Source organism: Euleptes europaea, chromosome 18 (assembly GCF_029931775.1).
Source record: "Euleptes europaea isolate rEulEur1 chromosome 18, rEulEur1.hap1, whole genome shotgun sequence".
Classification (NCBI taxonomy): domain Eukaryota; kingdom Metazoa; phylum Chordata; class Lepidosauria; order Squamata; family Sphaerodactylidae; genus Euleptes; species Euleptes europaea.
This window is the reverse complement of record NC_079329.1, coordinates 36,190,121-36,251,068: the sequence shown is the minus strand read 5'-3', so window position 1 is coordinate 36,251,068 and position 60,948 is coordinate 36,190,121. Positions and strand designations below refer to the sequence as shown.

The following is a 60,948-nucleotide window of genomic DNA, read 5'->3' as shown; positions in this document are numbered from 1 at the left end:
TGCCAGTGCCAAGGGGGTACCTGGCAACCCTATTTACGGATCACACCAAACTATTCAGTATGCTGGAAACCCAAGTGGGTTGTAAAGAACTCTCAAGGGACATCCCCAAACTGGGCGAATGGGCAACTAAATGGCAAACAAAGTCATGCACATTAGGGCAAAAAAATCTAACCACATTCACATGGACAGGATTTGAACTGGATAAGACTAATGAAAATGTGTTTTGTGGTACATGTTCAAGTGAAATATTAGCCATCCTCTCATTTGGATAGAAGATTCAGCACATACAGAGCAACATACAACACACTGAGGTCCAAAAAAGCATCAGGGTTCCCAGTCATAGCAAGACGGGCTCTGCTTCTTTGGACTGTCACTCCTTGTAACTTGATCATAGCCTCAGTAATGGCCAGCTCATCTTCGATGAAAGGAGAGACTTCCTGGGTATCTGTAATAAGTGTCCCTTTTTCATTGCTGAAATGTTTTTCTAGGATGTTCCGAACCTTTACAAACAAGAAAGAAGCAAAATCAGAACTTTTCGGTCTGTAATATCAACAATGGACTTTGCACATCTGAAAGAAACTGACATCAGATTTATGAGAAATGTGAGGTATGTTGTGTTAACGTATTGATGTTTCCTTTAATACATGCCTGTTTCTATGTACGTTGACTAGGAAGCAAATCCTCAAGAATGAGTAGGACATTGTCCAGTAAGTACTTTCAGGATACATACATACCATACAGAGCCTGGCTAGTGGCCACAATGTTTACTAGGGGTATTGTTGGGATTCCCCAGTTACATTATAAGTGTCCCGCGATGGCAGCGACGCCCACCCATGCTAACGCCGCGGTCCCTTTCCCACCCGCTTCACTTACTCAGTTGCCCTCAGTGTCTGGCGGGGGGGGGGAGGCGAACGGGACCCCGACACAGCCATCGCTGGTGGAGAGCGAGTGTGGAGCGTGTGGCGCGAGAGCTGGGAGGAGTGGGGGGCCAACTGACACCTTACCTCCGCATCCTCTCTTCCCCGCAGGCAGCCCGGTCGGGAAGGGAATGCAGCGAGGGATCTCTCCCAGGCACCCAGAACAGCCAGAGAAGGGCCAGGAAGGAACGCCCGGAGGGCGGAGCCCCAGGCCCACACCTTCCCCGCAGCCCACCGGCCAGCTGAGTGGCGGGCGAGCCCGACACGGAAGGGGGCGGGGCAGAGGGAGACGGGAGGGTTACAGGAAATCCCGGCCCAGTCCTTATATGGTTTGCCGGTGGGGCTTGTAGGGGAGCTACCCTATAAAAGACAGAAAGGAGTGGAGGCCGAGGGAGATATTGCCAGGGAAGGGCAATCTCTGTGGAGCCCACAACCCTGGCTGACTCCGACGGAGACGATAGTGCCGAGTCCCTGAACGAGTGGTCTGAGGCCGAGGAAACTCTGTTAGAACAGCGAACCATCGGGAAGTCGCCCCTAGGGGGCGCAAAGGGGGGCTCCGAGCCCCACAATAAGGTACAAAAGAGAGGGTTACACAATAATTGAAGATGGTGGAGATGTCAAAACTGACAGTTGTGACATTCTGACTTTCTTGAAAATCTTCAGCAAGCATACATTCTATTTATTTATTTTTTAATCAAACCATGTCACTTGAAAAGTACAGGGTTTGTTGATTGGAATTCTTCCTTACCAGTGCAGTCTGGTTGGGCACAATTTTCCTTTCCACAGATTCTTCCAGAAGCAACATCTCAGATTCTGACAATTCTGGGGAAGGAAAGAAAACAGACAATTGCTTGAGGAAAATGTTCCATTCTAGCTAGTAAAGGCAGATAGCAAAGGCAGAAAGCAGGAAGCCTCATTAACTGCAAACACAATTTGTTTGCAGGTGGTTGGGACTCGAAAGCTTATAAGTAGGATTGTGCAAACAAAAAATTCCGGGTTCGGGTTTATTAGGCCGGATTTTTTTCGATAAACCCGAATTAAACCGAAAACCCATACCGGTAAATATAGGAATTCGGCTTGTTCCAGGTTTATCAGAAGAATTTGGGCCCATTTATGGGGATTTTTTTGAAGCTCATGGGGGCATTTTTGGAGGTAAAGCCCCCACATTAACAGTGTAGCTTGAAGGGACTCTCATTGCACAACTCCCGAAGTTTGGTGAAGATTGGGTAAGGGGGTCAGATTTTATGGGGTCTGGAAGGGGGCGCCCCCCTCCATACAGAGTTTTCCCAAATTTGTAATGGCTGCTTCCTCCCTCCCTTAAGAACTCGATTTCCCATGATTAACTGCAACCCTGCAGTCAACCATGAGGAAGGAAGCAGACAGGCGGCCATTACTGACAAGTCTATGGTAAGTACTTTTAAAATTCTCTTGGGGGGCATTTTTGGAGGTAGCGTCCCCAAACTCGCAGCATAGCTTGAAGGGACTCTCGTTGCATGACCCCCAAATTTTGGTGAAGATTGGGTAAGGGGGTCTGATTTTATGGGGTCTGGAAAGGGTTGCCCCCTCCATAAAGAAATATTGCAAATACTGCAGCCTCCACATACAGCAAATACCTGAATAGTTGGGATTCACTTAGCTGTGGGCTTCTCAAAATGGCAATTCAATCATACCATATTTGCAAACATCTGGTGAAGATATTCTCTTGAGCAGCTTTACTCCATGAGCTTAGACATCTGGATATGGTTTTCCTGTCTTTCTCCCCTGAGAGGATGGCCAGCATAGAGACTATTCCATTGCCTTGCAATTCTAGCTTTGCTCATGGATAAATCAATGTATTTATCACATCCCACTCCTTAATACCATCTTTCCAAACATTAAGGACTTCTCTTGGTCTGCCCTTGCACTTGTTCACCCCAAACACTGTGAATTTGAGCCCATGTGTAATGTTGCTAAGCTCCAAGTGGTGGCTGGAGATCTCCTGGGATTGCAGCTGACCTCCAGGTGACAAAGTTCAGTTCCCCTGGAGAAAATGGCCACTTTGGAAGGTGGACCCTATGGCATTGTACCCCATTGAAGTCCCTCCTCTCTCCAAACCCCACCTTCCTCAGACTCCACCCCCAAAAATCACCAGGTATTTCCCAACCTGGAACTGGCAACCCTACCCATTTGGTTACCAAGCATGCCGACAAAGACACAGACTATAGTTTTCAAATATGATTGAGCTGGTGCAATGCACTGGGGAAAGAGGATTCTAAGCACAGCATCGTAAGGACTCATGCAATGGTTTCCCACTACAACCTGCTATCCCTCCTGAAATCCTATTCAAGGGGATCATTGAATACTCAGGAACAACTGGGGGGAGTTATCGAGGTCTGCTGCGGAAGGTGAAATCTACAAAAGTCTTGTGCAAATGGAACAAAGTGTAGAATCCAACCCAGTTTTATAAGACTTGTAAGAAACCTCTGGAGCTGTTTTTTGTAGTTACTTCAAAACATGTCAGAAAATCTGCCCCAATAGAAGAATTTGGGAATTCTGAAATGGAGCTAAGTCAATGTTGGCACACTCATGCGTTGACAAAGTTGCGGCAGATACCATAGTGAGGCAAGCACTTGATGGAATTACTCGCCAGTTGTGTTAACCAGATGTGTTTTCAACTAGTTTTACCTCAGGAATGGAAGACATTTCAAGTCACTCTGAGGATGACCTGCATCTGCCTCAAGGATAATTAACCCTTTAGTGAAATACTTGCATCCCAGTGGTTACTGCATTTGAAAGCGATATTCCTTACCACCCAGAGCTTGAAGAAAGTACAGGACTGATTCAGCAATGTCACGGCAAATGGCTCCAGTGGGATCTTGTAAATTGTCCACCAGTTCTTGCAGCTCTAGTCTGCCAGTCTTCAACTTCATTGGATTAATCTCATCAAGAGCCTGCTCCAGCTAAGAGTTCAGGGCAGAGAGGATAAGATGTTAATGCCAACTTGTTACATTATACCCGGAACAAGGGTGATACAGATCAGAAAGGACGGATTGCTAGAAGAACAGGTTTGACTCTGTCAGATTATTTGTCATAGTAACATCAGGAACTTGGACTAATTTGGCAGGCGTAATACTATTCATTGGGTAGAAATTTGTGCTTGGCACCATGAAAGAAGAAATGTTAGAGGAAATGGGGAATGATATTGTTGCTCCTATGATATTGTTGCTCATATGCTTCTACCATTAAATGCCTTCTAATGTCCCAGGAGGATGGCTGCTTATTCATGCAAAGGCCATTGGCAGCCTCCCCCACCCCTTCCTGGCCTTCTATAGCCTGAACTCCATGATGCTAGATGGTTACTTAGAATCACATAAAAGAAGTTTCTAGCCAATCTTGGGCAATGCAGTCAGAAAACCACTCAACTTACTAAGCTTCAAACTAGGGTTGCCAACTTCCAGTTGGAGCCTAGAGTTCTCCCAGACTTACAGCTGATCACCAGACTACAGAGATCTTTTCCCCCAGAGAAATGGCAGCTTTGGAGGATGGACTCTATGGCGTCACATCTATGTCCCAAATTTTGCCCTGAAATCTCCAGGATTTTCCAAGCCAGACCTGGCAACCCTAGAACCAAAATTTTAGCCAGAATGTGACAGACCACATTTGCAGAAGGAGGCCAACAATAACAGGCTAATTCTAATAATTCAAGAATAACAGGCTAATTCTAATTACTAGGAGAACATCCAGCCATGCTTTCTTATGACAAATTAATGTGTACCGAAGTTCATCAGGATGATAATGGCAATAGACAAAGCCACCAAACCTATTTTGAACTGGTACTGAAATTCCCACTAGTTTAACCAGGAATTTAAGTTATTAGAATCAACTCTGGATGGGTTACTCGCCAAAGAAGTGTGTTGCACTCACAAATGGAAGATCTTTACCTGGAGTTCTAGTTCTTCCAAAAGGTCATTATTTCTGATTATAGCCAAGAAGCCATTTAAAAACTTGCCCCGCAGATCTGTGGACAATGAAAGGAGGGGTGCGCATTCCTGCTCAATTTCCATCAGCTGGTACTTCCTCTTGCTTTCCACATCTACAGACACCATAGAGAGAAAGGTTTACTGCTTTAATTCAAGTCTATAAAGGGGCAAATTATAGGTCTTAAAAATCTGGATGTAGATATTCAACCTCAGTGAAAATAACCTACTAAGGTCACCATTTGAGCTTCAACATAAAATGTTACCAGCGCATAGTATAGGAGGACAATCAGTAAAGTTATTAAGTAGTTATTTTTTGCTGAGGTATGTTTCCAGTATGGATGGTCATTATATGAATGAGCCTGGAAATTCTTCAGCTCATATGCTTCCTCCACCCTCCTCTGCATGTAATATCTAATTAAAGATTCCATTTATCATTAAATCTGAAGCACAAGTTACGGTTTGCTGTTTTCCCTACCATTATTTCCTGTTCCTTCTAAACCATGCCAGAGAGCCTTTGAGTTTCTTCACATTTTGACTGATTTGATTTTAGTGGAATGCTTTACTTTTTTCTCTCTTCAAATGTGAATTTACTTGCATTCAGCCTGTAAAATGAGGTGGGATATAACTAATTCAACTGTATCTACTTACTCAAAAGTTTACATGTGTCTAAGGATAACTAAGGATAACTGGCCAGATGGCCAGCATCAAAATCAAATAGATTATATAATTGGAAGTAGAAGATACAGAAGCTCTATTCTCTCGGCCAAAAAAAGACCAGGAGCCGACTGCGGTACAGATCATGAATTGTTAATATCTAAAATCAAGATAAAGCTTAAGAAAAACACCAAAACATTCATAGCACCAAAATACAATCTAAGCAATATTCCGGAAGAGTTTAAAGACCATGCAAGGAACAGATTTGCATTACTGAGTTCAAGAGATTGTAAACCTGAAGAACTATGGGTGGAAACTAGAGATATTATCAAGGAAGAATGAGCAAAGACTATTCCTGTAGCCAAGAGAAAAGAAAAACCTCGATGGATGTCTGAGGAAACTCTTAAAATTGCCAGAGATAGACGAGAAGCAAAAGTAGAAGGTGACAGAAATAGAATCAAAAGTCTAAGTGCAACGTTCCAGCGACTCGCACGTAGAGCCAAAGAGACCTATTATAATAACCAGTTTAAAGAAATAGAAGAGAAAAACAAAAAAGGAAGAACAAGAGATCTGTTCCACAAGATCCAAGAAATCAAAGGGAAATTTAAAGCACGGTTACCATATATACTCGCGTATAAGCCGAGTTTTTCAGCCCAAAAAAAGGGCTCGGCTTATACATGGGTCAATACGGTAGGGTAGGGGGAAGGGGGGAAGAGGGAGGAGGGAGGAGGGAACTTACCACCACCATCGCCTGGGCCGGGAGCCTTCCTCCAGCCGGCAGGGGCCTGGAGGGGCCAGCAGGAGGTCCCTGCCGGCCGCTCCGCCTCTGCTCAGGCGCCCAGGTGCCTTCCTCCAGCCGGCAGGGGCTTTCCTTGGCCGGCAGGAAGTCCCTGCCGGCCGCGCCGCCTCTGCTCAGGCGCCCAGGCGCCTTCCTCCAGCCGGCAGGGGCCTGGAGGGGCCGACAGGAGGTCCCTGCCGGCCACGCCGCCGCCACCCACGTGCCCAGGCACCTTCCTCCGGCCGGCAGGGGCCTGGAAAGGCCTCCTGCCGGCCCAGGAAGGCCGCGCCGCCGCCGCCGCCGATTCTCCGCGTCTCCCGGTAAGTAGGGGGTTCAGGGGCTCTTCCCCCTCCCCCCCCTTGGATGGCACTGGGGTCGGGGTGGGTTGGGGTGGGGCGGGAGGGCCCTGGAGGCCGGCGGGAGGGCGACCTGGGGCAGGGGCCCTGCGCTCTAAAATGGCGGCCGCCATTTTAGAGCGCATCATTGCCGGTAAAGGGAATTTCTTATTGACCCTCGGCTTATACGCGGGTCAATAAGAAATTCCCTTTTCTGCCCTCAAATTTGGGGGGGTCGGCTTATACTCAGGTCGGCTTATACCCGAGTATATACGGTAAGCATGCTGAAAGATCAGCATGGAAATACATTAACTGAACAAGACAAAATAAAGAAAAGGTGGGAACAATATGCTGAAGAACTATACAGAAGAGATGAAAGGATACAAGATTCTTTCCAAGAAGAATCTTTTGAAAAAGAACCTACAGTTTTCGAAAGTGAAGTGAAAGCTGCATTGAGAGCAATCGGGAGAAACAAATCACCAGGAGCAGATGGGATATCAATAAAGCTATTCCAAGCCACAGAAACGGAGTCCATCAAAATCTTGACAAGAATATGCCAACAGATATGGAAAACAAAACAATGGCCCACAGACTGGAAACAATCCATTTACATTCCAATTCCTAAGAAAGGAGACATCAAAGATTGCAGCTACTATCGGAACTTCGCATTTTCTCATGCGAGTAAAGCGATGCTCAAAATCTTACAGCAAAGGCTGTTACCATATATAGAACGAGAAATGCCTGATGTTCAAGCTGGTTTCAGAAAAGGAAGAGGCACTAGAGATCATATTGCAAATATACGCTGGTTACTGGAGCATACGAGAGAATTTCCGAAGAAAATCAGCTTGTGTTACATAGATTACAGCAAAGCTTTTGACTGCGTGGATCATGAAAAGCTATGACTGGTTTTAAAGGAAATGGGTGTGCCACCACATATGATCATTTTGATGCACAACCTGTACTCTGGACAAGAGGCCACAGTTAGAACAGAATATGGAGAAACGGAATGGTTTCCAATTGGCAAAGGTGTCAGACAAGGATGTATTTTATCTCCCTATCTCTTCAATCTATATGCAGAACATATAATTAGGAAAGCTGGATTAGATTTAGATGAAGGTGGAGTGAAAATTGGAGGAACATTAATCATTTGTGATATGCTGATGACACTACATTATTGGCAGAAAATAGTGAAGATTTGAAACGACTACTGCTGCAAGTTAAAAGAGAAAGTGCCAAAGCAGGACTACAGCTGAACATCAAGAAAACAAAAGTAATGACTACAGGAGAATTACACAACTTTAAGGTTGACAATGAGGAAATTGAAATTGTTCAAGGCTTTCTATTCCTGGGCTCCTGGGCTCCACCGTCAACCAAAAGGGAGACTGCAGCCAAGAAATCACAAGGAGATTGAGACTGGGAAGGGCAGCCATGAAGGAGCTAGAAAAGATTTTGAAGTGTAAGGATGTGTCACTGGCCACCAAGACTCGATTAATTCATGCCATCGTATTCCCTATTTGGGGGGGAACAACCCCCGGTCACCAATGGCACGACCCGGCTTAGGGCCAATGGGGTGCGCTGGCTTGGGCCAATGGCTCGAGCAGGGTTTCGAAGCCTTCGTCAGGGACTGAAGCTCCTAGGTCTTCCCCTGCTTACCCACCTAACTATTTACATACACAACACTATTACTATGTATGGGTGTGAAAGCTGGGCAGTGAAGAAAGCTGATAGGAAGAAAATAGATTCCTTCAAATGTGGTGTTGGAGGAGAGTGTTACGGATTCCGTGGACTGCCCAAAAAACAAAAACAAATCAGTGAGTTATAGATCAAATCAAGCCTGAACTGACCCTAGAAGCTAAAATGACTAAACTAAGGCTATCGTATTTGGTCACGTCATGAGACGACAAGAGTCACTGGAAAAGACATTCATGCTAGGAAAAGTTGAGGGCAGCAGGAAAAGAGGAAGACCCAACAAGAGATGGATTGACTCAATAAAGGAAGCCACAGCCTTCAATTTTCAGGATCTGAGCAAGGCTGTCAAAGATAGGACATTTTGGAGTACTTTTATTCATAGGGTCGCCATGAGTCGGAAGCGACTTGACAGCACTTAACACACACAAGGATAATGTTTGTTAATTGGCCCAAGGCTTGATTCAACGTCTGACCAGCTCTTGTCACTTATGATTTATTGAACTATCTCCAATTTCCTCATGTGGTCTTCTTCCTCTCCACCTTTGAATTCCAACAGACAACATGGAATTTACTTACTTTTCCCACCTCGAATGCTTGCGTTCCATCGTGTTGATCCTTGTTGGTAAAAACAAAACAAAAGACAGAGGTAGACATTCATGTGACAAACATTAGAATGAGCGAGATCCAATTTTGTGTTCTTACCACCAGCAAAATTGACAACCACAGAACTTTCCCAAATGCCTTGCTATAAACAGGAGGCAGAAGCATCTATTGGAAGCTGTTAGTTTGTCTCTCACAACTCTTAGACTTGCTCTTGGTCCACTGTTCATGCTTTTTAAAAGACTCTCCATGTCATAATGCCCTGTGTGCAGAGATGCATAGCCTACACTCTTCCTCTCCTGGATTCTGTTAAGCCTATTCATTATAATATGCTGTTGGTTGTACATGGTGCTTTACAAAGTAGCAAAATTTTAAAAGCCACATCCCTGTCGATATTGTTAGACCTTTCAGCAGCCTTTCAAGCAGCAGTGCTTCAGATTTAATGACAAATGGAATCTTTAATTAGATACTTTGACACAGTTGACCTTTCCATTCATCCACCAGCTTGAATATGGAGTTAGTGTGAAGGGCCTTCCACCTTTGTTTGTCTGACTGAACCCAAAGAGTCTACACTAGAGGTGCAGAATCAATTGGATTGGATTTGTCTTGTGGAGTGCCAAGTTTCTATGCTCTTGTGTGTGTGTGTGTGTGTGTGTGTGTGTGTGTGTGTGTGTGTGTGTGTGTGTGCATCAAGATGAACACATCTGGAGGCTTGGATAATGTAATATAGAGCTCTATATAGTAATGTAATTGGATAATGTAATATAAAGCTGGATCGTGATGAGACCCAACCCCCAAGCCAAGCTGCTGAATGAGATTGTCTTGAGTTTGGGGGTTGGGACTCATCACTATCCAGATGACACCAAGCTCTATATTTCATCATCCAAGCCTCCAGATGCATCCATCTTGGTTCTGAACCAGTGCTTTGACACTGTGGTCAAGAGGCTAAGGCAGAACAAGCTGAATCCAGGCAAGACAGAGGAAATGCTGGCTGGGAAAGCTGATATTCTGAAAGGACTAAATCCACTTGTCCACGGAGTGAAGCTGGCTTTTTCAGAGCAGGTAGGGGGTGCTCCTGGACCTTGTCTTGCTGTTTGAAAAGCCAGGAGCCCTTTCCGGCAGCTGCATCATGTTCACCAACCCCCACATTACCAATCTGGCCACCCTGATCCAGGCTTCTGTAACCTCGGATTACTGCAGCATGGTCTATGTGGGGCTGCCCTTGTAGACAACTCAGACAGTACAACTGGTTCAGAATACAGCTGCCCAACTATTGTCTGGGGCCAGTCACTGGGAATGTGTGCTACCCATTTTGAAACAGCTACATTGGCTGCCAGTCTGTTTCTGAGTTCAATTGAAGGTGCTGGTTATGATCTTTAAAGCCCTTCACTACTTGGAACCCACATATTTGAAGGACCGTCTCCATCCACGTGTCCCCGTGCACCAACTACAGGAAACCGTCTGTTGGCTGTCCCACCACTTAGGGTGACCCTTCGGACATCGGCCAGAGCAGGGCCTTTTCCATTGTGGCTCCTGCTCTGTGCAATGGGCTGCCTGAAGAGATGAGGGAGGGGTCATCCTTGGAGGAGGTGTTGCAAGTCTTGCTTGTTTGTTAGGGCTTATGAGTTAGGGTTTGGGTGTCAGACATCTTTTAAAAGAGGCAGGGAGGGAGAGATTTGACATTTTTTTAATTCTGGTTTTAACTGAAAAGGATTTTTAACTTTATTGTAAGCTGTCTTTTTAAAAATATATATTTTTATTGAAATTTTTAATTAAACAGAAAAAGAAAAACAAGTATAAACAATAACAGAAAGATTACACTAATAAAAAAATTATACAATTGAGATTATATAAAAAGTAAAAATAATAAAAAGTCCCCTACCCCCCTTTGTGCTATGTGCTTACCCACCCCCCGTTGTGACTTCCGGAGAAGCACCTCTAAGCTTTATATTATCCACTATACAATTGAATCTTCTTTACAAGAATAGTTTGATTTCATTTACAGCTCTTCCACAATCTTCATAAAATCAGTCTTTGCCATGTCAGCCCAGTGCACAAAGCCCTTATGCCAATCTCTTTTGAAGTCTTCTACATCACCTCCATGTAGACTATTAGTTAATTTGGCCATTTGTACAAAATATTACATTTTGTCTCTCCAATCTTTTAAAAGGAGCCTAGTGTCTCCTTTCCAGGTTTTCGCTATTAATATTCTTGCGGCTGCAAAACTGTAATGACATTTATTGTAAACTGTCTTGAACCATGAGGAAAGGTAGGGTATAAATGTTCTAATAAAGAAAGATTCCCTGCCTCCCTCCCTCCCCAGGTCATGAGTAGGTTGCTACTGCCTGGGCGGAGGGAGAGCTGCTCGTCTGCTTTTTTCCTGAGCAGGGCGGAGGGACTTTTCGTGGAAGGGTGGGAGGCGGGGGAGGCGGGGGCACCTTGCGCACGAACATGCACAGAGTAGCCATTGGTCGGCTGGCCGTTGAGTGGAGTGGGGCGGTTGCTGACCACTGGTGTCTTGCGGGTGCCATCTCCTCCACCTCATGCTGGTGGCTGAGTTGCCATGAGAAGGCTGCTTCGGAAGGGGGTGGTGATGGCCGTCACTCCTCCACCTGGCACTTGCTTCCAGCTCCTTTCCCCTCTTCTGTCCCGCACAACCTCCCTCACCCCTGCCAACTCTGAGGAAGGCCCCAGCACCCGCCGCCGGTGGGAGGCGAAGAGTAGGCTTACCAGGTCCCTCCTCTCCTCTGGTGGGAGGTTTTTGGGGTGGAGGCGAGGTGAGATCGCGGGAGCATGGCTGCGCCTATGCGATCATGTAACTTCCGGTTTACACCCGGAAGTGCCGCGTCGCAAGGGGCCTTTACCACTCAAACTGGGTGGTAAAAGGCCCGTTGCGATGCGGCACTTCCAGGTGTAAAATGCATCACAAGGGGCTGTCACTGGGAGTTTGAGTGGTAAAAGGCCCATTGCAATGTATTTATACCCGGAACTGCTGCATCGCAAGGGGAGTTTCAGTGGTAAATGACTCCTTGTGACGCGGCACTTCCAGGTGTAAACTGGAAGTGATGTGGTGCCGTGGGCAGGCACGGGCATTCGTTGCCTGCTGACCCTCAGCTGGTCGGTGGGCAGCCAGGTGATTGGCAGGGGTTTGCCCGCCACCACCTGGCACTTGGCAACCCTAGTGGAGAGCATGGCTGCCCCCACCTCCTCCTCGCTCGTCCCTCTGCCATCCTCAATGTCTCCCCAGTTGCAGGGAACCCCCCCAATCCTCGCCCCTTTGGGCCACAGCAGCCCCCCGGCAGTCTGGCCTCAGCCTCCCCTTATCCAGGATCGGTGGCACAGCCAGAGCCGACTCCCCGCAAAGCAGTCTGATTCCATCGGAGCCCGACAGGCCGCGGCGGAGATGAAGGTGGAGGCGGCAGACAGCAGCACGATCAACCTGTCGGTCCAGTAGGTGCTGAGTCTGTGGGTGCATGGCACCTCACTCCGGCACCTGACGGAAATGGGGTACTGGGTTTTCCTCTGGGCTCTCTTCTCCTCTCTCTTTGTCCACGCTGCTGTGAGTGTTTTAATGTTTGTGGTGCTGCAGAGGCATAGGCAAGGGAGAGTAATCTCTGTCACTGTGGTCAGCATTGGATTTCTGGGTTCTGTAACTAGAGCCATGATCACCAGCGCAGCCGTAGCTGGACTGGAGTTGCTGGGAAAAGCATGGCTCCCTTAGAAGCACTGAATTTTTTTTTTAAGTAAAAAAAAAAACATGTTTAAAAAGCTTTTACCTCCATCAGCTTGATATTCGATTTTGCATGCATCTGAAAGGAATCATAAATAGGAAAATGAGAAATATTGATAGTACACATACCATGAAGTGTCATTACATTAACTGATAATCTGTTATTTAACAGATAACAGCATGTGCAGTATAATACCATCACTGTGGATGATCTGTCATATGTCTGGGATTATCAGATTTTGAGTGGCGTATTGGTTAAGAGCAGTGGCTTGGAGTGGTGGACTCTGATCTGAAGAACCGGGTTTCATTCCCCACTCCTCCACATGAGCAGCGGAGGCTAATCTGGTGAACCGGGTTGGTTTCCCTGATCCTTGTTGGCAGTGCACGCTAAGTGCACAGTGAAGAGCAGTCTCACTGATTAAAGTTGCTTTTATTGAAGGAACTACATTTAGGATAGGAAAGCTAAGAGACAGAGCCTCTAGCTTGTTAACTGGCTAAGGAGGGAGAGAGAGAGAGAGTATAACTTCCGAGAAGAAGGAAGAAATTGCCCCTGAGAATATCAGTCTAATGGATATACAAGAGATGTGGAAAGAGGGGTGGAAAGGTGTCTAACCTCACAGCCCTATCTAGCTGACCACTTGCCCGCCCCCTGCTTTGTCTTCTTCTCAGTTCCATTGCACGCCAGACTTTGCAACTCTTCCAACACTCCTACACACGAAGCCAGCTGGGTGACCTTGGGCAAGTCACAGCTCTGTTAGAGCTCTCTCAGCCCCAGCCCCCTCACAGAGTGTCTATGGTGGGGAGGGGAAGGGGGTTGTAAGCCAGTTTGAGTCTCCCTTAAATGGTAGAGGAAGTCGGCATATAAAAACCAACTCTTCTTCTTCATCATCTCATGCTATTGCTGTGTGTTTTTTTTTCTATTGTAGAGGAAACCTGAAGATCTAAGTGCCCAGACATTTTTCAGAAAAGGAGGGAACTTAAATTTGCTAGTACATATTTGAAAGATAAAACAAAACTCTTTAAGTTAAATGTTTTTGGATAGTAGAGTGGGCAGTAGTCTGCCCACCTAATGGAGCCAGCTAGGGTTGCCAACATCCAGGTGGTGGTTGGAGATCTCCTGCTATTACAACTGATCTCCAGGTGACAGAGATCAGTTCCCCTGGAGAACATGGCTGCTTTGGAAGCTGGACTCTAAGGCATTATACCCCATTGAAGTCCTTCCCCTCCACAGACCCCACCCTCCCCAGGTTCCACCCTCCAAATCACCAGGTATTTCCCATCCTGGAGTTGGCAACCCTACTTTTAGCACAGGGGTGATATAATCCCCATACCAAGCCCCTGACAATTACTTGGCAGTTGCATTTTGGACCAATAGAAGTTTTTATATTTTCAGAATGTGTTTTTTATATCCTTTTACTTAAAACATATTGTTGTACAATCTGAACTCATTTTCCCTGTACCCTTACCCTCTGAACCATGTTCAAGTAATTTATCAGTGTGCAAGCTTGCCTTCCCCATATGCTGGGTATAATAAAGGCAGTGTGTATCAGCCAGCAACCTCTGCCTATAGATAAGTTGCTGGCCAAAGGGGTGCTGATGCTAGGGCCCCCAAGGAGACAGAGTCAGAAGACACTATTGCTCAGAAGGCTCTAGAACCTACTGCAGCCAAATGCACCTCTGCGAAAACTGGGTGAACACGGTATACTCGCTTGTGAATATCATAAGCATGCATGCATGGTACCATTCTTTAGATATTCAGGCTTTAAAGTTGTATCAGTATTTTGAATTGATTGTGACACCATAACCGGTGCAGCTCTCCTGAAAGCAGAATCAGTTCATTTCGCATAAGAGTGGAGTCAACCCCAGCTTGTCCTAACATCTGTGCATCAGCAGGAATTTCTGCCTATTAACCATCTCTGGCAATGAGTGTCCATGCATAAGTATGAAACAACACTACTTAAATATGCTTACCAAAAGTTGGTCTTGGGTCTTCTGCAAAGATTGAAATGCCTGTGGGAGGGGAAAAAACCCAGGAACTATTAAATAATTCACCAATCATGTTATAATTTGGAAAGATCTGACCATAGTCCAGAGCAAGTGAAGCATATTTTAGTGTCTGATGTACCCAAAAGGCCATGCCCCATACCCACAGTGGCTCCCTGATGGGGGTTAAAGTACTCTCTACCAGGAACAAAGTAAAGAAGGCATCAGAAATTGTATGCGACTAGGCCCAAAGCACCCTTATTCCTCTCCATAACTACTACCGCCACATCCAGTGTCTCACCTCTACAACAACTCCATCTCCCTGAGCCTCTCTTTTATCCTTTCTCTTTCATCCTTTTGTCCTTTCTCTACCCATTGGTCTTCTGCCCATTCTATAATCTCCTGGCTGTTCCCTGTGGCCCCTAAGATGTTTCCAGCTGCCCCATCTCTTTCTGTACTCCATTTATGGTACACAACCATACCATTGGAATGAAAGGGAATCCTGCAGTTTGCCCATTCACAATTAGTTAACCTTTTTGTAGCTCCCACTAAAATATCTCTGGATTGGTGTTCAAATGGGATTAGATCTATGAGATCATGATGAAGAAGAAGAGTTAGTTTTTATATGCCGACTTTCTCTGCCACTTAGGGAGAATCAAACCAGCTTACAATCACCTTCCCTTCCCCTCCCCACAACAGACACCCTGTGACGTAGGTGGGTCTGAGAGAGTGTGACTAGCCCAAGGTCACCCAGCTGGCTTCAGGTGTAGGAGTGAGGAAACAAATCCAGTTCACCAGATCAGCCTCCGCCGCTCATGTGGAGTGGGGAATCAAACACGGTTCTCCAGATCAGAGTCCATTGCTTCAAACTACCGCTCTTAACCACTACACCATGCTGGCTCTCCAAGATGTCTTGACTGCCTAATCCTGCCAAGCTGGAGTCTGTGGTGAGTCTCTCCTCCCTCCCAGGACCTCTCTGAAAAGGACAGTGAGGATTCAAGTGGGTTCTTTTAAAACACTTCTTATTTTGAAAATTCAGCTGCCACGATTGCTTTATCAAAGAGGAGGACAGTGTGGTAGGGGAAGGGTGTTCATTTTTTCCTCCTAACTCCAGCACAGTAACGAATGATAGTGGGCTATAGGTTTCAAAGTGTCTTACCTAAGGATCCTTTTCTGATCAGTAATCGTTTTACTCTGAATGCCAGGATGCAGTCCTTGGGGATGATTACTGCTTTCTTGCTGTCTCTGAGACCCTAGAATGAAATGGCATTTGCTCAGTTGCTCAATACATTGCTCAATATGTTGTTTCTCTTGCCATAATATGCAATCATGATTTATTTTAACTGTGGTTAGTTTGTGAAACTAGAACTCGGCTCATGGACACTCACATCCTGAGACTGTGGTTAATAACACACTTCAAACTATGGTTTCAAATCCTGGTTTGGTGGATCCTAGTGGGATGGTTTGTGTTCAGACAATGACAGGGAGCCTAAAAGATTGAGCTAAGAAACTATAAAATAATTATATTTATTTAGTGTACACAATAGATACGATTAAAAACACTGGGCCTCTAATATAAAACCCCCATGATAAACTGTTATGGAAATATTCAACACAGTTGATGCTACATGTAATATAAATGACCAATAGACCATACATGTTTTGGCCTCATATATATATATATATAACATGATTATTAAAAACATATCCAGAAATTAAAAAACCTTAATTCTTGTATGGCCAGATGTAAAGTTATAACACCAATCATGGGTCTTTTAACATGGTAACTTGCTCACACAAGTATCTGTTGTAAAATTATAAATGTTTCCAGATGTGCATAACACAAACCAGTGACAAAATCTATAAGCCATTCACACTAATTGCAGTTGGTCTAGTAAACCACAGTTGGTTTAATTAAACCAGGGCTTTGCATCACGTCTGGACCTTTCTCTCCAATTTCTGCCATACAAACACAAATCTGACCGTAAATTTCATTTTGACACGGAGTTCAGTGAGGATGTTGCCTTCAGTTTTGTTGGATTCCTTAAACTCAGCAATATCCACAGTCTCGACAGTCTCAGTGATCACATAGAGATCCTTTTGGAACTTCTCTGATTGCTGAATAAGCAAGTGGGTCAAGTTGAGTTTACTATAGGAAAAAAACAGGAACCAATGTACAACAACAGAACATTTATATAAATGCTAAGAGTGATTTTTCTAACAATCGACTGCAAGGCTAGGCAGAAGGTGACCATTCACTGTTCAAGCACCTTACAGTGCAAACCTGCGCTGAGTTCATTTACTCCAGACCAAATTGAGGGATTTCAATCACTTACACAAGTAACTCTCTGCAAGATTCCACTGTAAAAATAGCTCTCCTTTTCCTCCTCCAGTGTGGCTATAATCACTTTCTTATCCTTACTTTTAAAGCAGGGGTGTCAAACATAATGCCTGTGGGCTGGGTCCAGCTTGCAACACCCCCACACACACTCAATCTGCGCTGGCGAGGCATGGCCCTGCCTGACCATGTGACATTTATGTCATATCCGGCCCTCGTAACAATTGAGTTCAACACCCCTGCTTTAAAGGTCATTTATGCATGGTCGCTTTAACCTCCTTTATTCCCCATTTCAGCCAGGATCAAGTAACCCGGGATGGGGGAAACTGTATGCATTGGCTGGAATGATCAGGGATGAAACTGTGTGCTAATGGAGGCATGAATACAGAAAAGCAGCCTCCCAAGTTCAAATCAAGTCCCACCCCTTTAAATGCTGCTCTGTAATTGGCTTATCTTGCGAGAAGATTTCCTTCCCCCCAAACCCAACTGCCGCATAAAAAAGTATTTTAAGAACAAAAAACAAAAAATAAAGCCATGTGAAAGAAGGGGGGGGGGAGAAATCCAAGCCTCGTTTTAAAAAAGGCATTATTTTGCTCAGAAAGAGCTCCGAGGTAGCAGGAAGCACTTGAATCCCTGCCTCTTTACACACTGCTTCGTGATTGGCTGTGAGAGAAGCCAATCTTCTGTGCTTCCCCTGTTTGGCTATCTGTATGCTGCCTTGAAGAGGGGTCTGGAAAAGGGTGGGGCGAAGCTCAACCCAAGAAAGTTGTATGCTCGCTCAGTGATTCCAGAATGAGCCAGGTTGAACAATTTAATTCATGCCAGAAGAGGAATGGGAAAAGCCGGGTTCATTTTGTGTTGAAACAGGGTTGAGCCAACAAGGAATGAGGTCACATGAATACAGAAAAATTTGATCCTGGCTGAAACAGGGAATAAAGGAGGTTAAAGTGACCATGCATAAAAGACCAAAGTCTACCACATCAACTTCTCTTTCACTTTTATGTGAAGAAGAAGGCGCACACACCTTTGCTCTGGTTGGGAAAGCAACAGCAACAGCACCCTTTCCTATCCACCTGCTTCACACATGCACCCTTGCTCTGGATCAGAAAGGAGTGTACTATCCATCCTTTCTCCCTGCACCAAAGCTGCCATTTGCCTCTTCCAAGGAAAACATAGCGGTGAATGTTTATTTTCTCCTCTGCAGGGCAAGCTGCAAGGGAGTGGAGATGGTTTGCTTTGGGAAAACTGCAGAAGAAAGGTTTCCACAACTGATCACTGCAGACCTGCACCATTTTGTGTCTTGTTCCATCCACCAAGCTGGCATTTTGTGACTGATAGTTCTCAAGGCTCTTGAAGAAAGCCTTGAAGAAAACTGAGCAGCTCCCAGGAACATGAAATCTGCCCTCCCATGATATATGATGTATTTTTCAGAGTTCCATACATATGGATCTTTTTATAATGTATGACTCCTGTATCAACAGCTGTTGTGGTGTAGTGGGTTAGAATACTAGGTTAGTTTCTGCTGGATATGCTGCTCTTTTGATGCACAGTATTTGAACTCAGGTTCTCAAATTACTATGCACAGGGCCTCTTCTCCCCCGAAGAAATTCCCAGAGTACTTGGGGTTAAATGTATGCATCACCAGGGAAAATGCTGAATTTTATAACTTGTTGCTAATGTTCTTGCTGGTTGCAAACAAAAAACCCCTCCTGTTCAATCAGACTGAGGTCTGAAACTGATGACTGTGAAACTGACCAAAAAAGCAGCCTCATGGTATTCTAACTTCGAGGAAAGGGTTTGGATGAAGGGGAAAGACAAGTGGGAGGTGTGAGGGTCTCTGTCTTTGTGTCTCTGCTTTCCATCACCTGCGGTGTTATCAGTGAACTCGTAAAAGCAGTTCACACCTTCTGGTCTCAGGCGCCAGGCCTGATGGCCCATGTATCTTCCCCCCCCGCTGTTCTTCCTGCCAGTACTCCCTCAGGCCGGTGCGGCCTTGGAAGTGTGATAGCCGCACCAGACTTCCTGGGATCCGTCTGATGTTTTGTATTATGCCAAGCTTGTAACTTCCCATAACAATACGTGTGAACCCCAGTGCCCCAGTGCCCTGGAGTCAATATATTCTGTAAACCCGTATAGCCCCTCACTTGCAACTTTCTACCTGTGCCTGTCTCATCTCCTGAAGGCTTCAATAAATCTATTGTTTCTGTATCAACGTCTGAGCAACTGATTTGGAGAAGCAAACTCAGAGAGGGGGATCTCTCACATTAAGTTGCAAGTCCTTGCCTCTCGGACTGCAGCTGTACCGCTTTGGACAGAATGTCAGCCGACGAGGACACCACCCCTAACCCCGATGCCCCCAAGGATCCGGACGAGCCGGAGAAGCCGGACCCGAAGGAGGAGGGAGCCAAGCCAAAGGAACCGAAGGGTCGCGCCCCCGACCAAGATCGGGACGGACGTCCCCGGGGGCTTACTTATTGGCTGGACTCTCCCAAGGGCTGGTCGCTCTCGCGGACTGCGGCGAAGGATCGCCGGTTGGCCTTCCCCAGCACGGGACTCGAAGGGGACCCGGCCCGCAAAGAGGCCCTCATGGAGGAAGAACGAAAGCAGTGGCAGGAAGACCGCCGGGCTATGCAGGAGCAGATGGAGATCATGCAACGCGTAATGGGTGAGATGGCCACGACCCTAGATGCGCTGAAGTTGCAACCTCCAGCCGGTGCTCCCCCAGACGGGGCGCCGGTAGTTCCGCCCGCAACCCCTGCCCCCCCGGCCCGTCGGGACCTGAAAGTCACGTATGACGGGTCGGGAGACCAGTTGACCTTTTTTATGGTCCAAGTAGACGTTTTTATGCGGGAACAAGGCCGAACCTTCGTTTCTGAGGAGTCCCGGGTGCAGTACGTGGCTTCCTTACTGCAAGGGGAGGCGGCTGCCTGGATGGTGTTGCAGTATGAACTCCGCTCGCCGGTGCTGCGAACCCTGGACGAGTTCATGGTAGCACTCCGAAACCGTTTTGAGGACCCGACTCTGGGTGAGCGGGCTAAAGCCTCCCTGATGCAACTGCGCCAAGGGACTAAGTCGGTGGCGCAGTATGCAAGTGAGTTCCAGTCACTGGCTAGCCGAATTCTGGACTGGAGTGAAGCTACCTTGGTACAATGTTTCAGGGAGGGTCTCAACCCAGACCTCCAACATTGGGCCTTCATGCAAGGGAACCCCCCGGATGTGGAAGGTTGGGTTCGCCATGCTGCTGACATCGAGAATCGCAAACAACTCCTGAACTTGTCCAAGCAACGGCTTGGGCGAGACCCCAGGCCCCGAAGTGACCGTGGCCGGGAACTCCGGCAAGGGGGTGGCGGAGGTCTCTCGGCCGCGGAACGCCGCAAGCGGTTCGAGGCCGGCGTCTGCCTGATCTGCGGGGGAAAGGGTCACTTTGCATCGCAATGCCCCTCTCGCTCAGGCCGTCCGACCCCCCCCCGCCAAACCCAGGCCGAGCCAACGAAACCGGCCGCCGACAGCCAGCCTCGCCGCAGAAGTGGACCACTGAGCCGGCGCTCCGGCGCACCCTCCGCTCTCCACGCGCGCCCCCAGGATGGGGCATCCGACTCTACGGTCCCATCGGGGTCCCGGATTACAAATACCGTCTTTGATTCGGACGGCTCCCCGGAAGCCACCACCCCGTCCCCCTCTTCCAGCGAGGAGGAAGAGTGGGAACAGCCGGCAAAAAACGCCGTCGGTCTGCTGTAGAGGGGGCTCCGCAGCAGACCGTCCCTATCGTTGTGCAAGGAGCTCCACCGATGGTAAGCGCCCAAGAGGACAATGTATTTGTGCGTGTTCATCTGTCCCTACCCAAAGGGGGTCCCCCGTTAGAGGTCCCCGCGTTGGTCGACTCGGGGTGTGCCCGCACCATGATAAATGAGGAAACTGCCAAGAAGTTGGGTGTCCGGCGCAAGCGGCTTCCGGGACCCCTCCGTTTTTCCCAAATGGACGGGAGTGACTTTAAACGGGGCCCTGTGACCCACAGAACTGCAGCCGTGATTATGTCCGTGGGGGAACATTGGGAACGGTTGTATTTCACCATCGCCCCTATTGTAACCCCTGTGGTGTTAGGGATGAACTGGTTAAGGGGACACAATCCCTCCATTGATTGGGTTAAACGGGTGCTTTCCTTCCCCGAAAACCCCTGTGGGTTGCATGACAAGGAACGGGTACTCAGAACTCCAGCCGCCGCACTGGTAGGGTCCCCCGCCCCAGTCTCTCCTCAATTACCCTCTGAGTACTCGCAGTTTACTGATGTTTTCGATGTTAGAGAGTGCGACGAACTGCCTCCCCACAGAGAAACGGACTGTGCCATCGAGATTGTAGGGGAAGGCAAACTGTCTAAGGGAAAGGTTTACCCCATGAGCCCTAGTGAAAAGACTGTATTGCGAGACTATCTGGATGTCAATCTGGCGAGGGGTTTCATACGCCCCTCCAAGGCTCCTTATTCAGCCCCAGCTTTCTTTGTAAAGAAAAAGACGGGAGATTTAAGACTGTGTATTGACTTTCGCAGACTGAACGCAGTCACCCAGTCTAATGCTTACCCCCTCCCTCTTATTCCTGACCTTCTAGCACAATTAAAGGAGGGCCGAATCTTCACCAAACTGGACTTGGTAGAAGCCTACCACCGCATTCGCATCAAAGAAGGAGACGAACCCAAAACGGCCTTTTCCAGTTGTTTTGGGATGTTTGAGTACCTGGTCATGCCGTTCGGACTTTCGGGGGCTCCGAGTGTCTTTATGCAATTAATTAATGAAGTTTTGCATGATTTACTGTTTCGGGGGGTGGTGGTATTTCTCGATGACATTCTTATTTACTCTGAGACCATGGAAGAACATGTGCGCCTAGTGCGAGAAGTGCTCCAGCGGCTGCGGGAGCACAAACTGTATGCTAAGGTGTCCAAGTGTGAATTCCACCAACCTTCTATTACATTTCTGGGGTATGTGATTTCCCACCAAGGGTTGGAAATGGACCCCGCCAAGGTCCAGGCGGTGCGGGACTGGGAAACCCCCACTACCCGCCGCCAACTTCAACAGTTTTTGGGGTTTGCCAACTTTTACCGGAATTTCATTCCCAACTTTGCCCAAGTTGCGCTTCCCCTCACTGCCCTGTTGCGTACCAAGGACAGGGGGGCTAGCGCCGCACTCCCCTCAGCCCGTCTGCAATGGTCTCCCCAGTGCCAGCAAGCTTTTGAACGTTTAAAGCTACTTTTTTCATCCGAACCCGTTTTGGCTCACCCGGATTGCACCAAGCCCTTCGTGGTGCAGGTGGATGCCTCGGATGTAGCCATGGGCGGGGCCCTATTGCAGAGGGATGAGGGGGGACGGTTGAGGCCATGCGCCTACTTCTCCAAGAAGTTTTCCCAGTCCGAAATCAACTGGGCCATTTGGGAGAAGGAGGCAGCAGCGGTCAAACATGCCCTTACCATATGGAGACACTTCTTGGAGGGGGCCGAGCTGCCGTTCGAAGTGTGCACTGATCACAAGAATCTTGAGGCTCTCAAGGGAGCTAGAAAACTCAATGCCAAACAAATTCGGTGGGCCCAATTTTTTGCAAAATTCCGGTTCACCCTCAAACATGTCCCTGGCAAAGAAAATGCCCTAGCTGATGCTTTGTCACGACTTCCCCAGTATCGCAACGATTTCGATCGCCCCGTCGACTCCCTGTTCACTCCCGAACAGCGAGGGGAAGTCCCTGGCTTGGCCGTCACCACCCGATCCCAAGCCCGCCAACCGGAGACCCCCCCTACGCTCAAAGGTATCCCGGAAGCATTCCAACAGCGACTCCGGGACGCCTCCTTACAGGAGGAGGAGCACCATCTCCTCCCCACGGGCTTGGAACGAACCAACACTTGGTGGGTGCAAGGGGGGAAACTATATGTCCCATCTTCCCTTCGCAAAGAAGTATTGGGACTTGTACATGGGGCCAGGCTAGCGGGTCATTTTGGTTTCATAAAAACGCTTCACCTGGTTCGAAGGCAATTCTGGTGGCCCGGTATGAGATCTGATGTAGAGTTGTATGTGCGCAGCTGCCCCACCTGCGCCACAGCCAAGAAACGGATGGGAAAACCCCCGGGGCTTCTCAAACCGCTTGAGAACCCCTCCCGTCCCTGGGAAGTCATCGCCATGGATTTTATCACCGACCTACCTCCAAGTCGGGGGAAAACGGTTCTCTGGGTTATCACAGACCTCTTTTCCAAACAGGTTCATTTCGTTCCATGTGCAGGTCTTCCTTCAGCCCAGGGCTTAGCTAAACTGTTCATCACGCACGTCCTCAGGCTACACTCGATCCCGAGGAAGGTCCTCTCCGACCGGGGGGTCCAGTTTGTTGCCAAATTCTGGCGGGCTTTCCTAAAGTTAATGGGAGTGGAGGAACAGGGCCTTTCTTCCGCCTATCACCCCCAAACGGATGGTCAAACGGAACGAGTAAATGCGGTAGTAGAATGTTATTTGCGTTGCTATGTAAATTTCCACCAGGACGACTGGGTCGACCTGCTGCCATTTGCCGAATATGCGTACAACAATGCGCCTCATTCCTCTACCGGCTTTAGTCCCTTCCAAGTTATATACGGGACGGATTTTGGCCCTTTCGGTTCTGCCCCCGTCTCGCCAGAGCTCCAGTCTACCCCTGATCTTCAGGAGTGGATTCAGGTGGTTAAATCCACCTGGCCATGGTTGCTCAAAAATCTGGAAAGGGCAAAAAGCAAGTACAAGGAACAAGCAGACAAACACCGGTCTCCGGGATGGGAACTCAAGGTGGGGGAGCAAGTCTATCTGTCCACCAAAAACCTCCGCTCTCTTCGCCCCTGCAAAAAACTGAGCGACCGTTATGTAGGACCTTTCCCCATTACCAGAGTAATCAACGAGGTTACCGTGGAACTGAGTCTCCCTAAGACTCTCAAGGGAGTTCATCCAGTCTTCCATATAAGCCTCCTCAAACCTTATGTAGCGGCTCCCCAGTTCCACCCCCCTCCCGCTCATGAGATTCCTACCGTAGTAGGAGGGGATACCCATTTGGAAATATCCAAGGTTTTAGATTCCAAATGGAAGAAAGGGAAACTGTTTTACTTTGTTCGCTGGAAAAACCTTGGCTCCGCTCATGACGAATGGGTGGCCGCACCCCACATGGCAGCTCCTCGCTTGGTCCGAGAATTCCACCTCGCTTATCCCGATAAGCCTCGTCCTCTCGGAGGGGGGCCTTAAGGGGGGCAGAATGTGAGGGTCTCTGTCTTTGTGTCTCTGCTTTCCATCACCTGCGGTGTTATCAGTGAACTCGTAAAAGCAGTTCACACCTTCTGGTCTCAGGCGCCAGGCCTGATGGCCCATGTATCTTCCCCCCCCGCTGTTCTTCCTGCCAGTACTCCCTCAGGCCGGTGCGGCCTTGGAAGTGTGATAGCCGCACCAGACTTCCTGGGATCCGTCTGATGTTTTGTATTATGCCAAGCTTGTAACTTCCCATAACAATACGTGTGAACCCCAGTGCCCCAGTGCCCTGGAGTCAATATATTCTGTAAACCCGTATAGCCCCTCACTTGCAACTTTCTACCTGTGCCTGTCTCATCTCCTGAAGGCTTCAATAAATCTATTGTTTCTGTATCAACGTCTGAGCAACTGATTTGGAGAAGCAAACTCAGAGAGGGGGATCTCTCACAGGAGGGAGAAGCAAGAGTAGGCATGGGGGAAAAAATCCAAATTTACAAGTGGGCATAGGACTAGTTTTCAAACATCAAGGCAGATGTTAAACTCTGGATAAAACAGCATCCACAAAATGCGGGGAAAACACAAAGGGAGAGCGAGGCGACTTCTAAAGGTCGGAAAACATATGCATAATGAAAACATAATGAAAGCCCCACTTCAGGGAAGGGTAACTTGGATTTAAAATAACAAGTTCCTTACTACATTCTAAGTTTCCTATCTCATCCCAGAAGCTGGGAGTTCTATAGCTTACATCTTCACATGGTAAAATCTAAAGTATAATGGTGATCGCTTCTTCTTGCTAAACGAAGAAGCTCCTAGTATGCAAATACTTTACAACTTTACAACTTTACAACTGTCCTGTTTAACCAATAGCTACTTGACACATACTGTAGGTTACATCACCTTTGATCTGGTCAGCTTGGTTACAAACAGTTTAACCCTTGAGTGACTGAAATACAATGAAACTCGCTACCTAAGACCCAACAAACCCCTTTTCGAGTTTACATAGTGTTCAGGCATACAAACATAAAGCATCACGCAAATATTCAAATTGTTGCTTGTGCAGTGGCTTTGTCAAAATGTCTGCCACCATCTCTTTGCTTTCACAGTATTCCACTTTCAAAAGTCCTCTCTGTTGCTTGTCTCTCACAGAGGCAGTTTTGTATTGAAGAAATCTTCTTCCTTTCTTGGCGCTTTCCTTGCTCAGTATTGCTATGCAAGCTTGATTGTGACAGGTGTCAGTCCATCTATTCCGAAGTCACGTAGTAATTCAAGTATTTCCTCTAGTTCCGCACACGCGCTGTTGGCCGCTTCACATTCAGCATCTATTGAAGAGGTTACAACATTTTGTTGTTTCTGGCTTGTCCAGGAGATTAGGTTGCCTTCAAAGAAGAATAAATATCCACTTGTGGATTTGCAGTCTGTTCTGTCTCCACCTAAATTAGCGTCCATGTATCCTATGAGTCTTGGTTCATCATTTGGAGTTATCTTCAGTTTTAAGTCAATTGTTTTCTTTAGGTATCCTGTCAGGTGTTTTATCGTACTCCAATCGTGTTCTGTAGGTGCGTTGGTCTTTCTGCTCAGAATTCCAACTGCAACAGCTATATCTGGTCTACTAACATTACTCAGGTATAGTAGTTTTCCAATTGCTTCTCTGTATTTGTGATTGTCCTTCAATGGTTCACTTCCTTCCAGACTCATATATGATGGGTCAAGTGGAATGTTTTTGGTTTTGCACTCCATCATATTCATAAACTGTAGAAATTTCAGTATTTTGCTCCTTTGGCTGATTGAGAATCCATTATCTTGATCTCTTTCAATTTCCATTCCAACATAGTTTTTTACTTCTCCAAGTAGTTTGACTTCTACTGATTGGTTCAGTTTGTCTGCTATTTGCTTAGCAGCTGTTTCTGTAATCCATTTGCATCCCACAGCCTTCTTTCCAGGTGGGAGTGTGGTTAATTTCCAAGTTTTATTTTTCTTCAGCGATTCTAATTCATCTCGAATTGCGTCTAGCCATCTGGTCCGCTCACCATCGGGAAGCTTTTCCAGCTCTTCCCAACCTGAGGGCTCCATCTGACTTTTCACTTCCGCATAGAGATTCAGTTTAGGCGCTGGTATTCCTTTTGTAGTCCTTGTGGATCTTCTTAGGATTGGAGAGGGTGAGGCAGTTCCATCAGCACCGGGGTCATCCCCTTTTGTTCCTGCAGTCTCTTGGTTGTTTGCAGAATCAGGTGGTATGATTTCCCATGCTGTAAACGGAATCCCCTTTTCTTCCTCTTCACAAACCTCTGGGTTAGATGAGTAGCTGCTTGGCTTTCCATTCATGACATCTCTCTCATCTATGTACACTGCATTCAATGCTTGAACTTTGAATGTCTTTGGATTCATTACACGGTATCCTTTCGGGAGGTATCCTACTAAGATTCCAAGTTCTGTTGTAGGACTTAGCTTTCCCCTTTTCTCTTTCCGAATGTAAGCATACACATGACTTCCAAAAGCTTTCAAATGTCTTAGACTAGGCTTTCTGCCATTCCATCTTTCATATGGAGTCATGTTAATGGTACTAGAAATTGTCCTATTGTAGAGATAGGCTGCTGTACTAACACATTCTCCCCAGCAGGGGTCAGGCAATCCTGTCTGCAACAACATGCATCTTGCACTTTGCATCAGAGTTCTATTGAATCTCTCCGAGAGTCCATTGTGCCGTGGTGTGTATGCAACACTGGTCACATGTTCAATCCCCTCAGATTCAACAAATTCCTTCATTTGATTATTGAGGTACTCAGATCCTTGATCTGTAAACAATACTTGTATTCCTTTATTAAACTTGTTCTTCACCATGGCAGCATACATCTTAAACTTATCAACTACTTCAGTCTTTGATTTCAATAAGTAGACATATGCATATCTTGAATAACTGTCTATAAAATGTAGAACATATTTAGATCCTCCAGCAGAATCTTTGATTGGCCCAATAAGATCAGAGTGAACTTCATCAAGGATTTCTGCCTTAACATCTGTGCCTCTCTGCACGTGCTTTGGGGCAGTTCCTTTCCCTTTAATGCAAACACTGCATCGCTCCTGACTAGCAATGCATTCTTTCACTGCTACATCACAGTCATTCAGCAGTTGCTTCACAGATTTGAAATTTCTATGCCCTAATTTCACATGATATCCATAAATACAGTCCTTGTGATTACACTCCTTAGCCTTCATTTCATTTGATTTTCCATTATAAGCAGCTAGGTGCTCTGTTTCTGAATCACAGGCCTCATCCTGTGCTTCCTGCAATGCCTCATCATTGCAATCTGAATCAGAAGTGTCTATTTCATCCGCTATGTTAATCAAACAGTAATGAGATCCCTCTGCTTTGGTTGGATAAATCCGTCCTTTAGGGTCAATTAAACAACATCAATTTTTCTCCATAGTCACTTTAAAATCTGCATTATTCAGCTTCCTTACAGATATTAAGCATTCTTTGGCGTTTGGCACATGGTAAACATTCGTCAAATTCAGTTGCATTACATTTCCACATAGGCTCTCTATATATACAGTCACAGATTCCTTTTCCTTGCAAGTAATTGACTCTCCATTGGCAATTGTAAGCTTTTCATTGCATAATTCCATATGATTAAAACATTCCCTGTTAGACCATAAGTGGCAATCCGCTCCCGAATCAAGAATTATGTCTCTAACATGCTTGGATTCATTTCTATTCTTTGAATTATCACAGGAAAATTCCTGAAACATGAGGGTAGCCATTTCATTTGGCCTTTTAGTTGTACTCTGGCCCCCTCTTGTGGCTGGTTGGCGCGGTTGCTGCCTTTCCAGCCTTTGTCTGAATTTCGCGGGCTTTGGGTGAGAAGGAGGGGGGAAACCCCCCTTCGCCACGTTTTCTTTGCATTGAAAAGCCTTGTGTCCAACTTTCCCACAAAAAAAGCATTTAAATATTTTCCTTTCATGCACATTCATCACTGAGATCCCACTTGATACTTCATTTAAATGTTTCTGATCATTTTCAAATTCTTTCAGTGCACAGACAAGATCATTAAGATTCAGGTCCTTTCTGCCCAAGAGATTCCTTCTTTCTGACTGATATTTTGGGTGCAGACTGGCTAGGAAGATTGTTAGAAAGTCTCTTTCTGAAACAGTTTCCCCTGCAATTCGAATCTCTGCGGCCAGGTTCTGTAATTGTCTTAGATGCTCAGTCAGAGAAATATTTTCTGGCATCCTGCTTGAGAATAACTTTCCTTTCATTGCCATAAGCTGATTAGAGGAAGTTACAGCATATTTTGCAGATAACTCTTTCATTATATCTTTGGCTGTTTCATTACTTAACAGTATATCAGACTCAGTCTGGCCTAATGCTCCCATTAAGAGGCAGACCGCTTGTGCATTTGCCTTTTTAAAATCAGGGTACGTTGGGTCATTTTCATCTGGCTTTTCTTTATCTATGACCCATTCAATGTCCATAGTGGCAAAGGCAAATATTACATTTCTTTTCCATAAAGCAAATGGCGTTTGGGCTATTGGAGGAATAGTCACAGTTTGAGGGCTTTTTGCACTTACTACCCGTGGAATGGTGTTGGGAGGGGTTGGAGCTCCCGTGCTCGAGGTGGCTTGGCCGCCTGTGTTCGACATCCCCGCAGCTTCCCTCCTCTCAGATTACAGCGCGCTGGGTTTTGAATTCCTCCGGTCTCACACGAATAGGTCGGTGAGCTCTTGCAGAGAAAAGATCCCTTCTGGCATTTTGTAATCCGTTTGGTTCCCTGGAAAAATCCTAACTTAAATTGTGCGTGTTTTGGCTTCTCCAAAATCCATTAATAATTCATAATAATATTCCAACCATCCTCTGCTACCATTTGATGGGAATAATACCCTTGTCAGAGGAAATGGATTGTTGAATATTAATGGAATCAGCGTTAGAAGCTAATTAAGGTTGCACGCACACAATAAAGACTCGCAGTCTCTTCTCTTAGTAAAAATCACCTTTACTTACTAACTTCAGGGAAGGGTAACTTGGATTTAAAATAACAAGTTCCTTACTACATTCTAAGTTTCCTATCTCATCCCAGAAGCTGGGAGTTCTATAGCTTACATCTTCACATGGTAAAATCTAAAGTATAATGGCGATCGCTTCTTCTTGCTAAACAAAGAAGAAGCTCCTAGTATGCAAATACTTTTACAACTGTCCTGTTTAACCAATGGCTACTTGACACATACTGTAGGTTACATCACCTTTGATCTGGTCAGCTTGGTTACAGTTTAACCCTTGAGTGAATGAAATACAATGAAACTCGCTACCTAAGACCCAAAACTTCTAAAGGTCGGAAAACATATGCATAATGAAAACATAATGAAAGCCCCGAAGTACTCAGGGCTTGATGGCAATGGAAACAACCAGTGCATAAAAGGCCCTAGACTAGGATCTGAGAGAACCAAATTCAAATCCCTACTCTGCCATGAAACATAGTTGCTGGATGACCTTAAGCCAATCACTCTCTCTTGGCCTAAACTACTTCACAGGGTTCTTCTGAGGGGGGCAAATGGGAAAAGGTGAGCGAAGTCTGCCATCCTGATCTCCTTGGAGGAATGGCAGGATAAAAATGGGACAGACAGACAGAATTTCTTGTTTCCCCCCTATTTTGTGCTTTGGGATTAGTTAGTGTGGAGGGCTCAAAGCAGCATTTTTCCACATTCCTCCCTAGTGGGGAAAGAGTAGCTTAAAGTGCTCTCTTGGAGACCTCAGAAACAGAATGAATGAATGAATGAATGAAAGTGATGGTGAGAGCATTTTCAGTTGTCTCCAGGTTTTGGTTGGGTCTGGAGAGCCAGCGTAGTGTAGTGGTTAAGAGCGGTGGTGTAGTGGTTAAGTGTAGTGGTTAAGAGTGGTGGACTCTAATCTGGTGAAGCAGATTTGTTTCCCCACTCTTCCACATCAGGCCTGCTGGGTGAACTTGGGCTAGTCACAGCTCTCTCTGAACTCTCTCAGCCCCACCTACCTCACAAGGTGTCGGTTGTGGGCATGGTGATTGTTGTGGGGAAGGTGATTGTAAGCCCCTTTGAGATTTCTTAAAGGTAGAGAAAATCAGGATATAAAAACATGCTCTTCTTCTTGGAGGTGGATACCCATACAGCTGCTCTCTGCCAGCTTACCTGTTTCCATTTAGAGAATCGAGAACTTGGGGACTGATGTGCCTCTTTTTCACTTTCACAGACCTTGCATGAGACAGGTTGGCACTGCTCGTCACTTTCAAGGTTGCCAGGTCAGTAACCACACTCACATCCCCCTCTAATTTTCCATCCACGTGGTCCACTATGGTGAACGGGTCTGAATCACAGATATCTAGGTACAGAAGTGGAGAAAACCTGCGATGAGGAAAAAATAATCCTAAAGAAAGCTGATATATTGGTAGGGAGGATATCCATGGAACAGAAGAGGACAAGCATTGATGAAGAAATCCAATTCATTACAGAAAAGAAAATAACAAAGGAAAGGGGCCTGAGCAGGTTGTATTCATTGTGGAGGAATACAAAACCTGGGGAAGTAAACTCTGTGGCAAAATTTGAAAGAGCTGGTGAGCACACAATGTGGTTGTGTGTATTTTTAAAAAATGTTTCTGTGCCGCCTTTCCACCCAAATAGGGTGGAGAACATTAAACATAAAAATACTAAAACAACATTTAAAATGTACATGTAAAATATTTAACAATACAATTAAAAACATACAGACATTCAAACACAACTCAACTGCCAAACGAAACAAAAAAGTCTTCATCTGCTGGTGGCAGACACTGACAGAGGGAGACAGATGAATCTCAGTGGGAAGGGAGTTCCGAAGTTTCAGCTCCATGACCAAGAAGGCCGTTTCTCAAGTTGCCTCCTGTCTAGCCTCAGTTACCAGAGGCACCCAGAGCAAGGCCTCCAAAGATGACCAGAGTGGACAAGTAGGTTCATATGGGAGAAGGTGGTCCTTAAGATATGCTGGTCCCGTAGAGACCTTTAAAGATCAATACCAGCACCTTGAATTTGGCCTGGAAGCAATTTGGGAGCCAGTATAGGTGGAACAAGACTGGAGTGATATGGTCCTGTGAACCACTCCAGTCAACACTCTGGCTGCAGCATTCTATACCAAGTGTAGCTTCTGGATAGTCTTCAAGGGCAGCCCCACATAAAGAACACAGCAGTAATCTAATGTAGATTGTTACTGTAGTGCCTTAGTAACTTAGTTTATAGGGAAAACATATATGCTGTCACATATATGTATATTTACATAGCATAAGACACACACACATACATATATATATATATTCTTATACACAAATCCAGAATCACTAAGCATGATGGGTAAAATACAATTCTTTGGTCAAGACACATTTACTAGTGTAAGGCTTGGGTCAAATTGACCCAATACACAGTTTGCAAGGCAGCTGCAGGTGAGATCATTATTTCTGATGTGTGTTTGGATGGTACAGTCAGGTTTCTTAATTAAGCCTGGAGCTTTGATTTAAGACAAGAAGTGTCATCCTGGAATGTAAACTTGTGGTTCCTCATTAACCATTAAGGAACGCCTTGAAGAGCATTTTCTATTGGATATGCAAATAATTGCTTATACGTCCAAAAGGTTTATTGGACAGTTGAGTCTATATACATGCTTGCAATCCTTTGATGTGTGTGGAAATTGCTCTGCGCTTTAGGCAATTTTCACCAGCATTTTGCATATTGGCCAATAAAACAAACTGCTTTGAACCTTCAACTTCCAACTGTTTTATTGTGATTGAATATTGATACAATAAGGCAGGAGACATAACATTACCAGGGCTTGCACCCCAGTGGCAAGATCTTTCCTACCCAGGAAGGGCTGCAGCTAGTTCACCAGCCAGAGTAGGCTGCTACCTGTACATCCAACAGGAGGCCCGGGTGCAGCAGAATCAAGCCCAAGTTTCTCCTTTAGGCAGGGCAACCCTCCTGGCACACAGGAAATTTAAGAAGAGCTGGATTTTGAGGAAGCTTGCACAATATCCTTTCTTTGGCAAGGTTCGTTCTGCAGTTTCTTTGCTGGTTGGTGTAATTTATTCTGGTTATGCCTATCATGAGGCTGGCAAGAACTCTAAGCTACCCTATCTGAAGCCCTGTCTCACCCACTGAAAATATTTTTCAGCTTCCTCTCTTCCTTCCATGATTCCACAAGACATTGCCTTAACACTTTCAAGCCATCTACTTGCAGCCTATATAGATACAAACTTTCTTTTAAAAAATAACATCTAAGGTACTCAAGAAGCTGAATATTGCAGCCAGTTCAACAATACACACAAACGCGTGATTACTGCACACAGGGGACCCAATCTTGGAGATTACCTAGGTGCGCAGGATGCTCTCCTGGCAAGAGCACATCATGTAGCTTGTAGTCAGTTTTATGGTAACGGTGTTTCTGCCACCACGGGCTCTTGCTCTTCCTTTGGACCAGGCACAGAGCTCTGAAATGGTTGTGGTCTACCAGGCAGCGTACTGGGATCAAGTCTCCTTCTGGATCCAGTTGTTTAGCCAGTGATTTTGTAGCCTTATGGAACATCCTTTCTGGGAGCTTTGGAGTTTGACCTTAAGTAAGCAGCAAGAAGAAAAGGAACAATATTGTGACTTGCACAACCGGTTGCGCAATCTGTCAGAGATCCGTCTTCTTCTTTTTCAACTTAACCTCCTGTGCTCAGATCATGGAAGAAAGGGCCGGGCAGATCGTTCCGTAATGCATCCATTAACCCCAAATCCTGTTTCTCCTCAATTTTAGTGCTTCCTACTTGTCCTTTTATAAGCGACATTCCACGTCCTTTCCTACAGGCTGCGCTGCAAATTATTCATATAGAACACATTCTATTTAAAAAAAATAATAGGAATGTCTTTACCAGCAAGAATATCTTCCCCTTTTATCACCCTTTGTTCTCATTATGCTCATGGGAGGTGGGGTCCATAAATGTAAACCAACGACCCCCTTTTCCAGGCTCATCAGAAAATCCCCTGATTTTGTAAAATCCTAACATTCTCCCATATGTTGGGACGACAAAGGGCATTTAAGCAGGGCTGTTTCCCCGCAGTGACCTCCACCGACTGCTTCGGGGCTTCCTTAGAGCTCTCTCAGCCCCACTTACCTCACAGGGTGTCTGTTGTGGGGAGGGGGAAGGAAGGTGGTTGTAAGCCGGTTTGATTCTTCCTTAAGTGCTAGAGAAAGTCGGCATATAAAAGCCAATTCTTCTTCATCATCATCATTTCAGGTCAGAGGGGAAAGCTTAGCCCTCTCCTCCCATGTGCCACAGTCCTGATCCAAACTGGGGCTGAGAACTGAGTTCCAAACATGGAACACTAGCACACGTCTTGATTACCTCCCAGTAGGATAGAAGAACCTTTTGGTCCAGGAACCTTTTTGGGTCTGATTATCGCGACAATGAGGCATCTTGCCCTGGAGACTTTATACAACGAAATATACAACTGAAGAAGCAACGTGTATGCGAAACTGATGGGAATTTTACCCTTGTTAGAGGAAATGGATCGTTGAATATTAATGGAATCAGTGGCAGAAGCTAATTAAGGTTGCACGCACACAAAGAAAGACTCGCAGTCATTTCTCTTAGTAAAAATCGCCTTTACTTACTAACTTCAGGGAAGGGTAACTTGGATGTAAAATAACAAATCTCTTTCTACATTCTAAGTTTCCTATCACATCCCAGAGTGGGAGTTCTATAGCTTACATCTTCACATGGTCAAATCTAAAGTCTAATGGCGGGGGCTTCTTCTAGCTAAGACAAAGAAGAAGCTCCTGGTATGCAAATACCTTTACAACTGTCCTGTTTAGCCAATGGCTATTTGACACATACTGTAGGTTACATCACCTTTGATCTGGTCAGCTTGGTTACAAACAGTTTAACCCTTGAGTGACTGAAATACAATGAAACTCGCTATCCAAAACCCAACAAAACAAATACCAACCTAGAGGTATCGTCTTGCAACTTGCAACCTTGTCACCAGCAACAATTGGATTATCATCATCTCCATTTGAACTTTTGTTTTTGCTATTTTTGGGTGATGCAACCTGACTCACAATTTGAGAGCAGCAAGTAGCTTGGACTTTTCAGTTACAATCGTTTCCTTATAACTTTGGACTGTTTTCTCCTCCCCGGCTGGGAAATATATAGTTTTGGATGTTAACTTGATATTTTGAAGGAGATTATAATTATTGCTGGAAACATATCTTCGAGTTGTGTAATTACTTTAGATTGGAGCCTGCGTGCTGTTGTTGTTGCAACTACGTTAATTTCAGCACAGGTGTGTCTGTTTCTATAGAGAGCCTCCAGGTACTAGCTGGAGATCTCCCACTATTACAACACCTCCAGCCAATAGAAATCAGTTCCCCTAGAGCAGTGGTTCCCAACCTTTTTTTGACCAGGGACCGCTAGGACTTTTTTGTTCGGTGCAGGGACCCCAAGGTTCAAAATAAAAATTCAGAGAATTTGAAAATAAACTTTAATCATAACTGTTAGTTAAACATTAAACTTAGAATAATATTTGAATATATATATATTTATAATAGAGAACTTTTAATTGAAAATATTAATTTATTATGGGTTTAGAACTTTGTTTCGCGGACCTTAATTTAGTTCTCGTGGACCCCTGGGGGTCCATGGACCCCTGGTTGGGAACCAGTGCCCTAGAGGAAAGGGCAGCTTTAACACTCTTTAAACTGTATGGTAACTACGTATTTACACAGCTCTGTCAGTCTTGGCCTACTCTCATTCTGCTCAGACCCCAACCGAGGAGAAACAGAAATAAGGTGTGTGACACTTCCCTATTCCCGGCTCCTCCCAGGAATTTCAGCATAACCAGTTTTCCGGTATTGCTACGCTGAGGGACACTGGAGTCTGACCCCTTCAACTTTCCTGGTAACCTCTCTGCTGGAGTTCAAGGATGTGTGCTGCCAGCCAGGGTTCCTTTGGATTCTGGCATTGCCCCAGATAGAAGGGGGATCTTCAAGCAGCCAGGGAAGCATTTTCCACTGGGCTGCAACATTTCTTCAGTCTAAATATATCTGCTGGGATTCTTGATGTGAGGCTGATAAAGCTCTGTGTGCGAAGGGAGAGAGGCAGGAGGCTATAAAGGATTATAGCAGCTATAAAGGATTGTTGCATGAGTGGATCTTAGGGTTGCCAGGTTGGGGAATACCTGGAGGTTTTAGGGGGTGGAGCCTTAGGAGGGTGGGATGAGGGGAGGGACTTCAATGGGGCATAATGCCATACTTTCCAAAGCAATCCTTTTCTCCAGATGAACTGATCTCTTTTGCCTGGAGAGCAGTTGTCATCCCAGAAGAAATCCACTACCACCTGGAGGTTGGCAACCTTAGTGGATCTGGGCAAAGTAAGCAAAGTCATGCTGAGCTGGAGATTCCCTCCTTGGCCAGACAGCCAGAGAGAGACGGTAGAAAGAGCCAGGTGGGGGGTGGGCTCTTGAACAAAATAAGGAGGCAATTGTAGCTAAGGATGCCCATCAGAAGAGGTAACCCTGTAATCTGAGCACTGCCAACCTTTCTTTTCACATTTGAAAGTATTTGTGAAAGTATGTTCTTTGAGCATCCTCTGGTGGCCCATCTAAGGCATCACAAGTAGGTACAGGGACTTGATAGCATCAGTGACATAGCTGGGAATAGAATTCCTCTCTTGCCAAAATAATTTACCTTTCTAGCATCCTGCTGCAGAGCTGGGTCACACATAGCTCATGATATTCATCCCAGCACACAGCAGTTCTTTGTAATCTGTGAGCTAAAGAGTGGAACAAAATCTCACATGTCATACTGTGATCTTTTTGAAGGAGTGCTTTTAGCAGCTTAGGCTTCTTTGCCAGCTAGTCATGTTCCTCAAAAGCTCTAATCTGGTCTCAGTCAATGACCTTTTATGCAGGGACGTTTCCCTGTGGTCACCCCACCAACTGCTTCGGGGCTTCCTTTTGATTATGCAGGCGTTTTGCGACCGTCAGAGGTCGTCTCGCTCTCCCCGCACATTTTGCCCACATTGTCAAGATTCTGGCTAAAACAGCATCTGGAAAATGCAGGGGAAACGTGGGGGGGTGGGAGAGCGAGTTTTCATAATCAAAAGGAAGCCCCGAAGCAGTTGGTGGGGTGGCCGCTGGGAAACGTCCCTGCATAAAAGGTCCTTCATGTCTTGCAATATCCACACATTTCACAATCTTTGTACTATATTTCACAAATTTCACAATCTTTGTACTATAGCAGTTATTTACAGCTGGATATCCCTGCATGGACAAGACACTGTAATTGCAAATGGCTGCAATACTGCAATACATGTGGATATTGGTGACTTCCTGTTTACATTACTGCAACATGCAACATACTGACCTACTTGAAAAAAATGTTCAGACAGATGATCTTAAATGTGATCATGGGTTCTAAGTGGAACATGCCACAGAAACAGTATTATCTGAGATTTATGCCAACTGCCAGTGTGCTTCTGGGCCCTGTTCAAAGTGCTGGATTTGACCCATGCACAGTTTAGGGTGGAGATACTTGAGGAATTCCCTCTGCCCATGCCAGCCTGCCAGTGAACTAACACTGGGTATGGGTGCTTTACTCTACATGCCTGGATTAAAAGAGAAGAAATTGGTGGGTAAGCGAGACGGGGCCTTTCCATTCTAGACAGTGGAATTTTTTGTCCTAGAAAGTTCGTTAGGGTCTTTCTTTTGGCCTTCCAGAAAGTATATAAGTTTTCACATTAGGGTTGTCTGAGCAGCTGGGAGAGAGACAGAGGAGGAGCTTAGAGACAGCTGTAGCTGACTGAAGGTAATTGCTGTGCTGTTGATTGCTGAGGGGTGGGGCTGAAAGTGTCAGGCTCCGCGCCTTGAACGCAGGTGGTTGTCCAAGGACTCTCTGTTGTGTAACTCCGGGTCTGTTATGTCTGTGGCGAAACGCTGAACGTGATAATCATGCATGGGAACCAGCTATGCCTATGATTTCTTTATAATGTTTTCCCTGCCAATGCCCTCTTGTTAGAGTCCATGAACCGTTTCAAGTTAGTTTCTGCTCCTCACTGTGTATTGTCCTTAATAAATCAGCTTTTAGGAGACCTTGCCTGGAAGTCTGTTTAATGGGATTATTCTGGTGAACTCAGAGCTGACAGAAAGTATTTAAACAGGGTCTGCTTGCCAGAGTCTGCCCTGAGCAGCTGGGAAAGAGACAGAGGAGGAGGAGGAGCTTAGAGACAGGTCAGTGAAAGTTTTATTTTAAAGTTTGTGTTTTTCTCAGGGGAGCAGTAGTTGAGGTTGCTGTGTGTGTGTGTGTGAGTGAGTGCTTGAGGCCTGCTGGAGGGGGGTTCTTTTTGTTGTTTTATCTAGCTGTAGCTGGCTGAAGGTAATTGCTGTGCTGTTGATTGCTGAGGGGTGGGGCTGAAAGTGTTTAAACAGGCTCTGCTTGCCAGAGGCGTGAGCAGGGCTCTTGGCCTGAGGGTCTGGCCTGGGGGTCCTGTAATAATTTTTTTTTGTGTGCTGAGTGTTCTACGTCTTCAAGGAGGGAGCCTTGAAAGAAGATTTGTCAGGGGAACTATCAGAGTAGCCTAGGGAAGAAACTTCAGCAATGGATCACAGCAGTGTGGCTAGTGAGGGAGCTGAGGCAGTAACATGCAAGGTCTGTGGCATGTTTGTCTTTTTACCTGAGGGTAACATTATACTTGCAGCAAGTGTAAGTTGGTAGCCCTGCTGGAGGAGAAGATACAGGGTCTTGAGGCACGCTTGTCCACACTCCATTTTTTAAAGCAAGGTGAAGAGTTCATGGACAGAACTCATGAAGCTCTCTTTAGCGAGCAACAGGAGCAGGAGAGTAAGGAATCTGAACAAGTGGAGGTACAAGCAACACAGAAGGAGGATGCATGGAGGAGTGTGGCCCACAGGAGTAGGAAAATCAGGACACATCCAGATCCTCTCTTGCTCAGCAATCGGTTCCAGGATCTCCCAATAGATACTGATTCTGGACCACTGGAACAAGGGCTATCCCCCCAAAGCATGGGAGAAACTTCTTAGGCTCCTGTGCATGAGAGGACTCGATCTTCCGCTCCACAATTTAGGAAGAGGCGTGTTCTCGTAATTGGGGATTCCCTCCTGAGAGGGGTAGAGTCTAAAGTATGCCGACCTGACTTGTTGTCGCGAGAGGACCGTCTGCAGTTTACCGGGTGCACGCATCCAGGATGTGACAGAAAGGGTACGAAGACTCATCAAGCCCACAGATTATTACCCTTTCTTGCTCGTTCATGTGGGAACAAATGATATTGCCCGGCACAGCCCAGAACTTATTAAAAGAGACTACATGGCTCTGGGTGAGAAGGTGAAGGACTTGGGGGCGCAGGTTGTATTTTCGTCAGTTCTGCCTGTTGAAGGTCGTGGCTTAGGAAGGGAAAGATGAATACTCCAAATTAATGACTGGCTGCGTAGGTGGTGTCGTCAAGAAAGGTTTGGATTTCTGGACCATGGCTTACGCTTTCGAGAAGAAGCTCTTCTGTCAGGGGATGGTTTACACCTCACAAGGGTAGGAAAAAATGTGTTTGGTGAGAGCCTTGCAAATGTGATCAGGAGGGCTTTAAACTGAATCTTATGGGGGAGCGAGACAACAACTTAAAGCCTTGTATGCTGACAATACCTGGAGATGAGAACAATAAAGATTTGTAGGGAGTGGCATGTATGCAAGGAAACATAAACTCACAGGTAAGTACAGAAACGAAAACCACGGGGCACATAAACCATGGATTCCGATGTCTGTACACTAATACGCAGAGTATGGGAAACAAGCAGGAAGAACTCAAAGCCCTAATACAGGAAGGGGATTTTGACCTAAAGGGTATTTCTGAAACTTGGTGGGATGTCACTCATGATTGGAATATTAAGATTGAGGGGTACAACTTGTTTAAAAGGGATAGACAGATAAGGAAGGGGGAGGAGTAGCACTGTATGTCAAATATGTGTACACTTGTGAAGAAGTACATGAATCTGAGCATGGTAGTGCAGTCGAGACTCTATGGGTAAACATAAAAGGAATAAGAAATAATCATGATATTCTGGTGGGGGGTCTGCTATCGACCGCCAAACCAGTCGGAGGACTTGCATGGGACGCTCCTAGACCAGATTACGAAGTTCTCAAAGAGAAGGGACATGGTGGTCATGGGAGATTTTAATTACCCGGATATCTGTTGGAAGCCCAACGCTGCTAAAAATGCAAGATCCAATAAATTCCTGACTTGTCTTGCTGACGACTTCCTATTCCAGAAGGTGGACAGGGAAACAAGGGGGTCAGCTATCTTAGACTTGATTCTCACCAACAGGGAAGAACTGGTCGATGAGGTTAAAGTAGTAGGCACCCTGGGTAGTAGTGACCACGTACTCTTGGAATTTACAATCTTGGGGAAAGGAAAACCTGTATGTAGTCAGACGTATAGGTTGGAGTTTAAAAGAGCAAATTTTAACAAACTTAAACTTATGCTAGGTCGGAAATACTTAAGGAGAAGGGAGTTCAAGAAGGGTGGGCGTTTCTTAAAAATTAAATACTGAAGGCGCAATCCCAACCATTCCTATGAGAAAGAAAAATGGGAGGAGACTAAAGAGGCCAGGGTGGCTCCATAAACAGCTTTTTAAAGAGTTGAGAAATAAAAAAGACTCATTTAGGAAGTGGAAGGAGGGCCTTATAACCAAAGAGGAATATAAACAAATAACTAGTGCTTGTAGGGAGTGTGTTAGGAAAGCTAAAGCTCAGTATGAACTTAGGCTAGCGAGAGATGCTAAACACACACAAAAAAGGTTATTTTCCTATGTACAGAGTAGGAGTAAGAACAAGGACAAGATAAGCCCATTGCGTGGACTGGAAAGTGAAATTGTAACAGGAGGTGAAGAGAGGGCAGAACTCCTCAATTCCTACTTTTCCTCAGTCTTTTCTCATGAGGGAAGTGGTGCTCAACATGGCATAAACAGAACATGTGATGAGGGAAGGGATTTGCAGCCCAGAATTGGCATTGGGGTAGTGCACAAACACCTGGTTTCTTTAAATGAATCAAAATCCTCTGGGCCAGACGAATTGCACCCAAGGGTACTCAAAGAACTTGCAGATGTAATTTCGGAACCTCTGTCCATTATTTTTGAAAAGTCTTGGCAAACAGGTGAGGTGCCAGAAGATTGGAGGCGGGCAAATGTTGTCCCCATCTTCAAGAAGGGGAAAAAGGAGGATCCAGGTAACTACCAACCCATCAGCTTGACTTCTATACCAGGAAAAGTGTTCGAACAAATTATCAAACAGTCAGTCCTTGAGCATTTAGAAAGGATGGAGCTGATCACTAGGAGCCAGCATGGGTTTCTCAAGAATAAGTCATGTCAGACTAATTTTATCTCCTTTTTTGAGAAAGTTACTACCTTGCTGGATCAGGGGAATGCTGTAGACATAGTTTATCTAGATTTCAGTAAGGCTTTTGATAAGGTTCTACATAGTATTCTAGTTGACAAATTGGGAAAATGTGGTTTAGAGCCTATTATTGTTAGGTGGATCTGCAACTAGTTGACAGATCGTACCCAAAGAGTGCTAGTTAAGGGTTCCTCATCGACTTGGAGAGAAGTGACTAGTGGAGTTCCTCAGGGATCTGTGCTGGGCCCTGTGTTGTTCAATATCTTTATAAATGATTTGGATGAAGGAATAGAGGGGATGCTTATTAAATTTGCAGATGATACTAAATTGGGAGGGGTAGCAAATACGGTAGAAGACGGAGCCAAGATGCAGGATGCTCTTGACAGGCTGAAGAAGTGGGCTAGAACTAATAAAATGCACTTCAACAAAGACCAATGTAAAGTTCTGCATTTAGGTAGGAAAAATCAAATGCATAATTATAGGATAGGGGGGGGGGACGTGTCTGAGCAGTAGTGTGTGTGAAAAGGATCTTGGGGTCTTAGTAGACCAAACACTGAACATGAGTCAGCAGTGTGATGCGGTAGCTAAAAAGGCAAATGCAGTCTTGGGCTGCATCAACAGAAGTATAGTGTCCAGATCACGCGAAGTGATGGTATTGCTTTACTCTGCTCAGACCTCAACTAGAGTACTGTGTTCAGTTTTGCGCACCACAATTTAAAAAAGATGTGGACAAGCTGGAACGTGTCCAGAGGACGGCAACAAAGATGGTGAGGGGTCTGGAGACCAAGTCCTATGAGGAAAGGTTGAAGGAGCTGGGTATGTTTAGCCTGAAGAGGAGAAGACTGAGAGGGGATATGATAACCATGTTCAAGTACTTGAGGGGCTGTCATATTGAGGAGGGTGCCGAGTTGTTTTCTGTTGCCCGAGAAGGTCGGACCAGAACCAACGGCTTGAAATTAAATCAAAACAGTTTCTGTCTAGACATTAGGAAGAATTTTCTAACAGTTAGAGCGGTTCCTCAGTGGAACAGGCTTCCTCGGGAGGTGGTAAGCTCTCCTTCCCTGGAGGTTTTTAAGAAGAGGTTAGATGGTCATCTGTCAGCAATGCTGATTCTGTGACCTTAGGCAGATAATGAGAGGGAGGGCATCTTGGCCATCTTCTGGTCACTAGGTGTGGGGGGTAGTCAGTTGTGAATTTCCTGCATTGTGCAGGGGGTTGGACTGGATGACCCTGGTGGTCCCTTCCAACTCTATGATTCTATGGTTGCCAGGTGCCCGGCGGCGGCGGGCAAACCCTGACAATTTTCCCCTCTGCCCACCGACCACCTAAGGGCCGGCGGGCAAACGTGCACGTGCGCACCGAAGTGCCACCTCGCGAGGGGTCTTAGTTTGATTGGTAAAGGGCCCACAGCCCTGTAGCCTCCCGCCGGAGCAAAGGAGGGACCTGGTAAGGCTATTTCACGTGGAAGACCTCTGGTATTTGTAATCACTTTGTTTTTATAATGTAATCATTAACTCTCCTTGCAGATTGCTTTGCTTGTTTGCAGACTCTTTGAATAAACATTTATCACAATCTGAGGTTGCTTAAAGACCAGAGAGGCACAGGGCAGGGGAGTAGACCCCAGAAGAGGAAAGGAAAGGTGTCACGACTCTGAACTCCTCCACTGAGACAATTAGAGTAAATATTTCATCTGAATATGAAAGGAAACACTTCCTTCCCCCTCTAGTGGGGATCCCATGCTCACCCCCCAAATCTCCTGGTATTTCCCAACCCAGAGCTGGCAACCTTAAGTGATGGATAGGCATGTGGATGTCCCATCAGTAAAACTGTCTCCTGCCTAAGTAGGGTTGCCAGGTCCCCCCTCTCCTCCGGCGGGAGGTTTTTGAGGCAGAGGTGAGCGAAAGATTGCACGCGTGCGGCCGCACCAACGCAATCACGTCACTTCCAGTTTACACCCAGAAGTGTGCATCCGGCACTTTACACCCGGAAGTGCTGCATTGCAAGGTGCCTTTACCACTCACACTGGGAGTTTGAGTGGTAAACTGGGAGTGGTAAACTGGGAGTTTGAGTGGTAAAAGGCCCGTTGTGATGCGGCACTTCCGGATGTAAACGCATTGCAAGGGGCCGTTTACCACTCAAACCCCGTTTGAGTGGTAAAAGGCCCCTTGAGATGCGTTTACACCCGGACGTGCCTCATCGCCATGGGCCTTGCAATGTGGCGCTTCCAGGTGTAAACTGGAAGTGACGTGGCACGGAGGGCAGGCATGTGTGCACGCGTTGCCTGCTGACCCTCAGCTGTTCGGCGGGCAGCCAGGTGGATTGGCCGGGGTTTGCCTGCCACCACCTGGCACTTGGCAACCCTATGCCCAAGGTTTTGGTCACCCAGTAGAATAGCCTAAGGAGAGCTGTGACCTCACCCTCTCCACTTGGAGGTTGGCAATCCTATGAGTACAGGGTGAGAATCTGTGGGTTACCTGACTTTGATTGATTTTCTTTGGGGGGCGGGGTGTTTACAAAAGGTGATTGCATCCAGTAGGATGGACAAAAGGGCTGGCATGGTAGACACTTTACCCGTGCCTGAGGCAGGCTGGTAGGCTAGGAGACATTCAGGTAAGATTATTAACAGGAGATCAAACCCACCCAGCTGCTTGACAGTCATTAGATTTTGCACTGGGGAATACTTGCATTTGTAGATAAAAGTACACTGGTGCATGGCTTTGCAAAGCCCCTGTGGTGATGGCAGGGTTGCCAACCTCTAGGTGGTAGGAAATCAAAAGTCTGCACTTGTATAAAGCTCAATAAAGCACATACAAAGCACTTTGCAAGCAGTTATATTGTGAGGTGGAGCCTCACCAAAACAATATCCCAAGGATATAAATACAGAGCAGGAACTTGTTATAATGCGATAAATTTACATCAGGTAAGTGTATATACACAACAAAATCAGGTGCACACAAATTGACAATCCAGAATGGTAGGTGGTGGCTGGAGATCTCCTGCTATTACAACTGATCTCCAGGTAACAGAGATGAGTTCACCTGGAGAAAATGGCCACTTTGGCAATTGGACTCTATGGCATTGAAGTCCCTCCCCTCCCCACACCCCGCCCTCCTCAGGCTCCACCCCCAAAATCTCCTGGTATTTCTCAACCCATAGCTGGCAGCCTTAGGTGATGAGTAAGCATGTCAGTGAATCCGTCTCCCGCCCAAGGTTTTGAGCACCCAATAGCATAGCCTAAGGAGAGCTGTGATCTCACCCTCTCCAAAAAAAAAAGGCATCCCTGACTCCTAAAATGGGCTTCTTCACAGACCATATTATCGACTGATGGTCCCCTCCCTCTCTTATCTTTACAAAAACCAACAAACAGAACCAGCCCTGTGCTCCCTATGAACTTGCTAAGCTGCTACAAAGACAAACCGGACCGACTGAATTTCAGAATCTGACAGCCTGAGCAGCTTTGTGGTGCTACCTGGCAGGCCGGGGGGGGGGGTGCATTGCCCCCCCGGGAAGTACTGGAGGGCCTGGCAGCTTGGAGGGGGCACGAACCCCACTCCCCCCCTGAAGTGTATGCCTCTGTCTCAGGGTGTCTTCCACTATGTCTGTAGGCTGAAGAATAGCTGTCTCACTGGGTGGGTTCCTATTAGCTAGGGTTAATGCATTCCCATCTAGGATGCTCCTAGGCCGATACCTCCAGATCCCTAGACATGAACGCCTATGCACATGCGGTTTAAACTTGTTAGATACAATTGACCACATCCTTTTAGATTGCCCCTTCTATGTGACTCTGCGGGATAAACTGCTATCTACTTTGCTCCAGTACAAGACATACAGGAGTAATGAAGTGAAATGCAAATTTCTTTTGAGGGACCATGATCCTAAAATTACGGCTACAGTGGCTGAATTTCTTACAGGAGTTCTTAAAGAACAAGAAAAGTTTTATTAACCCGACTGTAAGTTATATGTATTGCCCTTTGGAGGTATATTGTTGTTGTTTTTCTATCTCTGTCTTTTGGTATGCCAATAAAGGTTAATGAAATGAAATGAAATGGGTGGGTTCCTACGTGGCATCTGAGAATCCAGCAGCTCAGGGATCTGTTTCAACTTCCACCCCACCGCCCCGTCACGTACAGCAGTCTCTGAACGGAAATAGCCTCTCACCTCTACTGTCCTCTGGTGATTTGCCTCTCTCAAAAGTCTGGTTCTCGCACTTTAACCAAGGATGCCTCTTCTCCTTAGCAGGCGCTCTGGTCTTCTTTACTTTTCAAACAAGGCAGCAATCTGAAACTCTTAACTTCCTCGCTTGCCAGAAGAGGAATAGTTCTTCTTTCGTTTTCCTCTAAAGCCGATGACTCAGTGAGTGAGTATTTCCCACCGCCACCACCACCGCCGTCCCAGGGAGTGCTGCCAGTGCTAAATTCCGCTCCTTGTGTTAAAGTCGGTCTTTATTTCACCGTCTATCTTTTTGGGAAATTTCCTTTTACTCCATCAGTCATTGTTTACCTGATGTACACGAAACACAGTAGAGAAGCACTGGCATTCCTCCCCTGTTGCTAGGGTTGCCATCCTCCAGTCAGGGCTTGGAGTTTTCCTGGACTTATCTCTGATCTCCAGACTATGGAGATCACTTTGACTGGAGAAAACGGCAGCTTTGGAGGGTGGACTCTACAGCATCACATTGATGCTGAGCTCCAGCGTGGTGTAGAGGTTGAGAGCGGTGGTTTGCAGCGGTGGACTCCCCTGAAAATGGATGCTTTGGAGCAGTGGTTCCCAACCTTTTTTTGACCAGGGACCACTAGGACTTTTTTGTTCGGTGCAGGGACCCCAAGGTTCAAAATAAAAATTCTGAGAATTTGAAAATAAACTTTAATCATAACTGTTAGTTAAACATTAAACTTAGAATAATATTTGAATATATATATTTATAATAGAGAACTTTTAATTGAAAATATTAATTTATTATGGGTTTATAACTTTGTTTCGCGGACCTTAATTTAGTTCTCGCGGACCCCTGGGGGTCCACGGACCCCTGGTTGGGAACCAGTGCTTTGGAGGGTGGACTCTATGGCATTGTATCCTACTGAGGTCCCTGTTTTCCCAAGGCTCCATCCCCAAATCTCTGGGTGTTTCCAACCTGGAGCAGGCAACCTACTCCTCATCCCTGCCGGTGGCCAGGGGGCATCTGGCAACACTAATAGCCCTGGAGACAGAAGGTATGGCATCCTATCCCTGCTGAGCCCCTATCCTTGCTGAGCCAGCGTGGTGTAGTGGTTAAGAGCGGTGGTTTGGAGCGGTGGACTCTAATCTGGAGAACCGGTTTTGATTCCCCACTCCTCTACATGAGCGGTGGACGCTAATCTGGTGAACCGGGTTGGTTTCTCCACTCCTACACACAAAGCCATCTGGGTGACCTTGAGCTAGCCACAGTTCTCTCAGAACTCTCTCGGCCCCACCTACCTCACAAGGTGTCTGTGGGGAGGGGAAGGGAAGGTGGGGAGGGGAAAGGAAGGTGATTGTAAGCTTGATTCTTTCTTAAGTGGTAGAGAAAGTTGGCATATAAAAACCAACTCTTCTTCTACCTCCCCAAACTCTGCCCCCCCAGCTGCCCCCAAATCTCCAGGAATTTCTCCAAGTCAGAGTTGGCAACCCTACCTGTTACTTGAAAGTTCATACTGGGGTGCTTGTCAGGTTACTAACCTCGAGGTGGAATTACAAGTGATCTCCAGACTAAAGCGATGATCAGTGTCACAATCCCGCCCTGGGTCTTTGTGTTCACACATGCGTGTTGTTTGTTTGCCTGTATGTACAAGCATGTTCTCTCTTTGTTACCATCACCCAACGATATCAACCCCAGCCTTTTAAGTACCCTTGGGGTAAGGCTGCCAGTGAGCGAGCACAAAGGGCAGAGCTTCCAATTACTTTTGCTCTCTCCCCCCCGCCCATGTGTGCATGTTCTTAGCATGTAAGAGTGGTCTTCAGGATGTGATTTGAGACACAATCTGCTTTCTTAAACAGGAAAGAAGCTTTATTACTAAATATTAAACTAGAGCACATACCTGGAAAATAGGTATCATAGTTAGGAGATATATATATAGGGTTGCCAACCTCCAGGTGGTGGCTGGAAATCTCCTGCTATTACAACTGATTTCAAGGCAACAGAGATCAGTTCCCCTGGAGAAAATGGCCACTTTGGCAATTGGACTCTATGGCATTGAAGTTCCTCCCCTCTCCAAACCATGCCCTCCTCAGGTGCCACCCCCAAAATCTCTGGGTATTTCCCAGCCTGGAGCTGGCAACCCTAGAGATACAGCTTGAGGGGGAGGGGGGATCAGAGAGGAATCACGCACAACCCCTGCCTGATTCCCTGCTTGTCGGCTCAGTGGTAGGGTTGCCAACCTCCAGGTAGTAGCTGGAGATCTCCTACTATTACAACTGATCTCCAGCCGATAGAGATCAGTTCCCCTGGAGAAAATGGCCACTTTGGCAATTGGACTCTATGGCATTAAAGTCCCAACTGTCTCCAAACCCTATAGGGTTGCCAACCTCCAGGTATTAGCTGGAGATCTCCCACTATTACAACTGATCTCCAGCCAATAGAGATCAGTTCCCCTGGAGAAAATGGCCATTGGACTCTATAGCATTGAAGTCCCTCCCAAGACCCCGCCCTCCTTAGGCTCTGCCCCCCAAACCTCCCACGGGTGACCAAGAGGGACCTGGCAACCCTACCGACTGCGCAACACAGTGGGCAGGCCTGGAGCAGCTGTCTGAGGCTGACCCCAGCAGCTCTATAGAACCAAGGTAAGTGCATTGTCTGCTCCTGTGAAGATACTTTTTTATTTGGGGGTCTGTCTGTCTCTTTGGGGGGGGGGTATTTAAAGATTGCAGATTTTTCTGTAAGCCTGGGGAGTCTACAGGTGGGGGCCACACTTGAGAAACAGTATATAGGGTTGCCAGGTCCCCCTCTCTCCTCCAGCGGGAGGTTTTTGGGGTGGAGCTGGGATGGGGATTGTGTGCATGTCTGCACACGGTGCAATTACATCACTTCTGGTTTACGTCTGGAAGTGCCACATCGCAACAGGTCATTTTGGGTGTTTGAGTGGTTAAGCAGCCCATCGCGATGCAGCGCTTCTGGGTGTAAACTGGAAGTGATGTAATGGCGTAGCGTGCAGACGCGCATACGAACCCCGCTCCTGGGGCACTTGATGGATTGGTGGGCAATTGTGCACTAATCCAAGTGACCTGGCAACCCTATATAGAGATGATGATAGAATGAACAGGAAGTATATTAAAAACTACATGTATAAACGTGAAGGGGAAATTGTGAACTGGGGGAGATGGAGTGCCTAATGCATTCTGGGCATGTAGATGGCTGGATTCCTAGGCATCCTGGGAATTACAATTTCCAGGATGCACTAGTGCAGACATAGCCAAATGAAGATCACAAGAAGGAGACTGGAAGAATTCTCTCTTCCTCCCTCCTTCCCCACACAGGCCTCACCAATAGATAAATTGGGGTGGGGGGGGTAGGTCAATGAACAGAGCCATTCCCATCCTTAACCATGTGTCTCATAAAGTATTTGTTTCCTTTGTTCTGAAAGCAAGATGGGTCTTACACTATGTGTTCTCATTTCTACTGGAACTCCTCTGTTAGAAATCTAACAGTATGGCCATTCATGCTTGGTAATCAGCAGCGTTTTCCAGGCTGAAGTGCCCTGCAGCTTTTTTTGAGTTTTTCACACTGAACCGTCATTCAGGAAGTCACTGTGAAGCCGGCGCATACCTACTTTGCATTACTTAACAGCCCCTTTAACGCGACCTTTTGTGTTTGTTCCACCCCCGCAGTGAAGAATCCCCTCAAGGAAGCATGCAAAATTCACCACTGCACGTTAGCTATGCAAACGTAGGTTGGCTAATGGAGAAAACAAAGGAGCAGGTGAGTGTGTGGAATTTTTCCTTTTGCGTTGGGACCGTGAATAAGCATTTTAAAGGTCGCATTTAGAAAAAGAGCTTTGAGCGAGCATCAAAATTTACCCTGCATAAATGGCCTATGATTTTGGGCACCATAGATTTGGATCTGCTGACTCAGCCTGAAATGCAGCATTGCAGCGCCCCCTTGTGACTGGAAATTCAATATCTTATTAACCATTTTTCTTCAGCTGGAGGAATAAGGGATTTATTTTTTTTAAAAAGGAAGAGCCTTGTGGCGCAGAGAGGTAACCACAGTACTGCAGTCCAAGCTTTGCTCACGACCCGAGTTCGATCCCGACGGAAGTTGGTTTCAGGTAGCCGGCTCAAGGTTGACTCAGCCTTCCATCCTTCCGAGGTCGGTCAAATGAGTACCCAGCTTGCTTGGGGGTAAAGGGGAGATGACTGGGGAAGGCACTGGCAAACCACCCCGCAAACAAAGTTTGCCTAGGAAACGTCAGGATGTGACGTCACCCCATGGGTCAGGAATGACCCGGTGCTTGCACAGGGGACATTTACCTTTAAAAAAAAAGAAGCAGCAGCAGCTCTGGCAGGCAAAAAAACAGAACTGAAGCAAAGCATAAGTATTAACATGACACATTAAATTATGCAAAATTATATAGTAGGATCCAAGTCACAGCAAACTATACACAGTAGTATAGACTGCAGCCCCTAATAATTTGTCCAACTAACTTTGTGAATTATTTTGTACAATGCTATCCTGTTGCCCACATAGAAAAGCCCTCTTGAATACTCCAGGTTTGCAGTTTGCAGAAAGCCAGGAGAGTGGAAGCCTTCCTGACCTCCTCAGGCAGGCTATTCCACAAGGTGGGGGCCACAACGGAAAAGGCACATGTATGGGCAGCTGTTGGTTTTGCCCATTTGCAGGTTGGCACATGCAGAAAGCCCTGCGATGATGAGCAAAGCTGTCATGGCGGAGCATAGGGGGAGAGCTGGTCTTGCACATATGAGGGTCCAAGGCCAGGGAGGGCTTTGCATATGACAGCCAACACTTTAAATTGAGCCCATTAACTGATGGGCAGCCAGTGGAGTGACTGCAGAATGGGAGGAATGTGCCTGCTTCATCGGTCTCCTGATAGTAGCTGAACTGCAGCCCTCTGTGCAAACTTAGAATTTCCAAAATTGATTTTTGAGGAGAGACTAATGTACAGTGCATTACAGTAGTCTAGTCTTGATGTCATTGTGGAATGGATCCAGGTGGCCAGATCAGTCTCCTCAAAGCAAAGGGCCATTTATCGGGCTAGGCTGAGTTGGAAGAAAGACTTTTTTTGGAACTACATTAATTTGCTTCTCCAGCAATAATGTTGGATCCCATAATGTTGGATGAGTGATGCTATCGTGGTGGAGCATAGAGGGAGAGACAGTGTCACCGATATGAGGGTAAAGGCTATGTCTTCAACTATTGCTTTATTTATGGGGAAACTGAATGTTGTAGAGTTTTAAAGTGTGTGTTGAACTGGCCTTGACCGCAATAAATGATTTTGCTTTTGCTTGCTTTATTTTAAAAAAAATTTCTTTCCCTGGCATTCTTTGTTGTTATTGGCCATTTATGAAGGGTCAGTTCTGCTCCTCGCTCAATGCTGATTTTTTTAAAATCCGCCCTTTAAAAGGACTATTCATGGTCCCCACGCAAGAGGAGAAAGTCAAACAAATTCCACCCCCCACACTCGAGTGCTCCTTCATTCCTTCATTTGCATAGTCATTGGCAATGGTCGTTTGCATAGCTAAGCCACATTTGTGATTTTTCATGGTTCCTTCAGTAAATGCTTTGGTGCTGGGGTGGAGCAGATACAAAAGGTCCCGTTAAAGGGGCTCTTAAGAAATGCAAAGCAGGTATGCGCTGGCTTCTCAGTCACTTCCTGAATGACGGTTCAGCGTGAAAAACTCAAAAAAAAAAATATGCGTGGCACTTCAGCCTGGAATGCGCTGCTAATTACCAAGCATAAACGGCCATTGTTTTAAGCAGAGTGGCAACCTCCAAATTCATTTTGAAATTTGCTCAATGGAAACTTGGGTAGATGCCCTCTGGGAAAAAATGATTTTTTTTAGGTTCCTCTCAAATTTAAATGCCATCCTTTCTCCAAAGAGTTCTGGGCAGTGTATATTTTCCTCCCCGCCTCTATTTTATCTCCAGAACAACCCCCTGAAGTAGTTTAAGACACAGAGAGCAACTTCCCAAAGCCAGCCTGTCAGCTGCATGGCTGAGTGAGAACTTGAACCCGGCTCTCCCCAGTCCATCGCAACGCCTCTCCCTGAGCTCCATCTCAACACTAACTTCTAAATTCAACTTGAAATTTTGCTTTTGATGAACTTCAGTGGGCACCTCTACATTTAATCACATCTCTGGATGTTAGGGTTGCCAACCGCCAGGTAGTAGCTGGAGACCTCCTGCTATTACAACTGACCTACAGTAGATAGAGATCAGTTCACCTGGAGAAAACAGCTGCTTTGGCAATTTGATTCTGTGGTGTTGAAGTCCCTCCCCTCCCCAAACCTCGCCCTTCCCAGGCTCCACTCCAACCCTACTGGATGTGTCTCTCAGCCTTCAAAAGAGATCTTGTTCCACGGCGTAGAAAATTAGGCTGTCTACTGGTATTTTCATGTCTCGCTTGCTGGCTCTGCAAAGCTTTGAAGAAGAAGAGTTGGTTTGTATACCCTTCTTTTCTCTATCTTTTAAGGAGTCTTAAAGCAGTATACAATTGCTTTCCTCTCCCCACAACAGACACCTTGTGAGGCAGGTGGGGCTGAGAGAGTTCTGAAAGAGCTGTGACCAGCCCAAGGTCACCCAGCTGGCTTCATGTGGAGGAGTGGGGAATTAAACCTGGTTCTCCAGCTTAGAGTCCACTGCTCTCAACCACTACACCGCTAGGGTTGCCAACCTCCAGGTGCTAGCTGGAGATCTCCTGCTATTACAACTGATCTCCAGCCGATAGAGATCAGTTCTCCTGGAGAAAATGGCCGCTTTGGCAATTGGACTCTATGGCATGGAAGTCCCTCCCCTCCCCACACTCCGCCCTTCTCAGGCTCCGCCCCCAAAATCTCCAGGTATTTCCCAACCTGGAGCTGTCAACCGTAGTTGTGGCCCACCAAGAACTTTCCCAGTCTGTTTAATGGTCACTCTGCCCCTTTTAAGAGAGAAGTTTAAAAGAACCTAGCCTGTTTGCCCAAATGTGAGAGAAAATGGTATCTGGAAGGAGAACATCTGGGCGCCTGTACTGGCTTCCAGAATCCATACCACAACAGTGCCTTGAAACCATTCTTCAGCCAATGTGCAGAAACACCGTTTTCTTTTCTTTTTTGCTGTGCCCCAGACAAGAAATGCATATACACTATTTGTTAAATGCAACCAAATCTTTGAACAAAACAAGCTGTAGGAAGGGCAAATGTGGCAATCAGATGAATACTGAGGGTTTTTTATTCGTTTATCTCAGAATACTGTACAAAGGACTCATAAAAATAATATTCACGCTTTTGTCTTAGAAAGTTCTCCAGAGGAAATATTTCTTTCTTTCGTATCCGCATCAAAATAAAAGAGCAAAAATCAGGAACTAAAAGGGGGGGGGGGACAACCACACACACCAACACAATTGCAATTCTATGTTCAACATAAGAATGTAAAACAAGTTAAGCTCACTGAAAATGACTTCCACACACATTTTAAAAATAAGCATAATTCACAATGGTAAATCAACACAAAAAGTTATTTTGCTACAACTGAGGGACAACCCGGTAATGGGGCTTAAAATGAGATTTGACAGTAACTCTGCTATCTTGCCCTCCTACAAGAGCTTAGTACCATATCTTTAAAACCGCTGGATTTTTGTTGATGTTGCTTTTAGATTAAACCCTTGCAAACTAAAGAGCCTAAAGCAAAATCTAGATCCTGCCAGTCAGTCAGTGTCAAACGTGTCCACCAAAGCTAGAAGCATCTGCCTTAATGAAGTAAACACAGCATCCAATCTGGGGTTGCCTACAAGGAACAGAGCTGGCTGGTTCAACCATTAATTTCTACAGCTCCAGAAATGCTACATGCTCTTCAGTTCATAAAGTGTCAGACCCTGGTGTTCTCTTAGCAATCATGTGCGTGTAGATGGGATAGTAGCCTCCTTTGCCTGTTGGACAAGCCCTTCCAATTTGATAGAAGGACCTATCATTCACAGCACAGGGGTATTCATTGCAACAACTGCACGGAAATCCACTCCTTACTTATAAACTTGCGTAGCCCATTGTGAGGTCACATATTCCACTCAGTGCTGTCACTAGCTTTGGTTTGTTTGTGTCACTTTCTGCTGTCTTGAAGGAGCACTGCCAATCAGGCAATGGTTCCCTGTGGTCTGAGCCACCCCGAGTTGGTCAGGAGAGGGAACTCTGGGCAGTTTGGGACAGAAGGTGCCTGGTCCTGGGAATCAGCTGATCCCAGACAGACAGTCCTAGGAGGCTGCCTGCCAAACTCACAACATTTCTTCAGTTTAAACCCTTCCTCATGCAGCTTTGTTTTTCCACCTCAAGATTGCCTGTCCACTCCCAGTGCATGCCTGCACATGGACCTACAGCAGGGTCACCAACCTTCAGATGGATCCTGGAGTTTGCCAGGAATTACAGCAGTGACCCTGGAGAAAATGGCAGCTTCAGAGGGTATACCATAGATTCTAAGTGAAAATCCTTACCAAAATCCTTACCAAATTCCCCCCTCCTAGGTACCACCCCCCAGATCTCCAGGAATTTCCCTACTGGCTTGGCCGCTGAACCGCGCTCACTCCACCTCCTCAGTGTTTGCACACTCCGCAAGAGGCTTCTAGTTCAGGGGAGGAGAGTGCGTTGATCCTCCTGTTCTAAAGCTCTCAAATAAGGCTCTCGCTTGTGAATGCACAGTCCTGCTACACAAGATGGCACAGAAGCCATGAAGTTCATTCTGGGCTCTGTCTCCCCTTTATGCCTCCTGCAGAATCCCACACTTGCAATGGTCTCTGCCCTGGTCACAGCGCTAGAACATTCTAGAAAGCTCCAACAGCTTCAAGAAACCAATGGCCACACAGAGAAACCAGACTCAAGGACAGGAGGCATACCCCAAGGGCGCCCAGTGTGACGCAAGACATGTGTCTACTTTGTGAAATCTGCAAAGAAAAATCTCTCCCACCTCCATGACCACTCTGGGGAGAAGGGTGCGCTTAGCCTCCTTTTGTCCCCAAACCAGCTGGTAGGGAGAAGAAAGTGTGCCTCAATGTTATACCCATGGGCATGCTTTCTCTGAGGCCAGTCCACCCTCCCCCAGTCACACTGGGGAAATTAAGGCACAGCCAGTCCTTGCTTCCAAATCTACCATTGGTAGGAAGGATTTGGGGCTATAATTCGGCACCAGGGAGTGTGTGATTAGGAGCCCCTCCCCCTCCAAACAAGTCAGGGATCCAGACATTGTGACCATTGGCCAATAGGTGCAACCAACACCACCCCAACTCATGGCTGATGTCTGCAAGCATCTCTCTGCTCTACAGGGTAGCTTACATGGAGGGACCCAGTTTACCAACTAGGGAACAAGTCAAAGGTATTCAAGAGGGAAGGTGGTACAGCCAGATCTGTTGTGCATGACTAGTGATTTGCTGTATTACCAATAAAAAAAACAAAAAATCACACCTCTATACCTTAAGATCTAATGTACAAAGTCAGTAGAGGAACACACTAATGATGCTCTATACAAATATCATTAAACCATTTATCTCACATAGTCAAAATATATACATACATAATTGATGAAAGTCCAAAGAAAGTAACAGACAAATATACCAAAAGTTCAAGAAGTGCTTCTTCCTTAAAGCATACTGTTTGCAATCGCAAGTGTGAAGGCAATGGAGAATTTACTGCGCCTTCACTCTTTACCTGCTATTCTGAATATGCAGTGCAATTTAGCATGAATAAAATTTTAAAAAGGATGAGCTGGAAACACGCTCATGTGAAGGATCAACAGGAGCTTGTGAATTGCTGTGAAGTCGTTATGAAGTGGACTTGCAATTGCAAACAATATGCTTTGAGGAAGAAGTACTTCTTGGACTTTTGGTGTATTTGTCTGTTACTTTCTTTGGAGTTTAATTAATTATGTATATATTTTGACTATGTGAGATAAATGGTTTAATGATATTTGTATAGAACATCATTAGTGTGTTGCTGTATTACCATGCATGATCCTGACAATAGCGGTGGTGGTACGAAGGATGCTCTCATCCTGACAGGAAAAATGATCGAAGGGTTGGGGGAAAGGAGCTTGTACAGAAGATATCTGCAGTCTATCATGGAATAATGTGACTACACACACACACAACCTTTACACTATCCATCTTTTGATTCCCAATCAGCGATTACAGCCTCTTTGTTCTCAAAAAGGTTCATATTACATCTGCCAGTTAAGTTCTGCTTGCCTCCCCAAGCGACATTTGGTGCTGAAATTTTGCGCCCTCCAGTTTCTCACTATCACTGCATTTGTCAAACGTGCTGTGGAAATGTAGTTTTTGGATTGCAGAACTTGGCTTGAACTCAGCTGAAACCTGGGAGATGGTGGCCCATCTGTGGTCACTTTGCCACTTCCGTTCTCCAGTGAAAAGAAGAACAGGGAAGAAGAAATGTTGACATCAAAACATGCATGGCATTAAAGCAGCAGATCCAAAATCAGCGAATCCTCCCTTCCCCATAAAATAAATTAACACTTTCAGAGCTGGCCTGCTTCTTTTTAAACCAGGACTTCAGGATGGCCTGCCCATTTGACCTTCTTCCTTTGTATATTTCACATTGTTTTTTCTTGTCACCTTCCCTTTTCACAAGCACTTAGGAACAGCAATCTGTTGGCTAGGCTTCATCTGTGTCCTGGTAGAGCTGCGTTGCCAATTCTTGATGCTATAGTTCTTTGTTGTCCTGATGTGGTGTGCTCTCTGAAGATTTGTAGATTGTAGCCTGTTCACAGTACATATTGCTTCCAAACAATTGGTTAGCTGACCTTTATATTTTTGGAATGGCTTTCCATTTTTATATACACATGGAAATTGCACCAATGCTAGTGATAACCGAACATTTGTTCTGTATTGTGCAATAAATAAATATAAATTTTAAATTTTAAAAGAAGGGTGTTAATTAGGCCAATCGGTACAAAACTGGGAGGGGGGGGGAAACCCAAACAGGCCACTCATGACCAGGTGGTCAAGCGAGAAATACTGTTTCTCAAAGAAAAAGTGATACAATTTCTCAACTTAATGATTTGCTATGCTGCACCCCATAGTCTTGATAAGAATATGAAGGGAGTTGCAAAACATTTGTCCAAAATGATTATTACTGAAGGACAATGTGATAAAAATCAACCCCAGTGTTGTGGAGATGCTAGCTTTTCTTTTCAAAGCAAAACCCCACAGAAATAGAGAGCTGACCGGGACAGGATAGAGTGGTAGGTATTGGTGGCCGATGGATTTAATAGCATCTATTATGAAAAATGTTGACCCATGTAGATATACTTTTATGATGCCACTCTTCCAACAGAGATGAACGCTCGCTGCGTTTCCTTTTATAAAGATGCTACATATTGCAAGGGCTATCAGAACACACATTTGACAGAGAGCACGAAAACCATGATAAAGCAACATTGGGAGATAAAAGCAGAGCTGACGTTTGACATCGCCACCTGCTGCTTTCTGAACGCTGCCCAATGTGCCCAGATTCAAGACTGGAAAAGCGTTTCTAGTTTCTTGGTGACAGAATCGACCGTTTAAGAGGCCATGAGTGCTCTGGCAAACATCTACCAGAAAATATTCCAACCTGTTTACTTCCGCTACAAAACTCCTCCTAATAGCAGCAAATTCTTCACCTTTCTGCACAAGAGTGCTCTTTTCACACTTCTCTTACCAGCCTGCATCCTTAACAAGAAAAGAACACTTTATACTCCAAATATTATCAAAACTTTATACAAACAATCTTTCCTGATGTTCAGAGGACTGAATTGCAGTCTCTTTTAAAAATTGCTGTTGGTGACGAAATGTCATAACAGGTAGGGTTTTGAGGGGGGACTGCTTTCTTCTCTCTCCCCACACCCTAATGAAAGTTGCAGAAGGAAGATAATCGACCTGCAAGTGGCTAAGCAGACATGAATTCTCCTCCTCCTTGTTCCACTGATCCCTATTGCTGTTTGGTCTGCTGAAAGATTTTTCCAAAGAAGATTCAGAACAGCATCACTTTTAATGGGAAAGCTCTTGACCCTGCAGAAGTATTGAGATTCTCTCGCACCTGCCTACCAAATAATTAAAGATCTCTATAAATGTTCAACTAAGGTTTCCAAACCATGGGAAATCTGTCTACCTCTGTTCCTGATGCACATCTTAAAATTTCTGATTAGCCCTTTCAATGAGCAACTCAAAATTCCCCGGAGGGACAGTTTTCGGTTAAAGTGCATTTGCTAGAAAAGCTAAACGTCACCTTGTGACAGGCTCCTACCTTTCTATACCTGTTCAGCTTTCTGGAATGGATGTCTTTCACACCCACAGAATAAACCACGAGTACCTTTTAAAATCTCAGCATTGTCGGCATCGTTATTTTTCTTGAGAGGAAAAATAAATGCATTTTAGCTCTCCCTTGGTCTCTCCGTAAGCTAAACTCTATCCAGGATCCAAGCATCACCGCAGCTGGTCGAGTTTTGTTGGATCTTGGAATCCTGTACAAGATGTGCCCGTTTAAAAAGAGCTGTTGTGGAACTGCATCCCCCAAAGAGGCAGACAAAACTAAGGAAAACGGGGTCCTCAGCCTGATCTCCCACAGCTCACTCACAAAACCCCCACCAAACTCAGTACTTGTTGATCCCAAAGATGCGGACGCCATGAAGCTGGGGGAGCTTGGGAATCAAGACACTCATCAAGGAGACGGTATTGATGATGAAATGTGTCCGGTCATATTTCGTGTAGAAGCTGGTGAGGAAATAACTGCAAAGGAAAGGAGAGAAGATTTGTTTCAGTATGGTTTATAGTCCCACTTTTCTTCCCTGCAGGGACCCAAAGCAGCTTTGGGTCAGCCTAGTGTTGTGGTTAGCGTCTTGGACTAGAATCTAGGAGTCGCATGTTCGAATCCCTGCTCTAACATGGGAGGTTGCTGGGTGAGCTTGGGCCAATCACATGCTCTCAGCCTAATCTACCTTACAGGGTTGTGGTGAGGATAAAATGGAGAAGAATGACGTAAGCAGCCTTGAGCCCCCACTGGAGAAAAAGACGGGGCATAAACAAAACAAAAAATTAATATATGAGAAAACAATTTATGAAAATCAAGGGATATTTGGAACCCAAACGCTACAGTCCACTACATCCTTGGCTTGTCCTGCGTCCACTTGTCTGGCTCACTTAAGGTCTCAGGTTGCTAGTCATGGGCTACAAGCAAAGCGCCCTTTGGCTCTCGCTCTTCAGCTTGTGCCAAAGGCTCATACCATACCCAGGCTAAAAACCTGCAAACAGGGGAGGTACAGAAGCATCTTGCCCCTAGGTAGTCCAGGCTGAAAATAGGCAATGACCACATGGCAGCGGTAACTTGTGTGTGTGTGTGTGAGAGAGAGAGAAAGAGATTATCTGTGGCCTCCTGCACAAGCACAGCGTCAAGAGCGCACAGCGGTGCTATCAACTTGACAACAGTGAAGCAGCAAGGTTTTTTGGGTGGGTGGGAATCGGTAGCTTCAGCAATTGTCTTGCAGCCCTGTGCGGCATCAGCTGTGGCTCCAAGTTCTTCCACTGGGCGTACTGTGCCGCTAGAGACTGCAAGCAAAAGCTGCTCCCTGTAGATACATGCACTGGGTTGCAAACTTCTGAACCCGGGGCATTGAACTCAATTGTTATGAGGGGCGACTATGACATAAATGTCACTTGGTCGGGCTGGGCCATGCTTCTCCAGCCCAGATTGAGAGTGTGTGTGTGCGGGGTGGCTGGCTGGCTGGCAGGCCACGTAAGTGCTCTCAAGGGGCTGGATCAGGCCCGCGGGCCTTATGTTTCACACCCCTGTTCTAAAGGGCTCATTGTTATCCCTTTCCATTTAAGAGGCAGAAGAAAGAATGCGAGCAAAGGAACGGTAGCCTCAAGATGGTCTGGGGTTCCTTTCTTTTGCTTTGGTGTAGGGGTTAAATCAAAACTCTGAGAGGCAACCATTTTGTGGGGAGCAGTGACCTGCTCTTATGCCAGTCTTTGGTCCCCATGCCATCGTGGCACCCCTTAGTGGGAGTGTCCTGACGACTCATCAAACCTCTCTGATCTTTTCATTCAGACCCCGGAAAAGCAATCAATTCTTTGTCTCTGTTTTTCCTGTCAGCTTACCTTCAGGACCCATTTTGAGGTATAAATATTGGTCATTTGACCATTCATAGTGTGCGTGTGTTCTGGATCCGTGAGTGCACCCGCACTTGCGTGTGGGCTCATTGCTCCTGGAAACGCTGGTCGTTTTCCTCTTCAGTGCTGCTTTTCCTGGATGTCCCTTCAAGACTGGTAACTATTGCCCATCCCTGAAACCTTATCCAACGTCCTCCCTTTTCTCTTAGCCAGCTCGTATGCTTTGTGCGCGTATGTTCATTGCTTAAAATATATTTTTTGTTTTTTAATAAAACCATATTTAAATTATACAACCGCCTGCTCACTTCAGAGTTTTCACCAGGGCTATCCTGGATACATAGGTTATCGATCCCAGTCTCCCCAGCTAATTCCCCCAACTAAAGTGGAGACTGCCTATTTGTTTGTTTGTTTATTTATTTTATTAGGCTTATAACCCGCCCTCCCCAGCAAGCTGGCTCAGGGCAAGGGGTGGAGGCCAGTTAAGATGATATAAGCTGATATAAGCGGCTGCCCTCAACTGTAGGCCTGGCGGAAGAGCTCTGTCTTGCAGGCCCTGCGGAAGACTTTCAGATCCCACGGGGCCCTGATGTTACCAGGCAGAGCATTCCACCAGACCGGAGCCAGAGCCGAGAAAGCCCTGGCTCTCGTCGAGGTAACCTACATTGCCTAGGCCTATTTAGGGTAACCTACATTGCCATGGCAGTTTTGGCTCACATGGTCCACTACTTGTGTGACCCTAGTCCAACTGCATTGTTCCTTGGATATCTTTTGCTGCATGACTGCATTGTGTTTTATTCTGTAATTGAGTCTCAGCAAGAAAGGGTGGGGGCTATAAAATAAATAGACAAACTAATCTTTATGCTCCAGTCTAGCTCTTCTCTTGCATGCTAAGGACAAATATGGAGGGGGCAAGGGAAAATCAAAGGGCTTCTGCTTTGGTTCAAGAGGCCCAGAGTTTCTCAGGCTCGTTCTATCTTTCCCCCAGACCCCTCAAAAAACCTTACAGGAGGCCCACAAAATCCCCTTGTCGTTCTCTGCCACCGCCCCTCCATCTCAGGGCAAACAGCGGCATTGTGTGCACGGGGAAGGGCAAGAGGACACCACTGGGCAGTCCAAGGGACCCTTTTGTACTCACAGCACAATCGGCGTGATGGTCAGGAACTTGCGGGATGCTGTGAATTGAACGCCATAGTCCATCTGCTCCCAGTGGGTGAGCAGCCGGGCTTTCCCTTGGTCCGGAGTTTCAAACGGCGTTCCCTTGACTGTGTGCAAGAAAATGTACATGCTCTATAAGAAAAAAAACACAAAATGTGGTAGTTTCTGGGTTTGCTGCTGTGCTTTCTCTTGGTCACTTGGATTGACTTGGGGGGAGGAAGGGTGGGGAGACAGAGAATCCTCTAAACTCTCAAGGACCGGTTTCTTTTCCTGCAACACTTTTGCCTTTAATTGACAGTTGAACACATGAACACATGAAGCTGCCTTATACTGATCCTTGGTCCATCAAAGTCAGTATTGTCTACTCAGACCAGCAACAGCTCCCCAGGGTCTCAGGCAGAGGTCTTTCACATCACCCACTTGCCTAGTCCCTTTAACTGGAGATGCCAGGGATTGAACCTGGGACCTTCTACATGCCAAGCAGATGCTCTACCACTGAGCCACAGCCCCTCTCTTCTATTACGCTGTCCATTCCAAGTATATTTCGTTCCCATCAAGCTGTTTGGGGGAGGGGGGGCTTTTTCCTCTTTTGGATAATTTACACAATCTTATTTTTCTGCATGCCCCAAGCACACAAACAGAGCTGCCTTAGACTGAGTCAGACCATTGGTCTGCTGAGGTCAGTACTGTCTACTTTGACTGGTAGTGGCTCTCTAGAGCAGGAGTCCCCATGGCACTCACTGACACTATTCCTAGTACCCAAGTGTTTTTAGAAAATGGGTGGGGCCAGGTGAGGCTTTTGCACAGCAAGTACAGGTTGAGTATCCTTATCCAGACATCCGCTATC

General features: G+C 46.1%; 2 protein-coding genes across 2 annotated transcripts in view; both read right to left on the bottom strand.

Moving 5' to 3' along the window:
• Positions 1-249: 249 nt before the first annotated feature.
• On the bottom strand, positions 250-32,800 carry GSDMA (gasdermin A). The gene is made up of 10 exons (XM_056863896.1): positions 32,571-32,800; positions 30,369-30,558; positions 16,629-16,794; positions 15,805-15,898; positions 14,634-14,672; positions 12,712-12,741; positions 4,838-5,001; positions 3,706-3,856; positions 1,666-1,739; positions 250-500 (listed from the first exon to the last, which is right to left on the bottom strand). Exons 1-10 carry the CDS (start codon positions 32,782-32,784, stop codon positions 261-263), a joined length of 1,362 nt encoding a protein of 453 aa, XP_056719874.1. The 5' UTR covers positions 32,785-32,800; the 3' UTR covers positions 250-260.
• Positions 32,801-57,354: 24,554 nt separating this feature from the next.
• Positions 57,355-60,948, bottom strand: part of ORMDL3 (ORMDL sphingolipid biosynthesis regulator 3) — an 11,514-nt gene continuing 7,920 nt past the window's right edge. Inside the window, exons 2-3 of the mRNA XM_056863678.1 lie at positions 60,082-60,233; positions 57,355-57,566 (exon numbers count right to left, since the gene is read on the bottom strand). Of these exons, the coding sequence (XP_056719656.1) occupies positions 57,431-57,566; positions 60,082-60,233 (288 nt within the window). The 3' untranslated portion in view covers positions 57,355-57,430. The remainder of the gene's footprint in view (positions 57,567-60,081; positions 60,234-60,948) is intronic.

Excerpts from the sequence above, each read along its gene's own strand:
- GSDMA (XM_056863896.1), bottom strand. The coding sequence starts at position 32,784 with ATGTTCCATAAGGCTACAAAATCACTGGCTAAACAACTGGATCCAGAA. Across the intron at positions 15,899-16,628 it reads GTGTCAAAATGAAATTTACG|GGTCTCAGAGACAGCAAGAA; the intron begins GTCAGATTTGTG and ends ATTTCATTCTAG. Across the intron at positions 14,673-15,804 it reads GATCAGAAAAGGATCCTTAG|GCATTTCAATCTTTGCAGAA; the intron begins GTAAGACACTTT and ends CCCCTCCCACAG.